General features: G+C 36.6%; 6 protein-coding genes and 1 non-coding gene across 7 annotated transcripts in view; 2 read left to right on the top strand and 5 right to left on the bottom strand.

Annotated features, from left to right (window-relative positions):
* Nucleotides 1–2,453, top strand: part of LOC104245268 (uncharacterized) — a 7,805-nt gene extending 5,352 nt beyond the window's left edge. The window contains exons 9-12 of the mRNA XM_009800855.2: nt 633–716; nt 811–888; nt 1,347–1,466; nt 2,094–2,453. Coding sequence (XP_009799157.1) covers nt 633–716; nt 811–888; nt 1,347–1,466; nt 2,094–2,270 — 459 coding nt within the window. The 3' untranslated portion in view covers nt 2,271–2,453. The remainder of the gene's footprint in view (nt 1–632; nt 717–810; nt 889–1,346; nt 1,467–2,093) is intronic.
* A 31,580-nt stretch (nt 2,454–34,033) lies between these two features.
* Nucleotides 34,034–35,539, bottom strand: LOC104222437 (AP2/ERF and B3 domain-containing transcription factor At1g51120). Its single transcript, XM_009773672.1, has 2 exons — nt 35,063–35,539; nt 34,034–34,546 (listed from the first exon to the last, which is right to left on the bottom strand). Exons 1-2 carry the CDS (start codon nt 35,537–35,539, stop codon nt 34,034–34,036), a joined length of 990 nt encoding a protein of 329 aa, XP_009771974.1.
* A 5,775-nt stretch (nt 35,540–41,314) lies between these two features.
* On the top strand, nt 41,315–46,389 carry LOC104222436 (probable magnesium transporter NIPA2). Its single transcript, XM_009773671.2, has 9 exons — nt 41,315–41,533; nt 41,643–41,853; nt 42,786–42,842; nt 43,087–43,177; nt 43,274–43,434; nt 43,874–44,001; nt 44,102–44,239; nt 44,964–45,056; nt 45,752–46,389. Exons 2-9 carry the CDS (start codon nt 41,727–41,729, stop codon nt 45,950–45,952), a joined length of 996 nt encoding a protein of 331 aa, XP_009771973.1. The 5' UTR covers nt 41,315–41,533; nt 41,643–41,726; the 3' UTR covers nt 45,953–46,389.
* A 3,665-nt stretch (nt 46,390–50,054) lies between these two features.
* On the bottom strand, nt 50,055–54,617 carry LOC104222435 (RPM1-interacting protein 4-like). The gene is made up of 4 exons (XM_009773669.2): nt 54,391–54,617; nt 51,466–52,173; nt 50,701–50,892; nt 50,055–50,328 (listed from the first exon to the last, which is right to left on the bottom strand). Exons 1-4 carry the CDS (start codon nt 54,394–54,396, stop codon nt 50,296–50,298), a joined length of 939 nt encoding a protein of 312 aa, XP_009771971.1. The 5' UTR covers nt 54,397–54,617; the 3' UTR covers nt 50,055–50,295.
* A 1,208-nt stretch (nt 54,618–55,825) lies between these two features.
* On the bottom strand, nt 55,826–60,986 carry LOC104222434 (actin-related protein 2/3 complex subunit 4). The gene is made up of 8 exons (XM_009773667.2): nt 60,746–60,986; nt 60,405–60,470; nt 59,635–59,687; nt 59,229–59,256; nt 58,167–58,241; nt 57,523–57,627; nt 56,421–56,510; nt 55,826–56,298 (listed from the first exon to the last, which is right to left on the bottom strand). The coding sequence occupies exons 1-8, from the start codon at nt 60,746–60,748 to the stop codon at nt 56,209–56,211; spliced, it is 510 nt and encodes a 169-aa protein (XP_009771969.1). The 5' UTR covers nt 60,749–60,986; the 3' UTR covers nt 55,826–56,208.
* TRNAY-GUA (transfer RNA tyrosine (anticodon GUA)) lies at nt 60,965–61,061 on the bottom strand. The gene is made up of 2 exons: nt 61,025–61,061; nt 60,965–61,000 (listed from the first exon to the last, which is right to left on the bottom strand). It is a non-coding gene; the product is annotated as a tRNA-Tyr (tRNA).
* A 6,139-nt stretch (nt 61,062–67,200) lies between these two features.
* The window catches only part of LOC104222433 (uncharacterized), a 9,994-nt gene continuing 5,105 nt past the window's right edge, over nt 67,201–72,089 (bottom strand). The window contains exons 3-4 of the mRNA XM_009773666.2: nt 68,405–69,431; nt 67,201–68,136 (exon numbers count right to left, since the gene is read on the bottom strand). Of these exons, the coding sequence (XP_009771968.1) occupies nt 67,580–68,136; nt 68,405–69,431 (1,584 nt within the window). The 3' untranslated portion in view covers nt 67,201–67,579. The remainder of the gene's footprint in view (nt 68,137–68,404; nt 69,432–72,089) is intronic.

Genomic DNA, 72,089 nt, shown 5'->3' with positions numbered 1-72,089 from the left:
ACTTGTCAATTTATTAATGTCTAAAACATGTCTTTGTCAATATGTTTGATGATACTTAAAAAACAGTATTTGTTAATATCTATCTTGCCACCTACTCTTTGCTTGACAGCCTAGAACGTTTAGAAGTTTGAATAATTGTAGTCATATGGTTTGACAAAAACTCTTAGTGTCGATGGTTCTAGGCTAATGAGCTTATCTGTTCTCCTGTTGATATTTCTATGAACATACTGTAGTGTAGAGAGCTTTTTCTGCCAACTACTAAGTATCCCATTGATATTCTACTGGCATTCAGAGGGTGAAGTTGTAACTCATGTTGATAATTTGCTGTCAGCTTCTTATTGGTGTACTCTGGATGAGATGTGCATCATTTTGCATCTTTAAACACTGTTGCGACCTGTGATTGTGATTTGACCAGGTTAAGGGCTGTTAAAATATAATGTGAAATCATAAGGTCCTGGCTATTTCTACTTCAGCCAAAACACGTCTAAGCAAATTGACAAGTTTGTGCAATCCTCACAACATATACCTGCTCCAAATTATACCTGACCATCTGTATCACTTAAGTGCAATCCTCAACTTACTTACCTGCTGCCATTTTTGTCATGTTGAAACAATTGTGTTTACTTTCACAGGCCGAAAGAAGAAGGAAACTCGGTTTGCCAGCAGAAGATCCTGCTCCCGCCAAACCTTCTACACCTGTTGTGGAGGAAAAGAAGGTGTTTATTTATGCAATAGCTGCTCTGTTTACGGTTTTGTCCCACATGGACATATCTGGTCCAACTCAAACTTAATTGGATGTATTTTTGGTAGATCACATTGCCTGTCAGACCAGCTACAAAGGCAGAGCGGATGAGGGAGTGCCTGAGAACACTTAAACAGACCCACAAGGTAATCATTCAGTTGTTTTCGGGGCCCTTAGAGTACGTTCTTGCAGGTTTGAGCTTTGGAATTGAGAGTGGTTAAAGGTGGACCAGCCTACTTTATTTAAAGAACAAAGTGATCTTACGTGCCCTTCCACCCTCTTTTTCAAACTCAAAAGAGTAGAAAGCAAAGGACATCAGAGTCTTAATTAGCCATTCAGGTTAAATTGTTCTTTTCACAAGACATAAGTTAATGAATTTCGAAAACAAGGATAGAATGGATCCTTCTTTTTTTTTCTTTCTTATATTGCATTACAATAGGAAGCTTTTTCTTTTGAAAGGTAATTAACAAACACTCCCTAGGAACTGAGTAGCCCATGATTGACATTCTACATTCCTTTGGTGGGTTTTACACATGAATGAGATGTCATTCTAACTTCATCATTGGTGAACTGATTCTTTGTACATTTTCCTCTTATGGTCCAGGATGATGAGGCCAAAGTCAAGACCGCTTTCAACACACTGCTAACTTATGCAAAGAATGTCGCAACAAATCCCAATGAGGAGAAATATCGCAAAATTAGACTTAGCAATGCTGCTTTTCAGGTGAAATGTCATTAAGGAACTAGTTATGCCTTTTATGTTCTTTAATTACTTCTGAATTGACTCCTCCATTCTTTTACAAGAGAAAGCTCCTTTAATCCTTGCTTTTATAACCTTGTTAGAGGGTTAACTTCATTCCATTTCTGAAAATAGGTGGCGGGATGAGTTTCATGTACTTGATTCATTGCTTAGTTGATTATTTTTGCTTGCCAAAATGCAGATTATTTAAGACCCTCACCTCCAATTCTTTGTCAACAGTATACTAATCCCCGATTTCTTAAAAATTTCTTTTTCTCCCCTATTTGTGGAAGAAGGAAAAAAAACTTTTCCTCTCATTTTTTTAGTTTCTGGGGTGTGTGTTTGGGGGGGGGGGAGGTTTTATACCTTTTTCCACCTAGTTCTTAGTCTCAGGCTTAAGAAGGTGGTCTGGAGCTTGTGAAACTGATGATTGTTGCAACAGTATTCAGATTCTTATAGTCAGATATAATGTGTTATCTCAGCCAAGTTGAGTCATATCAAACCTATGATTCTTGTAACAAAATTCTAGTCCTTTAATTTGATACGGTAGATCATCTATGCAAGTAGAACTAACACACCCACCTCTTTTGGCATATTGTTTGTGTTTTACAGGATAGAATCGGCAAGCTGCAAGGAGGCATTGAGTTTCTTGAGCACTGTGGATTTGAGAAAATTGAAGGGGGTGAATTCTTGTACCTGCCAAGAGAAAAGGTGGACATGGCAGTTCTTAATACTGCTGGGACTGAGCTGAACAATGCCATTAAAAATCCCTTCTTTGGAGTCCTCTAATCTTATAATACATTAGTTAAGGCAAATAGTGAAGAATGCTTTGTCCAACTCTTCCTCCCTTTGTTTATTCAAGGTACCTTAGTTATATAGACGGAAACTGTAAAAGCTACTATGAGGTTGATAGATGGATGTTCCTTTTTGAACTATTTTTTTATTTATCTATAAGTTGAAGGATTATGTTCATTTTGAAACTTGACGTCCTTTTTTGCATGACTAAGATAACAATGGATGTAGGGGTGGGTACTTTGGTATTCGGTATATCAATTATGCATTACCAAATACCATACCAAAGTAGTTCGGTACGGTTCGGTATTTTCTTGTTCGGTATGGTTTCGGTATCGTGGCGTCCCTATCTAATGTGACAAGCAGTGGCACTGGCCACTGGTGATTCGGTGAAGGAGTGGCAATTTGCATACCAGATTCGGTAAATAAATACCTCAAATACATACGAAGCATACAAAATTAGAATATCACATGTCCATGGGAGGTTATTCTGATTCACACAAGACAAAACTATGTACTGGGAATGAGATATAAAAATCTTTGAACCATTGTTCTGTTTGGTAGCTTCAGCTTCATATTGCTTCTCAAAAATGGTCGACAATATGAAAAAAGGCTGCAAGACTCGATGCTTTCTGTGAAATCATGGACAAACAGAGAACAATGTGAAGTTGATTAAGGGAGATTTGCCATTATATTCTAGAAATCATGGACAAACATCTCATTCCATAAGGAGAAGCTACTGCCTTTTATTACAAAAATTAAGACTAATGTTTAACAATCCATTCTAACTGTTCGGTATTTCGATATACCGGAATATCGAAACCTCAATATCGAGAACCGTATCGAAATATCGAATAACCGAAAAATTGATACAACAGACTCGAAAACGGAACCCTTTCTCTAGCGGCCTCTTGGCTTCTTTCTTTACAATCAGTCCAGGCCAGTAGCTGCTCCTGGCTTTCGGACAGCTAGAGCACCGACAGATAAAGCGAAGAGTCCATAAGGAGAAGAGCCAATAGTTCGATCTGGTTCGGAATTCGATTTTTCGAATTTTATACCTACCCTGTATTTTGTTTGTTTTTTTAACTAAAAACTTCTACAGGAGAAAAGTTAGTGGGGGTATGCGGAACGCAGGATGAGAAGTTGAGAACTGATTGAATATTTGAATCAATTCTTTATGTTGAATAAATTCATAAAAATGCAATATTGAAGTAATTAGTTCCAAAATTAAAATCGAATTCTTTTGTCAATGGAAGTTTTTTTTATTAATTGAACGTGTATAAAGGAAAAAGCAAAGATCCTTGTGACTTAATTTGAAGATTTGGTGAAAACTATACTACTTTGAAAATATTTTTTAAGACTTTTTAATTTCTTAGGTCTACATTTTTCTTAAACTAGTCTTAGCGTACGCGCTTTGCGCGTGTACCTATATTAATGAGCATATAATATTAAAAAAATATACTTGTTATAAAATAATAAAAGAAGAAGAAGAGTATTGTAGAGCAAAGTAGAGAGAGAATTCTTATTGATATTGGGATGATTTACATCGGAATAGAACCCTCTATTTATAGGGAGAGAGTGACTTAGCCACCAAGTAATAAACCCTAGAATCTCTCTAAATATAGACATTCATCATAAATAGAATTCTATTTATAACACTCCCCCTTGAATGTCTATTCAACAGATAATGTGCCTCGTTAAAACTTTAACTAAAATAAAACCCAGTGGGAAAAAATTCTAGTAAAGTAAAAATAGTACACATATCTAATAATATGCCTTTTGGTTGCCTCGTTAAAAACCTTGCAAGGAAAACCCAGTGGGACAAAACTTTGTAAGGGAAAAAGAGTGCAACGCGCATTAACTCCCCCTGATGAGAGCATCAATTCACATCTTTAAGCCTTCACATTCCAATCTTGTGCACTAGCTTCTTGAAGGTTGACGTCAACAGAGATTTAATGAATAAAATAGCCATATTAAGTCCAATGAATATGTTGCACCTTGAAAATCGTCGCTATCACATTATCATGCTTATAGCATATGTGCGTAAATAGTACTTAGGATATGATACTTTAGGACCAAGAATTGTATATGCTTTAAGCGATTTAAATCCTTCAAGAATTGTCATATAAGTATAGTCATATAAGTCATATAATAGACTTTAATTAGATGCATATCAAGTTTTCATGTCATGCTAGACATATAAGATATCGAAAACTGATTACACATACCATTGACTTTATACTTTCAAGTATTTGAACAACATAGACAAAATTATATGTCTTTCATATGAAACCAATTCTATTCGAATTGTGTCTCTTCCATTTGGTCAATATTTTTGTGTCTGTAGGCGACAGACTTAAGATCCTCATCTATATTTAGCGCTATCATAGATGTCGTCGACGAACATTTTATATCGATTCCAACATTTTTTCATAAAGACATAACATAGAGATCTCTTCATTCATATATTCAGGTACCTGAATCTCTCATGAGATTTTTTGAAGTGTTATGTCATGTGATCTTCTAGATCACTTGCCTCCTTATTATGATCACTTTGATCATTTGCTCATCTTCTTTATCAAGAAGTTTTATTTGAAATCAATTAGTATATACGCTTTAAGCGTACCATAGACTTTGTCCTTCTAGGACTTAATAGGAGCATTTGCAATGAGAATATAGTTACTTTCTTTGGACCAGCAAATGCGTCTGGCATGCTTTGCAGTATATTGCAAATGAATTATCCTTTTATGAACTTCAAGTTCATATTATTTTATTCGAGGATCTAGATATACACATGGTAATTCATTCCACATAACATTTTCTCAACTGTTTATCATGTCTCCCCCTCATGTTAGAAAAACTAACTTGTTTCCTCAACTTTGAGAACCCATCTTTGTGCGTTATGGTGTTAATCAATATACACTGCACATCAATAATAATAAGATGGAATTATTTGGTTCCTGACCCTGAACCATTTGTGAGGGAAGAATATAATATATTTTCGTATATAACATATATCAAACTGATATAGATAACTTCGTTCTCATAAGCAATATTTTAGCTATTAAGTGGAGGCACTCAATAAATTATTTTGCTAAACCAACTGTGATGTAACCCAACTTATCAACATAAACTATCTTGGATAGAAAATCTGAAAATTATGCTCTAAATTAAATTATTGAGCAAATTAACTCGCAAACACCAAGTTGCAGGTTAATAATAATCTCACATGTAACCATCTCATAGATGCATCTTGTGGTATACATGGCAGCTGAATGAGCCCATATTCACTTTTGATATTTCCAGCATTCATGGGATTCAATCTCAATATTAGTTGGTCAATTAATTAACGAGAACAATCAATATAAGAGAATTCGTAAAGAACTTTCTAGTTCTTTAATATTTACCCATGTGAATTCTCTATTATTTTTGCACATTATGCTTAAATTGATATGGCCAAACCAATTATGCCAACTGAATAAATTATCAATATTGATAAAGTTCAAGTTTACAGCATGACATGTGCAATTATCGATAAACACCAAGTTTATTATGATATGGATTTTTATATCAATAAACATCCACTTTAGTGTGGTGTTCTTTTATTTGTGTAGTACAAACTGGAGAATAAAGCGGGTAACTTTTCACATACATATTATCCCGCTACAAGTTGTAGTAATAAAAGATTTCCTTTATTTATGGTCTCAATATAATCAAACGCTTACGCGTGTACTTTGGAAACTGAATAAGTTTCTTTGAGATTTACTACAACACAATATCTTATTGGTAATCAATTGTGTTTCTCCAAAATAGTAATAATTGGCTCTTCCAGAGCTCTCAATTAATTTGGTACTACCATATATTCATCAACATCCATATGGTGAATATCTCTTTTAAAAGAGAAAGTTATACCATTATGGTTATGGTCAAAATTATATGCAAGAATTGTTTCTTGCATTACCGTTGTCTTTTAATAATTACATTGCCAAAATATTTTGGCGTACAATAAGTACGTGATTAACGACCATTTATGTCATAATAATGACATTATTTTCTTATTTCCTCTCAAACCTCCATCTAGAGGTGAGTGTGGTATATTCACTACCACTAACACATTCATATTCTTCCAAGAATGAATATATATTCATAAATTAGATGTTGTCACATTCACATCATGAATGGACAATAATCATCTATATGTACTTTATAAAATCTCATGTCAACTATTACTTTCACAGAGTGAAGGATTATTTTGAGAATCCTTATTGTTCTCATTACCATAATGATGACAATTATAATTTCGTCTATTGCCACGTCCATATCCATTGACACATTCATAGTAATAATTTTGTCTTCTTTCAGACTTATCACATATTGCTATCACATTCTCTTAAGGGAATGAGAATGGAGCAAATTCAATGGGACGGGTTTTCAATTCTTTGCCCACAATCATACATGAATTTGATCATTGCAAGACATAGAAATTTTACCACTTTGGGTGGTTATAATTTCTTTCAAACTCCATTAGAGTTGCAATCAAAATTTATCGTCTTTGCTTGTATTTAAAATCAAATTATAGAATGTCAAGAATTTGAAAGAGAAAAGTAAAATACTTACCTTAAATTCATAATTTAATCACGAAGGAAGTTCATAGAACAATTGACAATCATTATGCTAAATCCCAAAGCTTCTACTTAATTGGTTAGAGTCTCGTGCTGATAACGTGTTATAAAATAATAAAAGAAGAAGAAGTTGCAGAGCAAAGTAGAGAGAATTCTTATTGATATTGGGATGATTTACATCGGAACAAAATCCTCTATTTATAGGGAGAGAGTGACTTAGCCACCAAGTAATAAACCCTAGAATCTCTCTAACTATAGACATTCACCATAAATAGAATTCTATTTATAACAATACTAATATTTTGCATAATATTTTGAATTATAAAATAAAAATATAACTTCCTGAAATTGATAAATGTTGGTCTAAAGAGGACTTTCTACTTAGTAAGTAACCATTTCTAATTTTTTTAATAGATTTTAAAGTCCTACGACCTTCTACATCAAGGAAAGAACACTTTTTCATATTTTTTAGAATACACGCTTTGTTCATCTATCCCAAAGTATATATTTGGCACGAAATTGTTATTTGTCATTTAGAAAATATTTATTGAATTTGATATTGAGTTAAAAAGTATCATTATTGTGAAAATTAGGTTATTTATATCGAATTATAGTATTTATTAGAATATACATATTTTGGTGCATTAATTTTATAGAAGGCGTGTATGATTAAAGGATAATGTATATTTTATTGTATCTACAAAGATCAATCATAATTTTTCATGTAAAGTATTTTCTTTATTTCTTATTTTTGCTAAGATAACTAAATTACATAAATTTATGGGTTTAATTTCTATGATCGATTATAAATCTAGAATTAAGAATAAGAAAAATTGGAGAATTACTGATCGACTTTAGGTATAATTTTTCTTTTATCTTTCTCTAAATTTTGTATTTTAATTTTATTAAAATAGAATTAATTGGTTATAATTCTGTGACAAAGAGTAATTGAAACATATATATATAGAAGTAATAACTATTTTTTACTTATTCTATGTGGAATGTTTTGTTTTTGATATTATTTTTCTTTTTTAAATTATTATGTTACATAATTCAAAAAGAAAAAAATTTGCATAAATATTTAAGAATGAATATAATGCATAAAATTTAGTTGATATAAAACTTCTTAATATTAGGAGAAAACTTAAATTCTGGAAAAAAGTCTTGTCTACTGATAAAAGACATCCAATGTCAAACAAATTAATAGTTTTGTTACCTTGTTTGAGTTAGAAATTAATAAGGTTAACAATCAAGTCTTTGTCTTAATTTAATAATAAAGTCTGAATATAAAAATAGAAATTGGAAGTGCATTTCTTTGATCGAGCCTATTCAATTTCAAATCACAAATATTGAGTACCGTATTTGCAAGTAGAGATATGGTGACTGTGAATTTCTAAATACAAAAACTTTTACCTGTCTCAAATAAGGAAAAAATATTAACCAAATTTAAGTTAAAATTAAAGTCTTAAGTATTTAGGAGATAATTAAATGGCTATTTCTAAATATCAGGAAATTTAATGATGATTCCTAAATATTAAAAAATTAATATAAATTACCGTTTTGTCTAGTGTGAACTCTATTTTTAAAGGGCAAAAAAGGTTAACGACATTTCACTAAGGGCCTTCGTGCTTTTAATGTAGTATAGATATAAATTAGCCATTTCACTAATTAAATTTATAAAAATTATTCAAACTTTTTAATTCATAATCTCTTCGAAATAAGGATATGTTATATAATATAAACATACCTATTGAGTGTTTCTGTACATAAACATGAAGTTGAAATAAGGAATATGTTATATAATATAAACATACCATCATATGTTGTGATGCATCAAGATTTTCATCCGGTATAGCATTATATTTAAAGGTAAGCTTTGTAAATATCGCTTATGCAGTGTTTCGATTTGTGTAGTTCCACCTATTGATCAACATTCGAATTTTTTCCAGTAATTGTTGTCTCGGAAGTTTCCTCGCTTTCTTAGTTGCTGAATTTAATAATTCTGCAATGTTGGAGTTCATTGTCATTGTCCTGTTGACTTTTGCATGCGCTCTAGACCACCTGTGATACCCTATATCAAATAAGTAATCCCTCACTCTTCCATCTATTTGTTCCATCTCTGTCATATGGTGATTAAACTCTTGAATGGTATATGCTCTTGTCGTAGCAAAAAATATCTCTCTTAGCTCTTCTTGGCTCCTCCTATATCTGTATTTTATGTTATTCCATAGATGCCATATACAAACACAATGAGAAACTTGAGGATACACTATTGAAGCTGCCTTCGCTATGCTCTCATTTCTATCCGATACAATGCACATGTCATCTCTATTACCGAACGCTTCTTTGAACCTTTCGAAGAACCTCTCCCATGAGGCATCATTCTCCTTATCAACAATTGCAGATACAAGTGGTAAAATCTTGCCTGTTTACAATATATTAATTATATTCCTTCAACAAAGTGCTTATTATAAATATATGCTATTTATTAAGTGTATAGTATATGCACACATCAATATGAAATATTTTACAATAACATGTGCTGGATAGGGTAGGGGGAGAAAGATTAAATACCTATGGATGTTTAATTGATATGCACAGATTTAAAATAAATGTATAACTATAAATGGCTATACACAGAATATTTATACATATACGTATACTCTGATATTCAAATAGATACATGGATATACATGAATATTTTAATGAAATACAGTAGAGTATTTCTAGAACAAACCTCCAGCATCTTGCGAGCAAGTTGTGAGTAACATTCCTCTGTACGTTACTTTAAGGAAGCTTCCATCAACCACAACAATAGGTTTGCAAAATTCTCATCCCTTAATTGATGCATATAATGCGACAAAGGCATACATGAAGTGTCCTTTATCTGATTTTCTCAAACTCACAACTGACCCGGGGTTGGAATGTATCAACATATATAAGTAGCTCGACAGCTTTGCATATGACTCACTTGGGTCTCCTCTTAAAAACTGAAGGGCCTTTTGCTTTGATCTATTTGCCTTCCAGTAGCTTAAGTCAATACCATACTATTTTTTCATGTCTTTCATAATGTCCTTTGCAGTGTATACTGTTTTAGGATCAACATATTTATCACAAATAATTCTTCCAATAACAGGAGCAGTAGCTACACGTTGTATAAACAATCTATCCCTCGCCGAACATGTGTGATCCTTACTGAATTTTCTAACCCTAAATATTTTTGACTTGTTTAGCGATGAAGACTAGAAAAGCCACGTGCAACGATCATTGACATATACCAGGCAGTATCTAATAACATCCAAATTTACACAATAGTAAATAAATTAAGATAAACTATCGTGCATCGTGGCTATAAAAAACTGACGATTGTCTGCAATTATTAAAGTTAGATATACATTCATACCTTGATGGACTTGATGGATCAACCTTAAACTGAATTTTTTTCCGAATAGCATAGTTTTTCAACACCATCATCAATGTCTCCTTGTCCTTGTAAAGTTGGCCTTCCAAAAAAGTATTATTTAGAGGATAATCTATTATTGGAGTTTCATCAAAATCTACAACTTCAGGATCATCTACGTTATCAAACGCAATCAACTGTAGTGTATCACCGTTATGTATATCATATGTATTAGCAAATTGTAGGCATACAAATGAATTTTCCTCGTTTCGATTAAAAGCGTGTATATCTTTCTCTTCCACTGTTAAACACAGTGGATATTGTCACACCTCCTTTTTACCACCCCGAGAGGAATATAAGGAATTTTTCCAATTAAAGGACAATCGAAAAGGGATTCATTTTATAAAAATTCAGAGTCGACACTTGGGAGATTTATGGTGTCCCAAGCCACCGGTTGAATCCCGAATCGAGGAAAAGCTTGACTCTGTTTAACAGTCCGCGAACCAGAAATCCGAGTAAGGAATTCTGTTAACCCGGGAGAAGGTGTTAGGCATTCCCGAGTTCCGTGGTCCTAACACGGTCGCTCAACTGTTATATCCGGCTTAATTATCTGATTTTAAATAATTATGAACCTATGTGTAAATTTTAACTTTTAAACCGCTTTTATTTAATTAAGAAAAATTCAAGGTTATTTAAAACACATCGCAAGCCACGTTACATGAAATGCACCCATGAGTCACGACACATTCTATTTAACCTTGTTGGAAATTAGAACCTGGTCACATGAAATGCACACCTGGACTTTATTAGTTACAAATTACAACTACGTCACGGGAACCGTACCCGTAGCCATGATAATTGCTGAATTAACGCGCCTAAAACAAACTACGAGATTCATTTTTTAAGATTATTTGGCCACGTTATGAAATAGCGAAGTTATGTAACTTACAAGAATGAATCCGTAATTAATAAAATAAGCATACACCATGAGATGCCACAATAGCTCGTAGGAAAGTTTGCAACTACTAATGGCTTGAAGCAATCTATTGTGGCAATTTGCTGAACGGGATACTATTAGAAATACACCATTCAAATTTACAATCAGTTGAAAATTGAACCTCAATGAAAGTAAACTAAAAATAAAATCTGTTTCCTAAGCCAAGCCGTTAAAATTTAGGTCTAAAATTCAAATCAAATAATATGGCAAAGAAATATTAAACATAGAATGTTCTTGAAATTAGCTCTTCAGCCTGAAAACGACTATGCGTGAACTCGGAATCTTCACGTTTTACATTCAAGAATTCAATTTCTAATCATTATTAGTGAATATATGGTTAATGGACGAATCTATGTTATTACTTAAAAAAAAAAGATTTAAGTACCAAGATAATTAAGTTACAATTAAAGCTAAGATGCACCACACTTCTAAACTTCTGAAAATGTTCACGAAAATAAATCCAAAATGGACTTCAAAGCCTTGGCCTAACAGTGTCATATGAAATGGATCAAGATCATAGCAACAATATCCCCAAACTTTGAATAATACTTTTAAAAAACGTCACATGCTTTCAACTAAGTTATTTCCATATTTCCAACAGTCCAAAATTAAATAGAATGGCAAGAATTCAACTGTTAGAATCAGAAACTAACTAGGACATTCAGTGAATCTGGAAATGAGACATAATACAATGCAGAAGATACAATTGAATTATAGACAGATACGTTGATGCTATACTTTGAACTCTATTTTTCATTTCATGCTTCAAATTTTTACTTCACGTCTAGTATAGTCCAAGGATATGTACCTGATTACAACAATCAAAATAAGGACAAATGAGCTTGTAGTTTAAGAAGAAAACAGCAGCAACAAGACAGTAGCAAGCACAGTGATCAGCAGCAGAGACAACCAAGAAAACTAGCTTTAAACCAAGCAATGAGGTGCAACAATCAACCAAGCTCGACCAAACTTCAAACCAAGCTTTTAAAACACCAATCTCAAATCCTTTCAACCCAAATAGATCAGAAAACTGTTTCCAGAATCAGAAAACTGAAGAAATCTAGAAAGAGTTCAATGAAATAGTCCCCTTCAGCTGTTAGTATTTTTCTGTATATTTTTTTTATTCTCCCCTTCTGTTCCCTCTCTTTTACCTTAAGGTCTGTATCTGTCTGTGTTCTCTCTATTCTCTCAGAATGTTCTCCTTTCAATCTCCTAAGCTCTCCAACTCTCTTCTCCCCCCTTCTGTCTAACTTCTTCCCCCTTTATATATCAGTGAGTCTCCCCCTCTTAAGGTGTATTCAGTCCTTTCTTAATTCTGTTCCTCCCCCCTTTCCAGACTATATACCCTTTTACACCTGTATCTTTTAGCCTTTAATTATATCCCCCATGTTCTCTGATTTCCAGCTCCTAAAGGGCATTAAGCTAGCCATTACCAGTCCCCTTTTTATTTTTTAATTCATTCCACTACTTAGTACTTTTTCTTTTATTAGTTCAGTAGTGCACCACTACCCTTTGTTAGCAGACCCCCTGGATTAAAACCCCTACAGTTCTAATTCAATTAGTTTGAAATTCTGAACATTTACAGACTCAAAAACGAATTTATTTGGGCAATCAGAATCAAATGGTAAATGCAAACATTATCAATTGAATACAGAAGATAATTAATAGACCTAAAATCAAAGCGCAGACACAAACAGAAACAACTACATTGAAGCGGGGACTAAAATTAAGGGAACTACGAATAGACGAACATCACCTAAGTCAAAGAAATTGAATCTGAAGCTAATCGTAACTTCAATCAGAGAATGGACCAATCAAAACATGTAGAAGAAAAGAAGATGAGGCAGAGGTAAAGCGCGTTTGAAGATATAGTAAAGAAAATTCACCGATTAGACTCTGAAAACATCGCTTGCCATCATGATTCATACGAAACTGATAATAATCGTTTGTTCTTGTAAAGAACAAGTGAGTTGTATCAGTTTTTGTGAGGAATCAGTCTTCGAATCATGGAACGCTAAGGGCCTGGACCAATATATATCGCTTGGTTCGCGAAAAAATCAAAATTTGAACCTCAGGGGCTCAATCTTAGATTCAATATTCGAGCAGTTTTGGTAAGATTCGAAGGAAACCAGTCTAGGATTTGGAAAGAGGGGCTCGAGGTGTTTCTATGGTGTAAAAATGGAAGGGATTGGACCACTAGAACCGCCGTGAGGTGATTTCCGGTGGGCGGAAGAGGGCGGTGTGCGGTGGTTCATGCTCTTGGTCTCTGAAGAGACGAGTGGTGGGGGGGTGTTTGGTATATTAAAAGGGGGAATTAACCGGGGCCGTAGGATTAGAGGGGATCGACGATCCAGATTGATCAAGGGAAAAAACGGGGTCGTTTGGTGGCTAAGTGGGTGGTTCGGGTATGGGAATGGGTCGGGTTGTGGGAAAGGTTTGGGACCGTTCGATCAGGCTGATTCAACGCCCAAGATTAAAGCATGTCCGAACGACGTCGTTTTTTGGTTGAGACTGGAGACGGACCGGGTTGGGGGAGACGGGTCTGGGCTAGTTTGGGGTGTATTTGATTTGGGCTTTGGTGGTTAAATTGAGTTTGGCCCAATTTGATTTCTTTTTCTTTTATTAATTCTTTTTTCTTCCTAAATTGTTTTCAAAATTAAAACCAAAAATCCTAACTCAAATTATAAAACCAAAATTGACTTAAAATACTAATCCACTTTAAATAATATTTATCACAAGTAATTAGATACTAAAAATAAAATAATCACACAATTTGACATTAAACACTTTAAAAATTCAAAATACGTTATTTTTTGATTCTTTCATTTTTGTAAAAATAAGTAATTTACTACTCAACTAAAAAAATTATAAAATTAAATCCTAAATGCAAATGCAATCTATTTTTTGTATTTTTTCTATTTAAACATACAAACATGCAAGAACTCATGCAAATAATGACAGAAAATACTATAAAAATCCACAAAATTGCAAACAACGGAAAAAAAATATTTTATTTTGAAATTTTTAGGAGTAATTATCATAGGGCAAAAATTACGTGCTCACAGATGCCTCTCTTTGCCCGAAAACACAAAGAGTTTTTGTGCAAAGATAAAGTGAGCGGATACGAGCGATTTTTGCCCATTTTGAATACTCTGTGGGAAGCATTTTTTGAAAGATTTGATCAAATCTCTGCTTCAAAAGTTTCCTACATATCCTTGGCTAAAAGGGAATCAGGTCAATGTAGTTCGGGAAGTTTCGGTAGCTGGGACTACCATAAAGCTGTGGTTTCACTGTTACTGTTGCTGCTGCTGATACTGCTTACTGAACTCCTTATTACACCATGACAAAAATGAAGAAGCTAGACTAAGCTATAATCTATGCTTTACAAAGATTTATTTTCAAACTTGGTCTCGTGACTATTGTTGCCTTGTTGACTTGTATTTTCTTCAGTTGTTCCTTTGTGGCTGACTTGCATGGTATCTTTTGAAATGCTTTCATTTTTCTTCAGGTGGGCATCTTGTTGCTGAACCTTTAAATGTCTTCCTTTGACCATTGTTGCCTATCCTCTATTCTATAGGCGAGCTCCTGATTACTCAAACTTGAATTGCTTCTTCCCTTCGTCCTCCCTTTGGGTGCCTGATCGGAACTTGAATTGTATTCCCTTGTTTTCCAGGTGGGCTCCTGACTGCTGAAACTCGAATGTATTCCCTTGTTCTCCAGGTGAGCTCCTGACTATTGAAACTTGAAATGTATTCTCTTGTTCTCCAGGTAGGTTCCTGATTGCTGAACTCGAATTGTATTCCCTTATTTTCCAGGTGGGCTCCTGACTGCTGAAACTCGAATGTATTCCCTTATTCTCCAGGTGGGCTCCTGACTATTGAAATTTCAACCGTCTTTCCTTGTTCTCTAGGTGGACGCCTGATTTCTGAAACTTGGTCCATCTTCTTCTTGAAACTGCTTTTCTTTGACTTGTTCTCCCTCGTTCCTCTAGGTGGGCACCTGATTACCAATACTTGTGCCAATCTTCCTTTGAAACTTGATTTGTTTGCCCTTGTTCTCCAGGTGGGCTCCTGATTGCTGAAACTCGAACTGTTATTCCTTGTTCTCCAAGTGGACGCCTGATCGCTGATACTTCGACTGTTGTTCCTTGTTCTCCAGGTGGTCGCCTGATTGCTGATACTTCAACTGTTGTTCCTTGTTCTCCAGGTGGACGCCTGATTGTTGATACTTCAACTGTTGTTCCTTATTCTCCAGGTGGACGCCTGATTGCTGATACTTCAACTGTTGTTCCTTGTTCTCCAGGTGGATGCCTGACTGCTAGTGCTTGGTTACGCTCTTATCTTTATATCTGTGTTATTCTCCCTGTTCTTTAGAGGGGCACCTGACTTCAACAAAAATAGACAAAACAAAAGAAAATTTTCTGCCCCAGTTTGGTAGCTGGGCGCATCTGTGAGTGTTAAACTGAATCATATTACCAAATATTACTAAGAATTTGAAAGCTAGGCCCCATTATTCAGGGGGGAATCCTGACAACTCTTAATTAAATGACAATTTTAAAGCTAAATCATATCTACTGAAGGTCTGTCTTATGCTAAATCTTGTTATCCAATGGAGATCTCAAACCTAGGTCCAATTATTCAGGAGGGTCCTGAAAACTCCTAATTGAATCATATCTTAAACACGCGAACTTCAAACCATCTTATTCCTTGGGATATATTTATGCTATATTTTACTACTCATGACTGTTTTTAAATTTTAAACTAGGTCCCATTTTCCAGGAGGGTCTTGAGAATTTTCAATTAAATTGGGGAAAAGGTGGAAAAAGATGGTGTTTCTTCTTGGGGGAAAGGTTGAGGAAGCAGAAAATCATGACTACCAGTCGGGGAAAGAAGAGAAGTCAGAATCTTTGTTCTCATGGGGTAATGTCCAAAGTGTATCTCAACATACAAACTTCGAAGCTCCACTTATAATCCTCTATAGTGCATTCAGGCCAAATTCCACTACTCACGGTTATTTTTAATTTTAGACTAAGTCCCATTTTCCAGGAGGGTCCTGAGAATTCTGCGATCAAACCTGCCTAGTGCTTACTCTCCTTATGGATGATATCCTGAAACGAAATGCCATCTTTACCCCTATTTCAAATCAAAGAAAATTTTGCCAGTTTAAAATGTGGTGGTTAGTTGTGGCATTCTTGCTGGAGGTGGTTCTTTTTGCCATTCTTTGCTTCGTCCAACTGCCTTGAACTGATCGAAAAGATTGTTTTGACCTTCTGACTGATCCTTAACTGCAAGATCCCCAACTTCTATTCTCCCCTCCTGACCTACTGCCTGAAACCGTACATCTCCCACGACATTACTGAACCATTCCACAGTTTTAACTTTTGCTTACACCATAGGTCCCATTTTTCATCATATCATCTTTGGCATGTTCTAGCTGCATTTTACTTTGTGCAATTCTGAAACTGGTAGTAAGCTTTGAAATTCCTTCTTACAAGGCTAAACTTGGAAGAGCTTTAGAGAAGTAAAATTAACAGCAATGAAATGCAAGGATTTTAAGAATAAAGAAAAGAATCCAAATTTGGATGACTGTTGGAGATAGGAAAAGGGACTTATCTGAGCGGAATCACCGGCACCAATGATCATGGTAGGCATTTGGGTTAATCAGCCCAATCTATTTAACCAACCTCTTTACCAATTGTTTTACTTTGTGCTCCAAGATCTTCCATAATCCAAATTTACTTTCCGCTAACTTTACGGACCTTGTTCGACTTGCGGTGCCCTGAAGGGTTTTCACCGACAAACCTGTCTCATTTGTTAATTCCTCAATTACTTGTCGCCTGATGGTGCCCGTGAAGGTTTTCACCAATAAGACTCTCTCATTTTTATTTTCTCTCAGCTTTCGTCGCCTCATGGTGCCTATGAGGGTTTTCACCAATAAGACTTTCTCATTTTCGTTACTTTTCCTGTTTGGACCAGAGCGTTATTCTGAAGATTGATCAGAAGGTCTTTCCTTGGACCGTAATGTGGGCTTTTGGATAGGGTTAGAAAGAAAGGGTATTAAAGGCTCAAAACAATTTAACATGGGTTTAAAATTACAACTTTTGGAATCATATTTCTTATTACAAATCACAGCTTCTGCCCCAGTTTCTTGCTTGGGGATCTTTTGATATTTTATTTTACTATGACCGAACTATTTTATTTTACTATGACCGAACCGGGAAGCTGCCTACGTATCCTTAACAGGAATCAGGTCAAACGTAGTTCACACCTGAATTTCCTTGTTGTTATACTTTTCATTTCTTTTCTTTTCTTTTGTTTTCTCTCTTTTTCGTTACTGATTCCAAAAGGGGGGTATGAAAAAAATAAATAAGGCTCAAAAGGGGGAACAAACGGTGAAGTGTTTAGATAGCAGAACAAATTGCCTTCGTCATTCCAATCTTCGAAATAATGCCAAATACAAACAATCAACAGTTATAACAAAGAAATCATACATAATATCTTTTTACTATATCAGAATTGATAGCCATGTCTATGCATTTTCCTTTGATATCTGTTAAACATAAAGCACCATTGGACAACACTCTAGTCACAATGTGACCCTTGCCAATTTGGGGCGAACTTGCCTTTTGCTTCAGCCTGGTGTGGAAGAATACGTTTCAACACCTGCTGGCCCATTTCAAACTTCCAGGGATGTACCTTTTTGTTGTATGCTCTTGCCATTCTCTTTTGATATAACTGGCCATGACACACTGCTGCCAATCTTTTTTCATCAATCAAGTTCAACTGCTCCAGACGGGTTTTGACCCACTCATTATCATCAATTTCAACCTCAGCGACAATCCGAAGGGACGAGATTTCAACTTCTGCAGGTACCACTGCTTCAGTTCCATATACCAACAAATAAGTAGTTGCACCTACTGAAGTACGGACAGTAGTGCAATAACCCAGCAACGCAAACGGTAATTTTTCATGCCATTGCCTGGAACTTTCTACCATTTTCCGAAGTAACTTCTTTATGTTTTTGTTGGTTGCCTCAACTGCTCCATTCTTCTTGGGACGATATGGGGTAGAATTGCGATGTGTAATCTTAAACTGTTGGCATATCTTCTCCATTAATTTACTGTTAAGATTAGCACCATTATCCATGATGATCACCTTTTGGATTCCGAATCGACAGATGATATTTGAGTGAACAAAATCGACCACTACTTTCTTGGTCACTAATTTGAAAGTTTTGGCCTCAACCCACTTGGTGAAATAATCAATGACTACCAGGATGAATCTATGCCCGTTGGATGCTGCTGGCTCAATTGGTCCAACGATATCCATGCCCCAAGCAACGAAGGGCCATGGTGCCGACATCGTGTGCAATTCCGATGGTGGAGAATGAATCAAATCTCCGTGTATCTAGCATTGATGACATTTGCGCACAAAACTGATACAATCTCGCTCCATGGTGAGCCAATAATAACCTGCTCGGAGAATTTTCTTTGCCAGCACATACTTGCTCATATGTGGTCCGCAAACTCCTGAATGTACTTCGGACATGACAGCCGTAGCTTGTCTAGCATCTATGCATCTTAACAATCCAAGGTCTGATGTTCTTTTATACAAAACTCCTCCACTTAAGAAGAATCCACTCGCCAACCGTCGAATTGTTCTCTTCTGATCCCCCGTTGCATGCACTGGATATATCCCCATTCTGATGTACTCCTTGATATCATGAAACCACGGTTCGCCATCAAGTTCTTCTTCAATCATGTTGCAGTAAGCATGATGATCTCGTACTTGAATGTGTAAAGGATCGACATAGGCTTTGTCCGGATGGTGAAACATTGACGCTAGGGTAGCTAAAGCATCGGCGACCTCATTATGGACCCTAGGAATATGCCTAAACTCCACTAATCAAAACCGTTGACAAAGATCATGCAAACATTGTCGGTATGGTATGAGCTTCAATCTCGTGTTTCCCATTCTCCTTGAATTTGATGTACCAGAAGATCCGAGTCTCCCAAGACCAAAACTTCCTGGACATCCATGTCTGCAGCTAGCCTCAAACCCAAAATGCATGCCTCGTACTCAGCCATATTGTTGGTACAATAAAAAAGAAGTTGAGCCGTGACAGGATAGTGATGCCCTATTTCAGAAATAAGCACAACTCCTATTCCGACTCCTTTCATGTTAGCCGCACCATCAAAGAAACGTTTCCAGCATGGTTTTTCAATTTGCTCCAGTTCATTGATATGCATCACCTCTTCATCGGGAAAGTAAGTTTTCAATCGCTTGTACTCATCATTAACCAGATTCTCGGCCAAATGATCGACCAATGCTTGGGCTTTCATCGCAGTCTGAGTCACATGGATTATGTTAAACTTTGTGAGGAAAATCTGCCACTTCGCAAGTCTTCCTGTCGGCATTGACTTTTGAAAGATATACTTCAATGGATCCAAGCTTGAAATGAGGTAAGTAGTGTAGGATGACAAATAATATTTCAATTTCTGTGCCACCCAAGTTAGGGCGCAACATGTCCTTTCAAGGTGAGTGTACTTAACCTCATAAGTCATGAACTTCTTGCTAAGATAGTAGATGGCCTGTTCTTTCCTACTGGTGACGTCATGCTGCCCTAGTACACAACCAAATGAATTTTCCAGGACAGTCAAGTAAAGAATCAAAGGCCTCCCTGGTTCTGGTGGTACTAGCACAGGCGGGTTAGACAAGTATCCCTTTATCTCATTGAATGCTTCTTGACACTCATCAGTCCACTTGATCGCAGCGTCCTTCTTCAGCAACTTGAAAATAGGCTCACAAGTTGTCGTGAGCTGAGCAATAAATCTGCTGATATAGTTCAACCTTCCTAACAGACTCATCACTTCAGTCTTGTTCCTCGGAGGGGGCAATTCTTGTATGGCTTTGATCTTTGATGGGTCGAACTTTATGCCTCGCCGGCTGACTATGAATCCCAACAGTTTTCCGAATGGAACACCAAATGCACACTTGGCGGGGTTCAGCTTGAGGTTGTACCTGCGAAACCTATGGAAGAATTTCCTCAAATCCCCGACATGGTCGGCCTGATGCTTTGATTTTATGATCACATCATCTACATATACCTCAATCTCCTTGTGTATCATATCATGAAACACAGTAGTCATTTCCGTCATATAAGTTGCCCCAACATTTTTCAAACCAAATGGCATTACCCGGTAGCAAAAAGTTCCCTATGGCGTGATGAATTCCGTCTTTTCTACATCTTCTTTATCCATCAGAATCTGATGATACCCGACATAGCAATCCACAAAAGATCCAATCTCACGCTTGGCACAATTATCGATCAAAATATGGATATTGGGTAGTGGGAAGTTATCCTTTGGACTTGCTTTGTTGAGATTGAGGTAATCGACGCATACTCTGATCTTGCCATCCTTCTTCGGTACAGGCACAACATTAGCCAACCAAACAGGATATCGAGTGACCCGAATAACCTTTGCATCCAACTGCTTGGTAACTTCTTCTTTAATCTTCACACTCATATCAGTTTTGAATTTCCTCAACTTTTGCTTGACGGGAGGGAATGTTGGATCAGTGGGCAATCTGTGGACCACTAAATCAGTGCTTAAACCCGGCATGTCGTTATATGACCACACAAAAACATCTTTGTACTCGATGAGTGTTTTGATTAACTCCTCCCGGATTTTTGGCTCGAGGTGGACACTTATTTTAGTCTCTCGGACATTGTCTGTGTCCCCTAAATTGACAGCTTCTGTGTCATTCAGGTTGGGTTTGAGTTTTTCTTCGAAGTGAATTAACTCCTTACTAATATCTTTGAAGGCTTCATCCTCATCATCGTATTCTGATTCGTAATCACAATCTACTTCTTGAACTGATATTTCGGAATCAGATTGATTTTTAAGACTGGGCTGAGGATTCCTTATGTATGCCATGTCATTAGAACCAACGTAAAAAGAACTGTATAGAAAAGAAACAAAACAAAAAGGAAAACCATCAGGAATGATGAAGAAAGGGAAATTGTATTTTATTGAATGATAAAAGATAACAAGGTTTCCACACTCAAACAGACTGAAAAAATTAAATCTGGATTACAACCCTGGAATAATCCGTACAAACTTAAAGGAAAATCAAGCAAACTACCAAGACTCATTCCGAGTAGGGAGAGGAGTAGTCTTCCAATTATTAAGCTTTGTTGTTGGCCCAACAAATTGCACTTCCGCGTTGCTAGAACCTTCTCTAATTTCCACCATGTTCACACTATCGAACAACTTCTCAAATCTTTCAATTAACTCCTTGTCCGGATCAATCATAGAACTGGGAATTGCTGTCACTGGGTGACTCCTCGTATCGGACTTGACAAATGATCTGGAAAGACGAGGGACCGTCTTTGGAAGGACCCATGCCCTCTGTTTCAATTTCCTGGCTCTTTTTATGTCTGCGGCTGTGGGCTTGAATCCTAGACCAAATGTTCCCAAGTTTTCAAGAAGAGACACAGGCTATATGATGCCTTGAAGAGCTGATCCCAAACCCTTTCCTGGTACAAAATCATTCTTCAACATTTCATACGCTACCATGACTGATGCGGCGGTTATCTTCGGATTTGGGATACACTTCCCTTCTAGAACTTTCTCGACTGACATTGCGTTAGAAACTTGGTAGACCCATGGTCCCTTGTCATCTTCCACTTCAATGAATGGCACATTGGTGTTGCTGTGAGTGCATAAATTATCTTCGCCGTGCACAACTATTTCTTGTCTATCCCATTCAAACTTGACCATCTGATGGAGTGTTGATGGTACTGCTTTAGTGGCGTGGATCCATGGTCGCCCTAATAGAAAATTGTAGGAAACAACTATATTCAGCACTTGGAATTCCATTGTGAATTCTACTGGACCTATAGTCAGCTCCAACATTGTGTCCCCGGCTGAGTCTTTGCCTCCGCCGTCAAATCCTCGCACACATATATTGTTCTTATGGATCCTATCATCTTCTACTTTCAGCTTGCTTAGAGTGGAGAGAGGACAGATGTTCGCACTTGAACCATTGTCAACCAATACCCGGGTAACCACGGAATCCTCACATTTTACTGTTAGGTAAAAGGCTTTATTGTGCTCAGTACCCTCTACGGGCAATTCATCATCGGAAAAAGCGACTCTCTTTACTTCAAAAATCTTGTTGGCTATCTTTTCCAGATGGTTTACCGAGATCTTGTCGGGGACATGAGCCTCATTCAAGATTTTCATTGGCGACTGATGGTGCTCATCTGAATGGATTAGCAATGAGAGCAATGAGATCTGAGCGGGCGTTTTCCTCAACTGTTCTACAACAGAATAGTCATGCACTTTCATTTTCCTCAAAAATTCCTCTGCCTCTTCTTTAGTTACAGCTTTCTTTACCGGCGTTGGATTATCTTTAGTTCTTCTTAACTCCTCGGGAGTAAAACACCTTCCTTAGCGAGTCAAACCTTGTACTTCACAAACTTCTTCTTTGATTTCTTTCCCTTTGTAAATCACTGTCTGGTTTTATAATAACAGGCTCTATGCGAGCACCCTTCACGACCACAACAGGTTTACTTGCAACCCCTGGCACTACCACTTTAGCTTTCTCTAGTTTCACTACAACAATGCTTGACGACCCTCTCTCGGCTACCACAGCGGTCTTATTGACTACCCCTTTCAATTGGACCATTGATTTCCCACTAGTTACCTTTTCCTTTGAGCTGGTTTCGCTGGAACGAATCATCATTACCGTCTGTGAGGGCTTCCTGGGATCCCCTCCTTTGTGTATCAACTTAATCATATGGGTCTCATGGTGAGCTGGCAGTGGATTCTGATTGATATTTGGTGCTTCTAGGGCCTGAACCTCGATCCGATGAGTATCAATAAGCTCTTGCACAACTGTTTTCAGTTTCTAACACTTCTCTGTATCATGCCTGTGACTCTTGAACAGTACTCATAACTCACCGAGTGGTCAAGATTTCTAGGAGGGGGATTTGGCATTTTAGGCTCAATTGGATTCAGCATGCCCAACTGCCTCAACCTGTGGAAAAGACTGGTGTATGATTTCCCCAGTGGAGTGAAAGTCTTTTGCTTCTGTAACCTCTCATTCTTGAAGGCTTGGTTTGGTCGGAAACCCGTTTCGGGGGGATTTCTGTAGGCTCTTGGGGGTGGATATGTGTTTTGTGGAGCTGGGTATGGATTTTGTGGAGCTGGCACACGCCATTGTGCATGTGCCGGGGTTTGGGTATAGGTTTGTGCATGTTGGACAGAAAAATGGGGATCTGGCGGTGGGTAGTAATGCTGTGGGGGGCTATATGGAGCGTGGGGGTAATTTTGGTGGTAGGGTCGGGGTTGGTTATAGTAGGGTGATGGGCCTTTAGATCCGAACCAGGCTCTGGACTCAATTGTCGAGACATCTTCTTTCTTCTTTTTCCTAATCACACCCCCAATGTCGTTTTGAATGGCCTGGGTGGTTGCCTTGATTGCTGAATAACTCATGATTTTGTTGGACTTAAGTCCCTCCTCGACCATGCCTCCCATTTTTACAACCTCATTAAAAGACTTGCCAATTGCGGACACCAAATGACCAAAGTAAGTCGGCTCCAAAGCTTGCAAAAAGTAATCAACCATCTCGCTTTCTTTCATTGGGGGATCTACCCTTGCTGCTTGCTCCCTCTACCGGAAACCATACTCTCTAAAGCTTTCACTGTGCTTCTTCTCCAGTTTAGTCAAAGATAGTCGGTCTGGAATGATCTCAAGATTATACTGAAAGCGACAAGCGAATGCTTGTGCCAGATCATTCCATGTGTACCATCTTCCGTGATCTTGGCGGGTGTACCACTCCAATGCTGATTCGCTCAAGCTCTGACTGAAGTAAGCCATTAGCAATTCATCCTTTCCTCCGGCTCCCCTTATCTTACTGCAAAAACCTCTCAAATGAGCCACCGGATCACCGTGTCCGTTGTATAAGTCGAATTTGGGCATTTTGAACCCTGCCGGTAGTTGTACATTTGGGAATAAACACAGGTCTTTGTAAGCCACACTTACCTGACCTCCTAGCCCTCTCATATCCCTGAAGGATTGTTCTATTCTTTTCATTTTTCTGAACATCTCTTCATGTTCGGGATTTTTGGCTGGTCTCTCAGCTTCTCTCGGGAGATCAGAGCGTGGATCATAGAGGTAGGTTTCGGGAACTTTGAGGGTGGGCTCCGGGGGATAATACTGGTTGTCCTGAGCTTGGAACATAGGTTCGCTCGAGGATCTATGGAGTGCGGCTGGTGGAGATGCCACAAAGACAAGGGTGACTGGCGGAGGGGGGTATGGAATTGATTTTGGTTGTGAAGCTTGTGGCATATGAGAAGTAGTGCCATGGAAGTGTTGATAAATAGGAAAACCTGGATCGGTGGTGGGATGATCCTGAGACTGAGCTAATGGTGGGGTAAAAGCCGGGTTGGCTAGGTAAGACGGTGGTGATTGCCCTTTAGACCAGGCCTGGTACATTTCGACCATCTGTTGCTTAAGTTTGAGCATTTCCTCCTTTATTTTATTGACATCCAACTCCTCCACCTCAACACTAGTGTCGGCATCCGGGATAGACATGATTTCTAGTATTGGTCCTTTCGATCTGGTTTGATAATGATAATGTGCCAGTATCCTCTAGATAAACTAACTGCTTGAATTCTCTAGAAAACAACAAACTTGTTAGTTCTTAGAGTTTAACACATATGCAATTACACGTTGGGATGCAATGCACCTAGGCATTTAACCATTTTCTATCATGCATTTTCTTCGGTTGTGTGCGTCATTTCGGCCTCTCATAATTGTGCCCCTTCTTTTAAGCTTCTTTTATTCTATCCTTCTTTATTTATTTTTTCATTTCCTCCTTTTCCTTTTTAGTAGTGGTCGAATCCTATAGAGATTTCCTACGTATCATGTCCCCGCATGAATCAGACCGTGCGTAGTTCTGGCAGATAAGTGTGAAAGTAAATAAAACATTTTTGGGATTTTCGGCTTTTATAAAAACAGATGCTTCGATCACAAAGACCCAATACTAACAAATTTCAAAAGACTAACAGACTCTGATGCAAAAGACGAAATACAAACTCCGAAATTAAGCTATCATACTTTAAAGAAATACACACTAACAGAAAGAAAGTATAAACCCAACATGACTTACGGACTCCGATAGAAAAGGAAATACCGACTCAAACGGAAAATCATGAGTATATCAATACTTCTGGTGACCGCGAGACATCATTCGATCTCGTCGCGGGCCTATGTGCAAGATCCCTTTGAAGTCGATCCAAGTTATTCATTATTTGTTTAACAAAGGTTATCACCGCTGCAAAGAACGTAATGCGAGTCATATCCTCACAAATGTGGCACTTCATAACGATGTAGTCTGGATGTTTCTAATTCTCTCCCTTATGATGTCTTTTTCTTGTAACAAACGCCCAATTTGCTGGGCCCTGGCCTCCAAAGTTTGCTTGGCTGCATAATTTTGTTCCTGAAGTTGTTGCAAGTCTATTTCTAACTGCGCCAATGTCGTATAACAGCGTTCCCTTTCAACCTTGAAGTCGTTTTCCTACTTGATCATTTTGTTTTCCATGGCGATGACCCTTTTCTTCAACCCTGCAACCTTATCGTCGTACCTTTCTCTTAACTGCTTAACCAGGCATACCCGTTCATCTGCATTTTTAGCCAATTGTTTTTGAGCCCTGGCCAGTTCACTTTCTGCTTTGTTCAAATAGAAACTATAGTTACTCACTTTCTGCCTTAGGTTAGCTACGAGCTTTTCATCTCTGTTACTTTGGACTGGATTTTCTGCTGCTACTTTCAGTTTCTGAATTTAAGCTCGAAGGGCCTCATTTTCTTTGGCTAGCCTTTTTTTTCACCCTCATCCGCCGCTGCTTGTAAGCCATTCTCGAATTGAAGGTCTTTGACTTGCTTTTCCAGCTTTGCTATTGTGGCCCTATACTCATTTTCTTTGGCCAACCAAGCCCACGGTTCTTGCGATGCCTCGACGAATTTCTAAATGTGCGGTTTTTTGGCCGATCTTTATGATTCGGCCCTTGCAGTGTTCTTCTTTCTATACCAGGAAAGGTAGGCAGGTGAGACCTCGCCTTTAGATAGGTTCCGCACTTGGGTTCTCGCCGTCAAATACTGGCACTCGTTCCAGATAGAACGAACTGTTTCTTCGTGAAATTGGCCGTCGGAGCTAATCTCAACCGCGTGGATACTGAGATCTTCATCTGGATGCATCACCTGACACCTTCCTAATTGTCTCATTACTCGGTAGGGAGTGTAAGGCTGAATACCTCAAAGACCCATTAGGAGGAAGTAAGGACCTGTGGCGGGTATATACACAATATTTTCAACAGGAAGCCAACCTAGTGTCCATTCTATTTGTCCCGTAGTGATGGCACGAAGGCGAGCTATCCATTCTCCAAACCCCTCCGGTAACTTGAACCCTAAAACCCTTGTGTTGAATTCTTCAATGCAGCTTTTCTCTGCGGATCCATAACTCATATACTGAGGGTAGTGGCACAAGTGCTAAATCATCCACATTTGTAATAGCAAATTGCATCCCTCGAAGAAGTCTGCCCCAGCTTTACAAGCCGTGAGAGCTCGGTATATCTCAGACACTATCATAGGGGCGAGAGTGCTCTTGGCGTTGGTAACCAGGACCATGACGACTCCAGCCACCCGCAAATCGATATTCTCATTTTTTCGGGGAAACACCATATGGCCTAAGAATGCTACCATGAAAGCGAAACACCTATGCTCGTCCCATTTTGTTCGGTTCCCTTTACTGCAAACCCCGCTTTCCGGATCACTGAACCCTCCTACATGCCCGTACTTCTGGTATATAAAACGTAGAGTGGAAAACCCCCCTTCCAATTCGGAATATGGGATTCCCTTGCTTATCTTTAGCAAATCCATGAATTTGTGAGAGTTAACGACCCTTGGAGCGATCAGATACTTATGCCTCAAACCTGAAGTACTTTTCATATAACCTGCTATCTCTTCCAAGGTTGGGGTGAGTTCAAAATCTGAGAAGTGAAATACGTTATGTGCTGGGTCCCAGAACGTAACCAAAGCCTTTATGATGTCTCCTCTAGGTCTGATTTTTAATAACCCGGTGAGAACCCCCAAATGCAGATTGACCTTATCTTGCTCTGACCTGCCTAGATCTTCCCATCACATACGCAACTCCAAAGAGATTTTGTTCATAACTGTTACCGGCAAATTCTGACTCGTGCTCATTCTGCATGTTTATTGGGGTGTTTAGCCAAAACTTAAGACTTATTTGACTCAAAATAAAATTAACACACCTTTTTTCAAAAATAAAATGAAAACCCGGTTTCGCAAATACGGCCGTTCAGCACTTCGAGAACGAAGATATTAAGGCTGTGTTGGCTCACCGGTGAAAACCTCGAGTAAAAAACAAAATAACCCCAGGTGGCTGTTCTTGCAAAAACAGCCTTCCGGTGCCCTTTTTAAGGACGTTCGGCTATTTCTGATAAGAATGACATCACCCTAACTATTTTTCAAATAATAGTAAAATTTTGTGCTTTTGACTATTTTTGCGAAACGGACGTTGGACCCGATGAGGGTTGCCTACGTATCTCACACTCTGTGAGGATCAAACTGGCGTAGTTCGGGCAATTTTGACAACACAAAAACCAACTTTTTTTGTTTTTTGAAAACAATAAAATTCTCTTTTTTTCAAAATTTCGGCAGAGTTTCGGTATATATAAGTTTTCAAAACAGGTAATTACCTCCCTTAGCCCTCACACTACTATTTCTTTTCCAAACTCTTTTCTTTTATTCAGAAACCGGTCAACATGCAAATTCGAAGCAAATAGATGCACAAGTAGCAAGTAAGATGCATCAGGATGGTCTTTTCATTTTTTTTGTACACCTGTCCTAGACAGACCCAACCCCTGTGTTGAGTCTCCAAAGTTAAAATGCACGTGATGCAGACAAACGTTCCTACTAGGGATCCGGTATGAGGTCTTGTTATACTAGGTTAAAAACCTGAGTTTATTTGTTCTAGACCTGGCTTACCCGAGTGGACAACTCGAGCCGAGGGGGGGCTGCGTACCGGTAACCAAAAGATCATCCGGCTTTGCAACTTGTCCGAACCTCGTTCTATTTGGAATAGGACTCTAACAGAAAGAAGTCACGACCAGTGTGCACTCCTCGGGAGAGAGAAGAGAGGGGTTTCGTAGCAATTTATATACAGTTCAAATAATATCAAAGCGGTAAAAAGCAACATTTAGCACATTAGGCCCAAACATGTAAATAAGACCAGATAATAAATAAAGCCAAATATAACAATTATCCTAAGCTCGAATTCTGAACCCTGAACCAGAGATTCTGGGTTCGTTCCCCAGCAGAGTCGCCAGAGCTGTCACACCTCCTTTTACCACCCCGAGAGGGATATAAGGAGTTTTTTCAATTAAAGGACAATCGAAACGGGATTCATTTTATAAAAATTCAGAGTCGCCACTTGGGAGATTTATGGTGTCCCAAGCCACCAGTTGAATCCCGAATCGAAGAAAAGCTTGACTCTATTTAACAATCCGCGAACCAGAAATCCGAGTAAGGAATTCTGTTAACCCGGGAGAAGGTGTTAGGCATTCCCGAGTTCCGTGGTCCTAACACGGTTGCTCAACTGTTTTATCCGGCTTAATTATCTGATTTTAAATAATTATGAACATATGTGTAAATTTTAACTTTTAAACCGCTTTTATTTAATTAAGAAAAATTCAAGGTTATTTAAAACCTGGTCACATGAAATGCACACCTGGACTTTATTAGTTACAAATCACAACTACGTCACGGGAACCGTACCCGTAGCCATGATAATTGCTGAATTAATGCGCCTAAGCAAACTACGAGATTCATTTTTTTAAGATTATTTGGCCACGTTATGAAATAGCGAAGTTATGTAACTCACAAGAATGAATCCGTAATTAATAAAATAAGCATACACGATGAGATGCCACAATAGCTCGTAGGAAAGTTTACAACTACTAATGGCTTAAAGCAATCTATTGTGGCAATTTGCTGAACGGGATACTATTAGAAATACACCATTCAAATTTACAATCAGTTGAAAATTGAACCTCAATGAAAGTAAACTAAAAATAAAATCTGTTTCCTAATCCAAGCCGTTAAAATTTAGGTCTAAAATGCAAATCAAATAATATGGAAAAGAAATATTAAACATAGAATGTTCTTGAAATTAGCTCTTCAGCCTGAAAACGACTATGCGGTAAACTCGGAATCTTCACGTTTTACATTCAAGAATTCAATTTCTAATCATTATTAGTGAATATATGGTTAATGGACGAATCTATGTTATTACTTTTAAAAAAAAAAGATTTAAGTACCAAGATAATTAAGTTACAATTAAAGCTAAGATGCACCACACTTCTAAACTTCTGAAAATGTTCACGAAAATAAATCCAAAATGGACTTCAAAGCCTTGGCTTAACAGTGTCATATGAAATGGATCAAGATCATAACAACAATATCCCCAAACTTTGAATAATACTTTTAAAAAATGTCACATGCTTTCAACTAAGTTATTTCCATATTTCTAACAGTCCAAAATTAAATACAATGGCAAGAATTCAACTGTTAGAATCAGAAACTAACTAGGACATTCAAGGAATCTGGAAATGAGACATAATACAATGCAGAAGATACAATTGAAATATACACAGATACGTTGATGCTATACTTTGAACTCCATTTTTCATTTCATGCTTCAAATTTTTACTTCACGTCTAGTATAGTCCAAGGATATGTACCTGATTACAACAATCAAAATAAGGACAAATGAGCTTGCAGTTTAAGAAGAAAACAGCAGCAGCAAGACAGTAGCAAGCGCAGTGATCAGCAGCAGAGACAACCAAGAAAACTAGCTTTAAACCAAGCAATGAGGTGCAACAATCAACCAAGCTCGACCAAACTTCAAACCAAGCTTTTAAAACACCAAACTCAAATCCTTTCAACCCAAATAGATCAGAAAACTGTTTCCAGCATTAGAAAACTAAAGAAATCCAGAAAGAGTTCAATGAAACAGTCCCCTTCAACTGTTAGTATTTTTCTGTATATTTTTTTTATTCTCCCCTCCTGTTTCCTCTCTTTTCCCTTAAGGTCAGTATCTGTCTGTGTTCTCTCTATCCTCTCAGAATGTTCTCCTTTCAATCTCCTAAGCTCTCCAACTCTCTTCTCCCCCCTTCTGTCTAGCTTCTTCCCCCTTTATATATCAGTGAGTCTCCCCCTCTTAAGGTGTATTCAGTCCTTTCTTAATTCTGTTCCTCCCCCTTTTCCAGACTGTATACCCTTTTACACCTGTATCTTTTAGCCTTTTAATTATATCCCCTATTTTCTCTAATTTCCAGCTCCTAAAGGGCATTAAGCTAGCCATTACCAGTCCCTTTTTTATTTTTTAATCCATTCCACTACTTAGTACTTTTTCTTTTATTAGTTCAGTAATGCACCACTACCCTTTGTTAGCAGACCCCCTGGATTAAAAGCCCTACAGTTCTAATTCAATCAGTTTGAAATTCTGAACATTTACATACTCAAAAACGAAATCATTTGGGCAATCAGAATCAAATGGTAAATGCAAACATTATTAATTGAATACAGAAGATAATTAATAGACCTAAAATCAAAGCGCAGACACAAACAGAAACAACTAAATTGAAGCGGGGACTAAAATTAAGGGAACTACGAATAGACGAACATCACCTAAGTCAAAGAAATTGAATCTGAAGCTAATCGTAACTTCAATCAGAGAATGGACCAATCAAAATATGTAGAAGAAAAGAAGATGAGACAGAGGTAAAGCGAGTTTGAAGATGAGCAAAAATAGTAAAGAAAATTCACCGATTAGACTCTGAAAACATCGCTTGCCATCATGATTCATACGAAACTGATAATAATAGCTTGTTCTTGTAAAGAACAAGTGAGCAGTATCAGTTTTTGTGAGGAATCAGTCTTCGAATCATGGAACGCTAAGGGCCTGGACCAATATATATCGTTGGGTTCGCGAAAAAATCAAATTTTGAACCTCTAGGGCTCAATCTTAGATTCAATATTCGAGCAATTTTGGTAAAATTCGAAGGAAACCAGTCTAGGATTTGGAAAGAGGGGCTCGAGATGTTTCTATGGTGTAAAAATGGAAGGGATTGGACCACCGGAACCGCCGTGAGGCAATTTCCGGTGGGTGGAAGAGGGCGGCGTGCGGTGGTGCATGCTCTTGGTCTCTGAAGAGACGAGTGGGGGTGTTTGGTATATTAAAATGGGGAATTAACCGGGGCCGTAGGATTAGAGGGGATCGACGATCCAGATTGATCAAGGGAAAAAACGGGGTCGTTTGGTGGCTAAGTGGGTGGTCCGGGTATGAGAATGGGTCGGGTTGTGGGAAAGGTTCGGTACCGTTCGATCAGGCTGATTCAACGGCCAAGATTAAAGCATGTCCAAACGATGTCGTTTTGGTTGAGACTGGAGATGGACCGGGTTGGGGGAGACGGGTCTGGGCTGGTTTGGGGTGTATTTGATTTGGGCTTTGGTAGTTAAATTGAGTTTTACCCAATTTGATTTCCTTTTCTTTTATTAATTCTTTTTTCTTCCTAAATTGTCTTCAAAATTAAAACCAAAAATCCTAACTCAAATTATAAAACCAAAATTGACTTAAAATACTAATCCACTTTAAATAATATTTATCACAAGTAATTAAATACTAAAAATAAAATAATCACACAATTTGACATTAAACACTTTAAAAATGCAAAATACGTTATTTTTTGATTCTTTCATTTTTATAAAAATAAGTAATTTACTACTCAACTAAAAAGATTATAAAATTAAATCCTAAATGCAAATGCAATCTATTTTTTGTATTTTTTCATTTATTTAAACATACAAATATGCAAGAACTCATGCAAATAATGACAGAAAATACTATAAAAATTCACAAAATTGCAAACAACGGGAAAAAAATTATTTTATTTTGAATTTTTTGAGAGTAATTCTCATAGGGCAAAAATCATGTGCTCACAGATATTCATTAAATGCATAATTTTTCTTCTTCAACTTGATATATACACGCAATCCCATATCATTGTGCATCATCATTGGCGGTGAATCATCATCGCATTTATACTGAATTTCAAGCAAATTAATTGTGGTGTCAACCATCAATTATTTTGAAATTGTAGAAACAAAATCACTAAATTTAGTTTATGTGATAATCACCACGCCTTCAACTGAGTAATCCACAAATCGATTGTTGCTATCCCAGTGTCCTCCGTGCTGTATCAAAATCGAAAAAGTAGCCATTGAATATGTATTCTATATACAGAGATTGAAACCCTTCTTCAGCCAATTTCTTAGAACTTCAAAAAAAAAATTGTTGTCAAAGAAAGCACTAATTATTGCATCAGAATACAGAAATTTGATATTCAATTTCCGTGATGGCTGAAAAAACTTCGCACCCTTTTTGATTTTTGAAGGAAATATAGTTTCTGCATTTGGTTTTATTTTGGTCGACTGGGTAGTTATGCTTCTGAAGGGATACATCATGCAAGCGTGATTAGGGGGACAAAATCTTAAAATCTCCCCAATTTTGAGGGGTTATATAATCGTGTCTTTTCGGATTTGGCTATTTTACGCCAATTGTTTTGGGCTACTAGTGCCAACCTAAATTTATGGCCAATAAAATGCCAATTATAGTTACTCATTGTTATACGGTATCAATTCCTCTTATATTTTCTTATTAATTATGATGTGTTAGTGATGTCTGCGTATAATAGACCCTTGTGATTTGGCTCTTCTCCGGATCCCACGCATAGCATGAGCTTAGTGCATCACGCTGCCCTTTTAGTGATGCCAGACCAATTTGATCGTCGAACTAATAAGGGATCTTTACATGAATAGCTAGCCGGATTTATTGTTTATTTTTCTTAGCTAGTATACATAAATTATATATTGATTATGCAAATATTATACATGATTATATATGAATTATACATGAGAATTGTGGTGAGGCAAGCTGTATGTATGGGCAAGTTTATTGTTTCCCTCTTCTCATATTTTCCTTTTTAGAAACTTGTTTAAACTATTTTTTTCTTCTTATTATTTTGCTTAAAAAATATAAAATGACTTGTGGCTGTCTCATACATGTTCAATTTAATGTTGATGCCAATATATCTAACTAGAAGAATATTTTATTCTGGAAATTGGGAGTAAAACTAAACTCAAATGCTATTCTTCCTTGAATAGCTATTACCATTAGCAACAAGAAAGGGTCATAGCCTAATTTTGTATCAATATAACAAAAATATGGTAACACTGTCATTTAAGGCTGCTCGGTTTCTAGGAGACCATTCAAGCAAAAAATTAGAAGTTTTAACAAAAAGGGCAACCCGTCGCACGAAGCAATTTGCGTTCACTTATGACCAGTGAAAGGGTTGCACCCCGAGGGATGTAACTTAAGTAGCCTACCCTGACACAAGTATCAGTACCCACAGGTGACACGAAAACAACTTTACTATTGCTCCGAGGCTCCCCTTAAAAAAAACTTTAGAAGTCTCATGCACCCCCCAAAAAAACATTAAAGTACTTAATGCTAGTAGCAGAATTGCTAAAAAGGGTGTTTTTTTGTCTCTGTCCAGCCTTATTGCATTAGGACGACGATGATATGAGTTGAACTTAAATGAAGAAGTGACGATTCATATAGTCGTCGTCGTCGTTGTTAGTCGACCAGCCTATCTGCACCCCAAAAAGCCAAACTGGTTCCACAGCATGATCATCAGTTGATTGTGTCTTCATTCTTTCTTCAATTTCCACTTTTGGTTCTGGCAAAACCTCAACACCTTTTAACACATCTATCACAAAATCAGCAGAAATCTCTTTTGGTCCAGTCTTGTACTCACACAAGTTGAAAACAATTGTGTCATTTGCTCTTAAACCTTTATCTTTGACAAACCTATTCCAGCCTTTTGTGAAAACAAAGCTTTGGCTACTTTTCCAATAGCAATAACGAAACTTCCATTGTCTTCTTGAGGTATCATAAAACACCAACTCAACATCTGGAACTTCTTGGATTTGTGGGAAGTATTTTGATGCATATTTCTTTGGGATTACAAGCCTATTTAGCTTTCCCACATCACTTGGAGTCAGCTCCTTTTGGAAAAGCTGCTTGTATGAGAATCCCTCGTTCGCCTGTAAGCATTGGCAGAGTCAGGAATTTTAATAAGAAATTTTTTTAAAAAAAGAAGCTTGTAAGTGTATATATGCAAGAATGTTACACTTACAAGCTTCTTTTTTTTGTTAAGGGAATTTATCGGTTTATATATGCATTTAACTTATATACACTGACAGTATAATATTCTTTTATACTATCAGATTATGTTGTAGCAGGTGACGTGCCTTACAAATTTCACATTTCGTGGAACTATATTACACATGTTAATAGAAACGATATAACAATAATTATACAATAACAATTATGTCTCAACCTTCTTTTTTGTAATAAAGATACTTATATCTACAACTACTTTTCGTGGAAGGTTACTTATAGATTGCAGATTTCACCATTCGTGGAAGGTTACTTGTAAATATCTTTTATGTGACCTGATAGCGTAAAAAAATCTGTACACTAACAAAATATAAATTTGGAAAAAAGTTGTTTTACCCTACTTGCACACAGTATAATTTTCCGACGAACTCCTTCCTTACCTTTAGCTCCGCCACTGGCAAAGTATTGAAAGGGTGACATTCTTCATATTTTTCTTTCAAATACTCATCAAATTTTGTAGGATAAGAACCTTCTTTGATCATTCTAAGAATATCTTCAGTTGAAAACTGTCTCTGAAAATTTGGTTCTTGAACTGTAGAATTTGTCCAAGGCAAATTTCTATGTGAATCTTGACTACGAAGTCGAATAGCAGCACTGTCATAAGCCATAGCAGCTTCTGTTTCTGATTTGAATGTCCCAAGCCAAATTCTTTGTTGATTTGTATATATTTGAGCTCCCCAATGGCCATTGTGTTGCCCTACTACACCTTTAAATCTTGAACCAGAAATACAAGCTTTTCTTGTATATGCATTTCTTTTGTGTTTTTTGGACTGCATGTTATTTGTACTGCTTGAATCACAATCTCCAGTTAGGTATGTTGTGGTGCTTGACATCATAATGTTTGTTTCCTCTTCCATTGTGAATCCGGTGGGGACAGTAACGAAGTCAGGATTTTCACTAATAACAACAACAACAGCAATAATAATAAAATCTCACTGGGGAGAATAGTATGTATGCAGACCTTAACCATATCCCGATGGAGCAGAGAGGTGCTGATAGACTCTCAACTCAAGATCAGAATTTTTACTAAGAGGAGTCAAAATATAAAAAGGTAACTACACGAAAAAGTCGAGAATATTCAACGTATAGTATACATACATAATTTTTTTTTTAATCTAGCTACATTATATAATTTTCCCGCGGAGGGGTGTCAATTGACACATCGACGCCTCCATAGGCGTATCAGTATTTGAAGGTCGGGGATGCAGTTTTGGATTCAACCAAAATCTACTTTGTATATAGGGTGTCAACTACTGATATATCACTATTTTGTAAAGATATATACATGTATATATGAAATTTTTACTGAACTTTATGGATACCGATGACCTCTCACGGTATAGTATAGGTCCGCCTTTGGACACCCCTTGAGCAGAGTTAAAGTTAGGATTTAAAGTTTATGAGTTTTGTATTCGTCACCAAACACATATCTCGTCTTAGTTACTGATCATTAGTTTCAAAACACAAAGATGGTAAATTTAACTCTATTACACATGATTAAAATAATATAATAATGATTATACAACAACAATTATATCTCAATCTTCTTTTTTTGTAATAAAGATACATATATATTAATTCTAAACAGAGGTATTACAAGCATTAACAGTTCCGGGTAGGTATCAGCTATTCGATTAACTTCTTTATATATTTGGATTCAGATGCGGAGTCAGAATTTGAAGTTATATGCGTTTCAGGATTCTGAATTTTTAAATTATTGAGTTCTAAATCAATGATTTGTACTTATTCAATAAATTTTCTATAATAAATATTTGGACCAAAATTACTGAATTCGGTCAAACTTGTAACTTCTACTCCCCCCATCCTCATGTGAACCAGTGGTAAAATAATAATAATTTTTAATCTCAAATAAGTTAGGACGGTATTTTTAAATCAATTTGGACGTGCTTAACTCCACTACTCAATAATTTGTGTTGGACTACAAATCAAAGATTTTCTATAAATAAATAATTCTATGAAATCTTCGGATTAAGCTACCTTAACTCAAGAGACTTCTATCAAACAAAGATATTCAACCTTAATATTCAATTCTTCAGCCAAAAAAAAAAAAGATAGAAAAAAAAATCTTAATTCCCATTAGTTGATTCATAATGCAATTAAAACCAAAAACAAGAGGAAAAATTATATTAAAATATTATGTAAACTCGGATCGATTGAACAATTATGCCTCATCAATTTCAAACGATTGAGATTGATTCAACGAGTTTTTCAAATCAATTTGAACATGTTTAATTCCTCTACTCAATAATTTGTCTTTTACTACAAATTGAAAATTTTCTATAAGAGTCATGAAATCTTTGAATCTAAAAAAAAAATCCTAAACATTAATTCCAACTAGTTGATATACACATATACAATGTAATTAAAAGAAATACAAGAGGAAAATCAATAAAATTATTTATTATCTGTTAATAAAAAAACAAGCAAGAGCAAACATCTAGCTCCATTAAATACATGATCGGATATTAATTATCCCATTTAAATAACTCCCAACTACATTTTATAATTAATTACAGGAGAAAACTTAATCGATCTATTGTATTTTTCATGAATAAAACTTTTAATTATCCCCGGAAATAGCATGCACAAACCAAAACAATAACAACAACAACAACAACAACAATAACAACAAGTGACAGAGGCAGATCCATAATTTAAATTTTATGGATTCAATATTTAAGGTTTTTAATATTGAACTCATCATATTTTCAAAGTTATGAGTTCATATTCATTATTTCTTACTATTTTAATAAGCTTTTATGCATAAATTTATTCTCCCCTTAAAAGTTATGGATTCAATTGAACTCGTAAACATAATGCTACATACGCCACTGACAACAATAACAACAACAACAACAAAACGAAAAAAAAAGAATATATCATAGTAACATACACTAAAACAAAAGAAGTTCATCTGATCATCTAAGGTAAAGAACTAGATTTTTATTAAAGCATATTATAAAGATGTAACTAAAATATTTTTTTGAAAAAAAAAAATAGAAAAATCAATATGAAAATTTTCAGGAGGATGAAATACAAATAGGAACAAGATGAATACCTGGTCTCTCAAGTTGTTTGCAGCAGAGGCTACGTAATTTTTTTCAGCACCAGGCAATTATAGATGTAAAAGAACAATTTAAGTCTTTACATAATTGTACCATAGATTGTAGTTTAAGCAGATAATTTTGGGTAATTAATTGAAAAAATTAGTTCGTAATTGATTGAACTTCCATACTTGATTATGGTAAGTTGCCTTATTGATATTTGAAAAAAATTCAGTATCTTCTAAAACAGGAAACAAAATATTTTCCATACTAGAATAAGCCAAGAGGAAATTCTCTCTCTCTCTCTCTCTCTCTCTCTCTCTATATATATATATATATATATATATATATATATATATATATATATTAATTAAAAAGATTGAATTGCAGAATATGAAAATGCCAATTACATGAAATATAAATTGAATCGAGAAAATTAGTCATTGAAAATATCTGACAAGTCAAGATTGATTAACTTTATAATCTCATTGGTTTTGGTTATTTAAACAAATTGTGATTTTGTAATACCGATAATAAATTAGATAATTGTTTAAGAACCAAATCAGATTGAAGCAATTTGTTTACTAGTTATACAAAAATGATACCTATCAAAATTAATTTTATTTTTTGGTTTCCTACCTAGTGACCAACACCCGCATGGGGTTCCAACTAAATTCGAACTTGTGCCAGAAAGTCTCTTACTGGGGATAAATCACTCCCTAACAAAAACGTTTTATACTAAGACTCGAATTCGAGACCTCTGGTTAAGAACGGAGGAGTACTTACGACTCCACCACAACTCTTGTTGGTATCAAAAAGTTTTTAATGTTCAGGGTGCTAAGTAATTTAGATTAACCATTTTCAAAGTATACACATATACATATACATATACATATACAACATCTCTGTCGCAGTTTACGGGGTCCTGGGACCCCTCAAGTCAGAAACGGACTTTACTCAGAACGCACTCAAAGGGTAACGACTGTAAGTTCCCTAGTCCACCCCCCACCCCCCCCCACCCCACCCCACCCCAAAAAAAGGCCAATACGGAAGAGTAATTGTGTTTGGGGTGGGGGGAGGGGGAAGCATGTTGTACTAGCAAAAAAGTTTTGTGGCGTCTGTTTTCATAAAGTTTTCTAAACACTTGTGGAGTAGTTTTTCCTGTTTTTTCTAAAAATTTAAAATAATTTCTGTAATTACATTTGGTTGAAAAATAGTTTTTGTAAATATCTATTCAATTTTCTTCTGCTTAACCAAGATTCGTATGTTGTCTTCTACATAACTTATTAATAACAATTTTTCTTTAATTGCTCTACCCAAAATTTATTATCATATTCATGCAATTCATGTGATTACCTTATAAACCAAGTAAATATACATCCTCCCTATCTTCACTGACCAGTATTACCAAAATAGCCACTTTTTTTTTCACACCTAACGGACTCAAATATTTTAAATAGTTTCCTCTCAGATTTGTTACACCCCAAAATCATCTAAAGAAGAGGAAAAGGGCAAAAATCTTTATTCTTTTTATTTCATTTACCACTCTTGCAACCTTAACCCACTCAAACCCTCAAAATATTTTTGTGTTTTTTAATCTCATTTTGGGCAGGCAAAATTAACCTAAGGTATGTCTTCTTCCTTTTGTAATTGTCCTTTTCATGTTTATTTGTTTTTCTTTCCAACAAACAAATTCTAATAGATCTAAAACTTAATCTTTTAAATGTTTATTGCTTTCACATGTTTTTTTTTTTTTGGAAAAATTTCCAGAGAAATTCGCAGCGACTATCCTTTCGAGTACCCTTCAGTGAGTACCAAAGAATAGCCGCTGCGGGTTTAGAGTCCAATTGTCATCATAAAAAGGAAAATTAGATTTTTTTTTATATGTCCAATGCAACTAATTATGAGCAAATTGACTGACTAGCACATGTGTTACTATCAAATATTTATTTCGATTGTGTTATGCCTTAAGATTTACCTTTTTTATATATCAGAATTTCCTTTTAAAGGAAATATCAAACTTCTTCTGTTTATTTGTGATGTACAAAGATGACGTGATTAGCGGAGTGCCTTCTTTTTTCCTATCACCTATACAATTTGTATTTTAACTTTTATTAGACCAATAATTTGCAAAACTAATTAATATGGCACCCCTCATTATCTTTCTTAATTTTGAAAAAAAAAAAATCTTTCACGTCCTTTAATTTTATGGAAACTTACATTGAATTATCGAAAACAAAATTTTCAAGAATCAGATAAATATCAATATAGTGGTTTAATACTTCTCAGACATAATATTCTTACTATCAGTTAACAAATAAACTTTAAAATCATGTGAGAGAATTACTTTCATTTCCATTTATTTTTGCTAAATCAGATTTCTTCTGAACAATAGTTTAACACAAGTAGAGATCATTAAACTAAGCTGTCGTGTGAAATTTGCAACTATAAACAATGTGATGGAAAGGTTACAAGAAATATAGATAGTATATTGAGAAAAAAAAGGAGAGAAATATGCAACTTTTTGGAGGTAAAATTTATTAAACATGACTTGAGAAATAATAATAAGCAAAATATCTAAAGAAAATCATGTTGCATAACAAAAGAATTTGTCACTTTGCAAAAAAATACTGAATTTGTAAACTTGATCTAATCAGTATAATTTTAGACACATCATATGTACTACGGCAAAGTCAAATAAATTATAACACAAAAAAAAAAAAAACGATATTGTAGTAAATGGTTAAAATCTATGTTATTGCAATGCTAACGGCTGAGTATTCAAAAGGGGTGATATAGAATATTTCATCCTTAATTAGAGTTCTTAGATTTGAGTCGTAAGATATGAAATCTTTAGCAAGGTACACTTTACCCTTTAGCAAATTTAATCAATGCGAATCTAAATTAGCTAGGCTAACAAACTTAGAAACCTGATGGTTAAACCGAAAAGTAAAGAATATTTTGAAGTGAAAAGGTGGCAAAAGGGTAGAAGAAAAGTTGAGGGACTAACGTCCAAACAAATAAAGCCAAATTTTAGTAGCTCAGCTGGTTGACTACCTGAACTTTTACCTTGTTGACGATTGTTCGAATCCCTACTTTATGGTCCCCTCCCTCATATCCTTTTTTCCTGCCCCTAAATGGCAGAACGCTGCACAAAGCATCTCGTATTCACGTACAGTCCAGGGAAGGGTTGCACCCCAAGGGGTGTAACGTAGACAGAACCCTAATGCAAGCATTAAAGGATGCTTCTACGGCTTGAACCTGTGACTTATATGTCACACAAAAACAACTTTATCATTGCTCCAAAACTCTCCTTTTTCCTTTTACCTATGTAATAAAAAAAGTTTTAATTAAAAAAAAAAGTGGTAAAAGGGTAGAAGAAAAGTTGGGGGACCAAAGTACAAACTAAAAAAGCCAATACAAGATTAACAACGTGGGATTCTGAAAACAAACCATAAAAAAGTGGCTTTACATTTGTGTGTACAAATTTATTTCTGAATCTCAAGTGTAACGTATTTCTCGTAGTATGACGTTTCTTCTATCTCAGAAGAGAGAGAAAAAGAAATACAGAAAGAAAGAAAAAAAAAAGTATATTCTGCCAGATAAAAATGAGAGACATAGAAGCTGGCTAAAGAAAAAGTTGAAATATATCGAAAATTTAAACAATATTTTGTAGTAACATAAACTTTTTTCATCGACCCTTTATCTTAAATTCATCTATATTGGGATAAAGGGCGATGTTTTATATCTTTAGCCACTTTATTACATGCAAAACAAACCCAAAAGGTTCGAGTTATATATTGTTTTCTGGAAAAATATTATATTTAATTGAATTTGTATATTGTGCATGTAATTTGTTGTGATAATGTGATTTTTTTTTCATTTTTGATTGCAGGGTTTTCATTAATGCAGATAGAAGTTGGTTTTTGAATTTCTGAAACTTAAATTGTTAATCCTCTCCATTTTTTTTTTTATAAAAATGAGAGGAATATCTGATAATGTTCATGGAGTTATATTAGCTATATCATCAAGTATTTTTATTGGATCAAGTTTTATTATTAAGAAGAAAGGCCTTAAAAAGGCTAGTGCAACAGGAACAAGGGCAGGTACACTTTCTTGATCTCCTCATTTGCATAATTCTTTTTAAATCTTTTGCATTCCTTGTATGGTATTGTTGGACGATATATAAATATTAACTTCATTTTGTCTTATATTGGTATCAAATTGGGTAGTTTTATGTATACCTATGGTTTAGACAATGTTGTACACCGGATTTTGTGCAAGCACTGTCGAGGTTATGTTGTTGTTATTAGTCGAGCGTCTATCATAAACAACTCCTCTACCTTACACAAAGTAGGAGTAAGGTCTGCGTACATCTTATCCTCCCCAAACCCCACATGTGAGATCATACTAGGTATGTTGTTGTTGTTGTTGTAGTAGTATTGTCGACCTATTATCACAACTCATCTTGTACATATGTTTTGGTTTGGGGCTATAGAGGTTCTAATGCTTTACTTCTAGTCCCAAGTTGACGCTTACTTTGCATTTATTTTTCAATCAGTGTCGGTCTATTATGCGTGTGTTTGTGTGCGTGAAATTTTTTGGCGAAACAGTGTCAGATGACACCCCTTATAGAAGGGTGTCTCCGCCACGACCTCCATTATGTTAAGGGGACATGTAATTTGTACTTGTAGGAATTGGTTTTCATAGGAAGCTTTTGAACGATGAAAATTACTATATGATTGTAATCTCCTACTAACAATAACAATAACGTTAGCAACAACAACAACAACAAACCCACAAGTGGGGTCTAAGGAGTGTGGTGTGTATGCGACCTTACCCTTACCTTGAGAAGGTAGAGATGCTGTAATCTCCTAATAAAATTTGGTGAATTAGGAAATTCAGCGTGATTGCTATTAATGGAGATTTTGCCCCTGCATTGAGTGTATGGTTCATAATGTTCTCTATTGTTTCTACTGAGGCTAGGATAGACTAGTTGTGTTATATTGATTTCTAAATATAGTTAACTTTTGAACAGGTTCAGGAGGCCACTCTTATCTGTTGGAACCAATGTGGTGGGCTGGGATGTTAACTAGTAAGAGACATAACTCAAACTTAATTAAATGTATGTTATTGTTATGCAGTTGTTTTCCCCTTAAGCAGAAGGGATCTTTATCGATATTGAACTGCATATGTTGGCATGGCGGGTGATACACACATGTTGGCGTGGTGGCACGCCAACGTGTACGGTTCAAATTCTGAAGTACATGCATAATCTTTGATATATATATGTAGTATTGGAAGTATTATCATAATCCTAAACTTGCATATGCTTGCAGTGATAATTGGAGAGGGAGCTAACTTTGCTGCTTATGCATATGCCCCGGCAATTCTTGTGACTCCTCTAGGGGCTTTAAGTATAATTGTGAGGTATGTAACCAATGTAGCATTCATTATTGCAGAAGAATTTTACTTGGAAAAAGCTCTTTTTAGTTTCAAAAACTCATGTATAACTTTCCTTTGCAGTGCAGTGTTAGCCCATTTTATTTTAAAGGAGAGATTGCACATATTTGGTATTGTTGGTTGTGTCCTCTGTTTGGTTGGCTCTGTTAGTATCGTCTTACATGCTCCACTCGAAAGGAAAATTGAATCTGTTATGGATGTTTGGTACCTAGCAACCGAGCCAGGTAATTTCTCAAATGCAATCTCCGCTACATTCTTTCATTTTCTTAACCTTGCATTTCGCCTGCTGAAAAATTTCCGGTCAAAGATTTATATGCTAGTGAACATCTAGTACTTTTCATGGTATTGGTCTGAAATGAGCTTAGATGGAGCGATAGGATTAGTGAGGATTCATATAGCCGATTCTAACTTTCTTGGTATAGTAGCACATTTGTTGTTGTTGCGGAGAAATAGGGAGGCAACTGTTGCCTTACAGGCATCGGCGTTTCTCTATATGGTGAAATCCTTATAGCTGAAACATTGGTCAAGTACTATGTATAACAATTCACTCTCTTTTTGACTGAAATAGTTTACAATAACAGCATAGCAACACTTGCTTTGTTTAGTTAATATCTACATGTGTTTATTTGTTTGAACTAACCAAAAGGTTTTTGAGAAGAACAGGATTCATTATATACACATGCGTAGTCGTGGTGCTGGTAATTGTCCTTATTTTCCGGTTTGTGCCTCGTTATGGGCAGAGGTATATGGTCATTTACATCGGAATCTGTTCTCTCACGGGGTCTCTCACGGTCAGTATGTTCTATTTTTACGCGTTTTCACCTGCAGCTCAAGGTTCCTTGTATACATTTCATATGCTTATCACTTGACTTTTCTCTTGTGGTTATTCAGGTTATGGGTGTGAAAGCAGTTGGAATCGCGCTTAAGCTTTCATTTGAAGGAAAGAATCAGTTCAAGTATTTCCAAACATGGTTATTTACTGTGTTTGTTACAATCTTTTGCCTTTTACAGCTGAACTATTTGAACAAGGTATTTGTTGGATTCCCTTTAAGTGCAAATTAGAACTGATTTGTTTCTTCAGCTCGCTTTGGTTTTCTTAATAACTTATTGTTGTTATTACTTGTTGTCGCTGCTTCTTTGCATTGTTTCTTTAGCCGAAGGTCTATTGAAAGCAACCTCTCTACCCTCCCAGGGTAGGGGTAAGTTCTGCATACACACTACCCTCCCCAGACCCTACTTGTGGGAATTCACTGGGTTGTTGTTGTTGATTTGTATTTTCAGCCATATTATACTGAACTTCCCTCATTTTACGTTTGAACGAGCAGCAAATTTTCTGGTTTAATTCACTCCTAAAGAGTTCCATTTGAGACATATATATATATATATATATATATATATATATATATATATATATATATATATATATATATATATTAGTTTTACCACTTAGATGATTGATTGGAACTAAAAATTGATAGGGAAAAGGAGTCACTAGTTTGTAGTTTCAAGTGTGTATTTTATGTTTTCATATATTATGCATGCATGTGACCGGGAGGTCACGAGTTCGAGCCTATGGAACAGCCTCTTGTAAAAATGCAGGGTAAGGCCGCGTACATTAAACCATTGCAGTTCGGCCCTTCCTCGAACCCCGCGCATAGAGGAAGCTTAGTGCACCGAGCTGCCCTTTTCTATCTTATGGCTACACCTGTTATCTTCATAATGTTAACTATGACTCTGCTACTGTGTTTTGTAGGCACTTGACACATTCAATACAGCAGTGGTTTCTCCTGTATATTATGTCATGTTTACGACACTAACCATTCTTGCCAGCATGATAATGTTTAAGGTAATTCAATATTCAGTTTTGTGATTCTCTTTCCAGCATTCTTTAGTTTTATCAACTTCCACTTCTTAAAGACAGCGTATTTTCTGCAAGGATTTAACTTATACACTCTGAGCGTGTAAAGAATTGTTATACTATCAGTATTTTAACCTGTTTTAAAATTGCCAGATCTTTAGATAGCTTGATATTGTAAGAGTTCTTTTACACCATTTGCGTATAGAAGTTAAACTCTTTCCGTAATTTGGACGCCATCTCCTTCATTATAGTTGCAAAGATAATGAAATCGAGTAATTTTAAGGGCAGTAAATGATGTTTAGAAGAAAAAGAATTCTCTAATTGTGTATAATGGATATGTTTAGAAGATACACTTATGCAAAATAAGAAGTTTATTGTAATTTTTTTCCACTTGGTGGCCAAATTACCAGCCTATCAACTAGCCAAATTGTAAATATGTTCTGTTTTTTCTTGATTGTTTATTCATCTGAATGTTACAATAGTCAGGAGGTCACCGGTTCGAGCCGTGGAAACAGCCTCTTGCAGAAATGCAGAGTATAAAATTGCATATAATACACCCTTGTGGTTCGGCCCTTCCTTGGACCCCGCACATAGCAGGAGCTTAGGGCATCGGGCTGCCTTATTTTATTTTTTTTGTTACATCTAAAAAGGTTCAAACTTGACAATTGTTTTATGGGATGCAGGACTGGGATCATCAGAATGCAACACAGATAATAACAGAATTATGTGGCTTTGTAACTATCCTCTCTGGTACTTTTCTCCTTCACAAAACCAAAGACATGGGAAATAGTCCAACAACGAGCAATATTCTCCTTCCAAAAACAACCAAAGACACAGAAAGTAAGCCAACGGGCGAAACCCCGAAACTTATGGATGAGGTATGAAGCAATTTCACAAGGGCTGTGATCAGAGGCGGATGCAGGATTTAAACCACTGAATTCATTTTTTGCAATTATGGGTTCAAAACTTCGTATTTGTAGAAATTTTGGTGATACTACACATATATTATTTATGCCGTGTAAAACTATTGGGTTCAATTGAAACATTATGTCCGCCTCGGGTTGTGATCTCCTCTTGCATCATGGAAGATAGAAGCATTTCTTATTGGAGAAAACATTACTATGCAAACTTAGAATTCTGAGGATGAGAGGCATCTATTTGAAGCTGGCAAAGAGAGGCAATGCTTACTCATTTGTGTTATTTTGACTTCACTTATCATTCCAAGTTTGGATCACAATTGACATGCTTCTTTGAATGTACATTGATATTGTGAGAACAGAGTTGGATTTGAAACTTGCTGGTAACTATTTCATTGTGTATATAGTACCTGAGTACAATCTGTATACAGTTTTTATTGGTTAAATTGTCTAGGTAGTTGTTATTTTCTTTGATTTTTTATTTTTTTTTTGGTTTAAGCGCTTGGCACATATGGATTATAAACATAATGCACATTGTATTGTTAGAATATTGGCTATGAGTTCATTAGTTACTTGTGCATATGCCTCTACCTTTTGATTATATGTCTTAGGTTCGAGCCCGAGAACAAAGAACTTCTATAAGAAGCACTTTACCTCTCCCTTGGAGTACCCGACACAAGTTCTAATTAGTCGGGCCAATAAGCCTAGAATACGGAATGGTTTTTTTAAAAAAAAAAACTTTTATGCAAATATAGTGTTTCTATCAGTTGACCCTATACAAAAATTAATGCAGCTCCATTTTAGTTGGAAAAAAAAAAGGGAAAAAAGAAAAAGAAAATCAACTCTCTTAGACAACAACAACAACCACCCAGTGTAATCCCACAAGTGGGGTCTGGGGGGGTAATATGTACGCAGACCTTACCTCTACCCCGAGGGGTAGAGAGGCTGTTTCCAGGAGACCCTCGGCTCAAAGAGGCAACAAGAGACACTATATTAGTACTATCAATAGACTCATAATAAAACAACATAAAATACCATAAAATCCATAACATAACATAAATACCATAAAAACAAAGTAACAGCAATATAAGAGATATAGGAAATACGAGAATATGTAAGGTATTAATACACAGAAGATAAAGCCCATCATCAGTAGTTGATCAATAGCATCCTAAGACTAATTCCTAACTGGCTAGTCTCACTCTAGTGCGCTGTAAAAAAGACATCACAATTTCCCCTAACCTACAACCTTAATGCTCGATCTCCACAATTCCCTGTTTAGGGCCATGTCCTCAGTAACCCTAAGTCGCGCCATATCCTGCCTGATCACCTCTCCCCAATACTTCTTAGGTCTCCCTCTACCTCTCCTCGTACCCACCACCGCCAGTCGTTCACACCTTCTCACCGGTGCATCAGTGTTCCTCCTCTGAATGTGCCCGAACCATCTGAGTCTTGCTTCCCGCATCTTGTCCTCCATGGGGGCCACACCCACCTTCTCTCGAATATCTTCATTTCTAATCTTATCCTTCCTTGTATGCCCGCACATCCACCTCAACATCCTCATCTCTGCAACTTTCATCCTCTGGATGTGTGAGATCTTCACCGGCCAACACTCGGTCCCATACAACATAGCAGGCCTAACCACTGCCCTATAAAATTTACCTTTCAGTAACAGTGGCACTTTCTTGTCACACAGGACTCCCGTCGCTAACCTCCATTTCATCCACCCCACCCCTATACGGTGTGTGACATCCTCGTCGATCTCCCCGGACCCCTGAATAAACGACCCCAGGTACTTGAAACTACCCCTCTTAGGGATGACTTGAGAATCAAGCCTCACTTCCACTCCCGCTTCCGTCGGCTCTGCCCCAAATTTGCACTCAAGGTATTCCGTCTTCGTCCTGCTCAACCTGAAACCTTTGGACTCAAGGGTATGTCTCCAAACCTCTAACCTCTCGCTGACGCCGCGTCGTGTCTCGTCGATTAGGACTATGTCATCAGCAAATAGCATGCACCATGGCACCTCCCCCTGAATATGATGCGTTATAGCATCCATCACCAGGGCAAATAGGAAAGGGCTGAACGCAGACCCTTGGTGCAACCCCGTAATAACCGGAAAATAATCTGAATCGCCTTCTGCTGTCCTAACCCGAGTCTTAGCTCCATCATACATGTCCTTAATCGCCCTAATGTAGGCAACCGGGACCCTTTTAGCGTCTAAGAATCTCCATAAGACCTCCCTAGGAACCATGTCGTATGCTTTCTCTGGATCGATAAACACCATGTGGAGATCCTTCTTCTCATCCCTGTATTGTTCCACCATCCTCCTAATAAGGTGGATAGCTTCTGTGGTAGATCGCCCCGGCATGAACCCGAACTGATTGTCTGAAATAGACACCGTCCTTCGCACTCTCATTTCTACCACTCTCTCCCAAACTTTCATGGTATGACTTAGTAATTTAATACCCCTATAGTTGTTACAGATCTGGATATCGCCTTTGTTCTTATACAACGGGACCATTGTACTCCACCTCCACTCTTCGGGCATCCTATTAGTCTTGGATATAACATTAAGCAACTTAGTAAGCCATTCCAAGCCTGCTCTACCCACACACCTCCAAAGCTCAACCGGAATTTCATCTGGTCCGGTAGCTCTGCCCCTTCTCATCTTACGCATTGCCTCCATGACCTCATCGACCTCAGTGTCCCGACAATCACTTAGTTCATGGGGGCTGTCGGCGTTCCTCAATTCACCTAGTACAATATCCTGATCCCCTTCCTCATTTAGAAGTTTATGAAAGTAGGTCTGTCATCTCCTCTTTATCTGGTCATCCCCCAACAAAACTTTGCCGTCCTCATCTTTTATGCACCTCACTTGGTCCAAATCCCGAGCCGTCCTCTCTCTCACCTTAGCGAGTCGGAGTAACTTCTTCTCCCCGCCTTTGTTCCCTAGTTCCTCATACAAACGAGCAAAAGCTGTCGTCTTTGCCTCCGTCACTGCCATCTTTGCCTCCTTCCTAGCTACCTTATATCTCGCAATGTTCGCTCTCTTCTCCTCCTCTCCAGTGCTCCCCACTAACCGCAGGTAAGCCACCTTCTTCGCTTCCACTTTACCTTGTACAACTGCATTCCACCACCAGTCTCCTTTGTGGCCACCGGTGCGGCCTGAAGATACCCCTAACACCTCTCTCGCCGCCTTCCTTATATAGTCCGCCGTCGTCGACCACATAGTGTTTGCGTCCCCACTACTTCTCCAAGCTCCCATTGCCGACAACCTTCCTTCCAACTCCTGGGCTTTAACCTTAGTCAAGGCGCCCCACCTAATCCTCGGGCGGCCTCGTACTGACCTCTGTTTCCTTCTTATCATAATACTAACGTCCATCACCAAGAGCCTATGTTGCGTTGCAAGGGTCTCACCTGGGATAACTTTGCAATCCTCGCACAACCTTCTGTCGCATCTCCTGAGGAGGAGATAGAAATAAAAGAGGTACAATAGCAATAAAAAATGCTTAATGGATACCTTTGCAAAGCATTGTGTAATTTACTCAATTAGATATTTAAATTTTTTACATGGTCATTAAGATGAAAATTACTAGGGTAGCAAACCAAGAAAACATTCTCATAACCACATTAATTAACCATGGTTGAGTCATAAATAGGAGGGAGAAATATACATTGATTAACCATGATTACGTGATAAAGTATATGTCGAAGATACAAGTAATATTATCCTTGTTTTGGTGTAAATACCGCGGTGCAGATAAATCTTTCCTGTAACAAATAAGGGCACAAGCCACAAGTTTGCAGATAGGGAGAGAGACAGAATTCAAATACCACACAATTCCATTTCTTGCATATATGCTTCTGACTCCAAGCAACAGTTGAGCAAAAGCTTGATTAACAAGATATTATGATAACAACAACAACAATAACAACATACTCAGTGTAATCCCACATAGTGAGGTCTGAGAGTAGTGTGTACGCAGACCTTACACCTACCTCGTGGAAATAAAGAGGTTGTTTCCAATAGACCCTCGGCTCGGTAAAAATAGTATGATAACTCTGCATATGAAAAGGAAGCCAGCAACTACTTGGATACCAGAAAAAGAAGAATGTTATCAGTCCATTTCAATTTCTCTTTGTTTGTTTTTTCTTTCCCTTCGTCGTTTTCTAAATAAAAAGAGTTCTCATCCAAAGCACACAATGAACAACATATATACCAGACCTAAACCTATACATAACCAAAGTTTTATGTTTTAAAATAGGGTACATGCCCCAGGTGTTTTTCTTAACTCCCATCCTCAGAACTGTCAACTCCGACCCCACGGAAAGCACAAACATCCCTGCAAAGAACAGCAATGAGGAGAGGTTAGAAAACCACAACTATGGCTCAATCCTAAGCAAGTTGGAGTTGGCTATGAGAGGTTACAAAACGTAAAACAAAAAAGTGAGTAATACTTTACTAGAGTGATTAGTAAGAGGTCATTCATTATCTTTTTGTTGCAACAATCTCCGAAAAAACTATGACAATGTGTTGGAGTTTCACAAACAATTAGACTGCAGTATATTTAACAAAAGCTTGGTCCAACACGAATGAGTTACGTACAATGAGGTTGGGAGTTCGAGTCACTAAGATGGGGAAAAGCCACTGCTGGCCCCTGGAGAGGGGGTTAAGGGAGGGGGATTTGCCGTATCAGAAAACTAAATGTACATACCTTTCCACTGTCATTTCCATATCGCTTCTGACTGTTGGAATAAGATGTATCAGTTGACGTGCCAGGTACTTTTGCTGCACCAGTCTGCTTCTCCTCTCGCACTTTGTCAAATATTTGTGTGTAACCTTCTGCTGATGCAGGATCACTCTCATCCCAGTCACCAAATTTAGGAACAGCAGGGCTGTCATCAGACTGCAAATACACTGTGTTATATTCTTCCTATGACTCAAAGCAGTATGCGCCTATTTGTAGTTTCCATATAGATCGACAATCAAAGAGTACATTAAGATAGATAGATTGGCTTGTGGGATAATCTAATACGTCCTAGAGGCACCCCTTTTTTACGGAATAGGTTTCCTTACCTTTTTCTTTTTCCTTTTCCTTGGATTTCTTTTCTTTTTTATTTGGAAGTAAGCTTACACATTCTTCCCAAAGTCGGTGGAAAAGTAAAATAGGAAAGTAGTGTAAAATAACCAATCATGAAGGTTTGGAAATGAAGTTCGCCCATCAGAAAGCTAATCAGTAGTCGCCGCGAAAAGAAAAAGAGTTGCATCATAAATAATGCCATCATAAAGGAAGACCTTTTATTTTTCCTTGCTACAAGTGCTCTTGGACTAATTCACAACAATTATAGAGAACAGGAATATATTTCATCTGTTTTCTTATACGAGTTTGGCGAGGGACCTACGTTTATTGCTGCAGAAGTGTCTTAATAATCATACTTGTCCTGGATGTAGACAGCAAGAAAATGACAAAAAGACATACCATGTCATCACCTTTCGTAACTGATCTTAGACGGGATCTTCCAGGTGTAGAGGGAGCCAGGCCTTGACTACCTTCAGATGAAACCTTTCTTTCCCACGACGGGGAGGAAACTGCACCACCTTTGCCTCCAACCCTTCCCTGGGAATGTGTATGCAGCGGAGAGTGCTCAATGCTGCGATCAGGTCCCCCACTTTGCTGAGAGGCCCGCTTAGGTGTAGCACCACCACTTAAGCCGCCATAGCGATGATGAGGTGATTCCATAGGAGTTCTTCTCCCCGTGTTCTCATTGAGCATTGGGGAATCAGTAGGTCTCCTCAGATACTCTTCTCTACTTGGCCGACGTTCATGCCTTGCTGTTGGGATTTCCGCACCCTTCATTGTTTCTGATTCTGACTTGTTGCCTACAGATTTCACACCATATCGTTGTGGAGATGAGTAAGTTGGAGCTTTTTGACCCATAGTATCTGGGTGCAATGGGGAGTCAATTGATTTCCGCGATTCTACATCATCTCTCCTGGAAAAACGCTCATCTTTTGATCGTACTGCATCTCTTCCATTTTGACCTTTTACTTCTGCCTCAGGATCCTGAGGATCATTTGGATTCATTTTACTGCCTTTCTTACCCTTACTAGCATTCTCAAAATAGGTAGTATAGGCAACATCTTCGTCGTTCTCCCAGTTGCCAAATTTTGGTACTTGTGAGTGCTTCTGCAAGAATATGCAAACCACATTCATGTTGCATTCGAGCTTCTAGGCAAGTGTAGCTTAGAGCCCAACCTCCATTTAATTAGATATGCAAGTAAAAATTAAGAAAAATAGAGAAAGTGTAACACAAAACATGTCTTTATGACGTGGTAAAATAAACTCAAGTAAAGGCGAGTTTCCTGTATAGAAAAGAACGCCTCTACTTTTCCTTTGGTAAAATAAGCACAAGTAAAGACCTAGAGATGATCACACAGGGTTAATCTGGTTTAGCAGGTGCAATGGAACAAAAATTGTAGAGAAAATGCTCATCTTCCAACATCTAAACATCATTCTTTGGAATAAAAACAAAAGGAAAAAATAAAAGAAGATGGGAAGAGTCGAACCAACTAAAGTCCCAAATGCATCCATCCAAAGATATACTAAACTATATGTGATATGAAAAGAATTGATATTGGAACACGGAGAAGAAGTAGAAAATTAATTGTAAAAAGAACCATGATTCCTAGAGCAAAGCAGATAACTTACATTACGCCGTAGTGGAATACTTAGCTTAACATTTATAATATAATGCCACATGGAATCACTCAAGAATTAGGCTTTTATGGAACTTATGTTTACTCTTTAGCATCAAAAACTCACTAGCTTAGGTGCCTTAAACTCAACTGGAAGCATAGGGGACGATCACTTTTACGGTCCTGGTGTTACCAAACATGAGAATTCCCAAGGACTCTAAATATGTGATAAAACCCTTAGAAACGATTTGCTTAGTTCAAGGCCACACTTAATCCCCATTTGCCTCAAGAACCAGTACATGGAAAACGGTAATGTCACAATCATGTCTACAAGAAGTAAACAACTATAATTTGTATGCTGCCTTTTGCCTATTGCCTACTAACTAATCTTAGTACTGAATAGTAAACTGGAGAGACAAAGCAGAAACAACCAAATAAAACAGGCAGGGATGAGATGTTTGCATTCAGAGATAAGCAAGACTGCTCGTTTTAACACCACAATGCATGTCAACTTTCAGTATCACTAATACTATCAATCATCTAATAAAAGATGGATAAGAGCTTGAGAAAAGGTCAGTACCGTGCAACACATAAATCTGGTTTTACTTCAGTCTGTACTCTATTTGCATTTGCCAGAGAATCGAAGCAAAATAAGGAAGGCTAATGTTTATGGGTCAACCTAGCCTATAGAGACTCCACGCTCCAGCTGACAGAAATCAGTTGAGTGGATAAGAGTCACCCAACTAAGTTTCTAAGATGCATAATACACTCTAAATGATTCCACGATGTTTAACAATAGCTTCATGGTATCACCAAGTGACAATCTGCTTAACGACAGCATTACTTCTCAGACTTGAAGAAAGTGCATAAATTGCACTTAGTTCTACAACTTATGAAATTCCAATAATTGCAGCACAGTGAAAAAGCTAAAAGACGGCTTTGCAGTCTTTTACATTCCTCTATCCATTCTCATTACATTTGGTCTCTTTACAAGATTAACAGATCTTTATATAGTCCCAAAAATCTAGCTCAAGTGCTCAACAATCTAGCTTTAAAAGTATTATTCCGCAAAAATCCAAAACTGAAATGCCCTTCTACAATCACTTTTCTTTAGGGAAGATCCACATTACGCGCTTTTAGTAATCCAACTAACGTTAAAAACTCAGACCAACACTAAATTTCTTAGTTGTAGCTTGTTAGATATGGATCCAGCTTAACAATTCACTTTCCATTTCTATAGCTTGTTCTAGACCATAAGATTCAAAAATCTTTCTTTCTTAAATTTCGTGCACAATCAAATAACATCACATATATTGGAATGGATAAAGTACTATATATGTGGGGCGAAGGGGGGGGGGTGGGGAGGGGAGAAGAAACCTCAAAAGTTGCTAATTTTTTTTGTGGATTTCACTAGAACTCCACAAAATACACATAAGCACTTAATTGTACCCTCCCATTTACAAAAATCAAGTTAATTTCAACACCAAGAATCAAATCAAGTCCAGCTTCAACATGACTAAGCTGAACCAATCAACTACCCCTCTGACCCATTAAGCTATTAAATCAAGATTATCATTTTCAACTCCCAAAACTTCCATAAAATTTATAAAGAAACCATTTTTTAGCAAAACAAACATTCCACAGAATATACAATCATTTCAGCTTAAAATTTATCAAAATGCAAAAGAGAAATAGATCAAGAACTCACAGCCATTAAAAAGGGTAAGTGCAGTTAAACAGCAGCAGCTTAGATAAATTCAGCTGAGATGTTAAGATGGAGCTTTCACTGTTGTTTCCAAGATTTTATTTTTCTTTCTTCTTTCTTCTTCACTGTGGTGCCAGATCAGAGAGAGAGCAAATGGGGGTTGGGTAACTGGCGCCACCAGTGACGTTTGACATCCCACATACTCTTGTCAGATCAAAAAGATTTTTTCTAAAATGGAATAGTACTAAATTCTCTTTTTACTCCCTCCGTCTCAATTAATATAGGCTCGACAATGGGTTTTAAAAATAAATAATTATATAATTTAATTATTCATATGATTATAAATCATCTTATTAAAGTTAAATTATTTCTAAATAAAAATATATGACATATTTTTTTTGGGACATACCAAAAAAGAAGATATGATACATAATTGGAACAGAGGAATAATAATTATTAAAATATTTACCTATAATTACTTGATAAATGATAATATGATTATTTCTGTCACCTAGGTTGTGGCAACTTTCTCGTCTTGCCGTATCTAAAATGACTATTTTTACCGGTACATGAAACTTAAAATCATTAATTAATAGTCTAGACATACACAAATTATTTCATTATAGTAATATGTTATCTATAAAAAATTTAAAATAATTAACTTATATATTAATAATATAAATAATTTTTATATAATACTTTTGACATTATGTTACACTATGAATGTTTAACCAACTATTTAATGAAAAAAAAAAAGACACCTTTTTTCAAGCACATGGTGTAGTCAGTCCTGAATTTGTCGGCACTTGACAGTGTAACCAACATGCTACAGTGCACAACCGTCACATCCTCATCTGTCCTCCTTTAATTTTATTTTATTTTATAATACTATATACTAGTAAGTATGTTGTAAGGACTAATAAATTATGGGTTATCCATTTTCTTAATGTTATTTTCTAGAAGAAATAACGACTCGTTTCATATCTTTGACACCTTTACTCTACGGAAGTTAATTTGACTAGTTTTAGAGTTAAATCACATTCAACTAATTATTTCTTACATCAGATATCCAAATGTTATTACTCCATCTGTTTCAATTTATATAACGTTTTATATGTTTTATGTATTTCTTATATATTTCAAACTATTTTACTTTTGTTATTTACGTCCTTTGGTCACCAAAGCCATCGTGCATTCCTAGATACGATGTTCTTTTATGATACGAAGTTATGGATCATTAATATACAAAAAAAAAAAATGCCATAAGAATAAAACATAGAATCTAGAACCAGAAGAATAGAAGCTGATAGAAAAAACCCTTTTTTTTAGAAAGGTCGGATCAGTCAATCTAACATTTTATAATCCTTTATTTAATGTCAGTAAGCAGCAGCTAGTTACTTTAGGTAACTTTAAAAAAATCTTTGCTTTTGCATCCATCTGTCAGAATCTAATGTTAAATATCAGAGTGTTTGTAACTTTGGTGACATACAAGAAATTAGAAATTCAGATGTCAACTAAAAGTTTAGATTAACCAACATAAGCAAAGCAACTTAGCACTACAATGACTGAGTATTCACTCTGCCATCTCCTGACATGATAGCCCGGTGCACTAAGCTTCTGCTATGGACGGGGTCCGGAGAAGGGCCGAGCCAAATGCCATTTCCTGACATGAGTTAAGGAAAAGGGAACTCATTGATGCAATACAAAAGAGAATTTCTGTAATATGTAGCTTCAAGTAGAGGAGAAAAAAAAAAGAGAAGAGAATACATATTCTAGTTGCCATAAGAAGAAAACAGAGAATAAACAAAGAAAAAAGAAACATCAAATGAATTGCTTTAGAAACTCAGTAGCAACAAGCCTCCCTCGGGTGTTCACTGATAGTTTCAGTTCACTGATCTCCTTATCGATATCCTGCAATTTCAAGCAGAGATTCACAAAACTCTTTGAATAAATATCAATAAGTTACGTAAATGATTGATGCATAGGTTTTCCTGCTACTTTATCCTCGGAAGTATGGGAATCAATAAGTGTACCTCCATGAATTGCACTATGAAATCAATAAGCTTCTGCTTCTGCATCTCTTCACAATGATAATTTGTAATGAGAAAACTAATGTCGTAGCCCTGAAACATAATGCGCCCATCAGAATTCAGATGACTAAAAGTTGGTCAAGAAACAAGTTATTTACCTTTTTTAATAAAGAAACAAGTCATTTACATAACACCTAAAAAGGTTCATTCAACCATTTGTGAAACATGTCAAATATTTTCAACCTATGTCCAACAGGTAGCCTTTTAGACTAGGTAGATGCTTTAATTTATTCAGGAAAAACTTGAGCATACTACAAAGCTGCTTCTTCCAAGACATTGCTACTCTCCGTCTAGGCTAATACATGAATACATCAAAACTAAACAAATGTTTGTCTCAACCAAGCCTGAGAAGCAATCACATAAATGTTGTAAACAAATAAGAAGGCGTCCCATAAAGCAGCAAATGTACCGATATCTCTTAGTATTGTACTCAATCGACATCTTCCCATCCTTTTGCAGGTTGAGCAACTGACATTTTGTAAGTGTTTAAACCCCAGCCCCCGTAAGAAAATGGCTAAATAGGGGTATTTGACATCTGCTTTCACAAACCCTCCCCCAACACAAGTAAAGAAAAGTAAATCTTAAAGGCCTTTGTCAACTTGCTGAGAATGAGAAATAAAAGTAATCAGTCCCAAAGCATTGCACTAGAAGCAAGTCCAGATCCCAGAAAGCTTAATTATGCTTTCAGACTTTACAGCCACCTTCCATATTCAGTAATAGCTCCATTCCCAAGTTGCCACCATGTTACCATTGGTGGAATAGGTCGATAATAACATTACTAGGAAAATTTGTACCAAAAACTAGACATATTCAAACTATGAACAAATGGTGAGTAGACGCAGAAGAGAGCAAACGGAAAAAAAAGGACGGGAAATAAATTGGACGTTCAAGTTCCGCCAAACATAACTACAAAATTTAGCATACAGAACTACAGAACATGCCAAAGCATGGAATCAGTTACAAGGAGTTAACAGAAAACCTAATCCAGGATAAGAGGATTTTTAAATATTGTTACCATTTCCATGAGAAGAGGAGAGATACAAACCTGAACTGGCTTTCTCCTTAACACCTGAAATGCTTCTGCTCTCATAGACAAAAACCTAAGGAACTTCTTCGTTAGTATATTTTCAAGTTCATCTGACTGTTTCACCTGCAGCATTAATCACACATGAGGAGCTTAAACTTTTTTTTAAGTGATTATCAAGATCCAGAATCCTATAATTCCTTGTGAAGTCTACTTAATTCCGGAACTAATACAGTTTCTACCCCCGTCCAGCACAATCAGTAGTTTAGCTAAGAATCCAAAATGTTAGCTGGATTCATTTAAAAAGGCATTGCAAGCTGCACGCAGATGTCAGGCTATATGAGTTCCTGGAGGAACATGGTCTTGCAATAAATTGATAGGCAAATCCCAAATTTTGATTTACCTTCTTGTTGAAATACAACACACTAATGATTAGACACATATTCCAGTCTGCAACATATGGAACTAGAAAGAAAGATCTGGACTGCTGATGAATACTTAGCAAATGGCCTTTAGCGTAGACAAGCAGATGTATAACTAGAGAAATATGGTTCAAGGTACCATAATGTATTCTACTCTATAAGAACAAAAGCATAAATATGGCATATGCGCAGCTTTAGACAGCATGCACCTAATCAATACATGTAATAGCAAAGCAAACCTACCTTTAGACTTATGCGCAAGGAATTAATAGATGTTTCAATCAAGCACCGTTCAGCCTCATTTCTACAAATCAAAACCTGTGAATTGGTACATTGGGAAAAATTAAATAGATTGATATAAGACATGCAGCTATTAAAATTCTTTGTCACATGAAAATCAAGTATAGACAGAGGACCACATTAGAGGTTTAATTAAGAACGTGTACTTATAGTGTTGGACGTAAATGAATAATCTTTACTCAGAGACTTATAACTCATGCTAAATTTAAATCATTATGGCAGAAAACAGCAATCAATAACAAAGAAGCATACAAACAAACCACTGCGGGTGCACAAACAGAAATGAGAACTAAAATTCATTCTTATACACCTAAAGGAGGACAGAGCAAGGTCTCTCTTGGTCTTTCTCAAACTTAAAAACTGACACGGCCCACCAGTCATGTTAACAGATTTAGTAGTATCATAGCATCAGATGAATCAGTATGCAATTACGAAGGGTTCTGTTACATTACAAAAAAGTTTGCACCTGAATTATTGATTAATTCTTCCTACCTTGTCATGGAGAACATGTTTACCATGCCAAAAAGGACAGAGCAAGGTCTCTCTTGGTCTTTCTCAAACTTAACCTTTTTCTAATGGCAAATATAATGAATTAATGTTGCAACTTGCATCAGTGCTACTAGATGACCTAATCTATGACGTGCTAGAGTTCCCAACCAACTTGGACAACTTGTTACATCTTTAAAGCGACTCATCGACAACGTGTTGGCATCTAAGAAAGACACCTCGGAAACAAGCTTTGAACAAGTAGCTAATCACGAGAGAGAAGTTTAAAAAAATTTAAAGCGAGAACTCTCTTAGAACTTCAAAAATTTTACGAATAACGCCATCATACTTTCAAAAACCTTAACTGCACTTACTACCGAGCCATAAAAACATGTAGTTTAGGCTTGCAAGGATTGTACTAAGAACAGATGGGCAAACCACGGGAACACGAAAATCTATTGTACCCAGCAGATATCTTCAAAAATCGTATAAAAGTTAAGAATATCAAACAGTTCTTACAGGATTAAGAAGAAGTTCTGGGCTTGTCCTGGAGAACATACAAAATGAGAAAACATTACTATTTTAGTACACATGTTTGGCAGGTAAATGAATAGCATTTGGTAGAGAGATGAAACATCGCATTGTCTACATAAAGAAATAGCAGTCCAGTAGAATATCAAATTTCTGCTTTTTGGTAGAATATCAAAATTCTGCTGCAAAAATGATATGTTCATTCATGTCAAAAAAATTCTTTAAGATTCTAGCCATATTATAGGTGAAAAGAATATGTATGGGGTTCTTCTGGTTTATAGGAAGCCGCCTACTGCAAATCCATTTGATGAACCACCCAAGAGACAGAATATGGAATTTAACCAGCATCATTAAGTAACTTTGAGTAAAATGTGATGGCAGCATGAAGTCATACTTTAGTTCAACCTCTGGTTTGTTATGCCTCTCTACTTCTTGGCATGGGAAATTCTGCAACCACAATGTCGAAAACAGATTATCTAAGACAGATATAGAGTAACTAAGACATCAAATTTGCTGAGGAAATGGTCCAAGGGGCTTAAAAGTACTAACAGCTTTGCACTTTTATGTTAAAACCATGACGGAAATAAAAAGCTTTTTGAGAAGTGTCAAAATATGTCAAATTCAATAAATTGATTGGCTGAACAAATAACATGTGTGGTTGAAATGACATACTACAACTACCCTCGTCCCAAGCTAGTTAGTGGAACATATAACAAGTATGAAGAGGAGGCAGTCAAAGAATCATGATAACAATACAACGGGAATTCAGAATGCAGAGTTCAGAATAATTTTTCTTCGGGAATGGGGGTGGAAGTGGAAGGACTGCTAGTAGTGGCATGTGGACTCTCTAATACAAGCATATATAATGAATACCGAGAAACTAAAACTTATAAGTGTAAATAAAACATCCTAGCAGTGCAGAAACACTCAACTTGCCTCCCAATCACCCGAACTATCACATCATAATGCTTGTAATCGTCTCAAGCTAACACTTCCCATCATATCTCAGTGCACGAACCTCAAACATTACATCTTAGGCCAACAATAATGCAAGTTAAACAGAACAATTAGAAGGACTCAACTATGATTCTAACTTTTAAAAAAAAATCAAAAATTTTACAAAGCTGCAAAAAATTCTTATGATAGTTAAAAATGCTACATTACCTGAAGACACATAGCTGCTTCGAGCGTGTTTCTTATGCATGTTAAATACAATCGTAAGGAATTTGCCTGCAAATTAATCAAAAAACAATAACTACTCTGCATTTTGCACAACGTAACCACATACACACACACACACATATACACACAGAAATCCTGGATCTAAATCAATTGAGCTAGTAAATAACATGAATTAATTAAAACGCAGCTCAATTCTCTACAAACAAACACACATTTACTCAAGAAAGTAGAATTGAATTGAAGAATGTTAATATGATCAAATCCCTAAAATACACAGTATATTTCGAATTTTACCCCTTTTTTCTCGAAATGAAAGTACTTACCATTAAAAACTGTTTCGCTTGATTTTCGCTTTGAATCAGATATAGTATAAGCCGACCGATCGACGTTTTAGCTGAATTTTGCGCTAAGTTTTGCTACTGCTAATTTGTTGAGCTTTGTGTGCACGTTAAGTTAAGAACTGCTAAAATGCGCCGGCGTGGGGGAAGTAAAGTGGAACCAAAAAAATCGTTGAAAATGAAATTTAAAAATAAAAAAGAGGATCCGACCTACCGGATTCGAACCAGTGACCTAAGGATTAGCTGTGGGCTTTTATTACCCGACTACAGTCCTCCGCTCTACCAACTGAGCTAAGGTCGGTTTTGCTGATGGTTTTCACGTCTTTATTAATCATTACAAATGAGGGTATTGTTATAAAACAAAGACTGTAAAGTAAAGACAAGTATAGAGAGAAACTGATATATTATTCGAATTCAAACTGATGTACATAATTAACTAAAATCTCTTCTATTTATAGAAGAAAGGAAGTTGTTGTGTAAGCTGCTACTATACCAAATATGGATAATCTTCTATTGAGAGCAATGTTTATCCATAACGGAGTACTGAAAGGATAAGCTTATTATACCCGGTATAGATAATCTTCTACCGGGGGTAATGTTTATCCATAACGGAGTACTGAAAGGATAAACTTATTATATCCGGTATGGATAATCTTCTACCGGGGATAATCTTCTACCGGGGGTAATGTTTATCCATAACTGGGTACTGAAAGGATAAGCTTATTATACCCGGTATGGATAATCTTCTACCGGGGGTAATTTTTATCCATAACCGGGTACCGAAGTGATAAGCTTCTTCAGGAAGCTTATTTCCAATAGAGTACTTAAATAGATAAACATATTTACGGTGGAGTCCCATATGGATAAGCTTCTTCAGGAAGCTTATTTACAACGGAGTACTAAATGAACATCCATAATATAATATATTTATAACACTCCCTCTTGGATGTTCATTAAAAGATAATGTGCCTCATTAATACCTTACTAGGAAAAACCACGTGGGAAAAAAATCCTAGTGAAGGAAAAAGAGTACACATATTTAGTAATACGCATTGTTGGCTGTCTCATTAAAAACCTTATAAGGAAAATCATGTGGGAAAAACATTAGTAAGGGGAAAAGAGTACAGCGCGCATTTTACTCCCCCTGAAGAAAACCTTATTTCAAATATTTGAGTCTCCGCATTCCAATCTTGTATACTGTATTCTCAAAAATTGATGTTGGTAAAGACAATCTGCTGGATTGTCACTTGAACTAATTTGATGCACATCAATGTCACAATTTTCCTGAAGATCATGTATGTAGAATAATTCTGGTGAAATGTTCTTCGTTCTATCTCCTTTTATAAATCCTCCCTTTAATAGTGCTATGCATGAAACATTGTCTCCGTATAATATTGTGGGTCTTTTATCACATTCCAACCCACATGTTTCTCGAATGAATCACTGATCTCAATCATATTCACTCCCTGCTTGCCGGTTTGAGATCGAGCTTTATGGGTATCGGATAAATAACCTGCATCTGCATTACCAATACGATCTGCACCACTTTTGTTAGCATTAGCAAGATAAATAAGTGCAACATCTACACCGAGATAGAGTATTTCAGGACCAAGGAGCTCTTCATCCTCTTCTAGAGGTTGGAACAGATCCTTATTCACTTCAAGTGATTGAATATCCATTGGTGTACTTAATGGGTACACTTTGTCCATGTAAAAGCATTTTTAAGACCCTCTTGGAGCTCTTCTGGAGTTCCAATTTATGTCACCAACATAAACAGCAAGTGTAACAAATTTTGATGACATTTTCTTTATAAAAATACATGGACAAATAACATAATTTATGTAACTTTCTTTCAGCAAATATTTACTGAGGCGATTATACCACACGCGCACAGATTGCTTTAAACCGTACAAAGATCTTTATAATTTGATCGAGTACATTTCTCAAGACTTTGAATTATATGCTTCGGGCATTTTCAATCCTTCAAGGATCTTCATATAGATTTAGCCAAATAAGTCATATAGGTTAAGACTTGTATCTAAATGGTATGACATCTTCAAGTGTCTGGACTGCTAGTCCGATCCTCACAATCTTTTACAATATTGTGCACTATATTGTATTAAATATATCGTCGACGATCATTTTGTGTCAGTTCCGAAGCGACATAACTTGTGGAGATCTCATCACTTTCTTTATTTTCAGGTACCTGAACTTTTTCGGGAGTTTCATGAAATGTTATGTCGTGGGCTCTTCTAGAGCTTATTTCCTCCTCATTTTGATCATTAGCTCCTACTATTTTTCAAGGATTGTTACCTTTGGAACCGATTGGTCTACCACGCTTCATGCGTACAGTAAACTCTATCCTTCAGGGACTTTAATTTTAATAGGAGCATTTGCAGCTGAAATATGATATTTAATTTTGGATCAGCAAATGCTTCTGGCATTCGACTTGAATTATCTTCTAAGTGAGGATCATGATAATTCGATTCATATAACATATTTTTCAACTGTTTATTCCATCCCTCAAATGTTAGAAAAACTAACATATATCCTCAATCATCTTTGGGAAACATATCTTTGTGTATTATGGTAGAGAAATTAATCACATACCACACAACAAAAGATAGTAAAAATATTTGGTTTCTGATCCTAAACCAATTGTGAAGGGAGGACTTATCATATATTGTTGATCTGATGCATACAAGTGCTGCTATATGCAATTTAGAAAATCTTAGACCAACACATGAAGCTTTGTTCTCATAAGCAATGGTTTAGCCATTAATAGGAGGTATTCAATGCTAAACCAGCTTGGATATAAACCAGCATTATCAAGATGAACTGTCTTGATTTCATAATCTGAAAATTATGCTCTTAATCGAGAAAAGCAATTCCAAATGCCAAACTGCAGGTTGACAATAATTACACATGTAACCATCTCATATATGCACCTATAGGTGGTTCACATGATAGGTGAACGAGCTCATATTCACCTTTTATATATTTCAGAATCAGGGGTATTAGTCCCAACTTTAGCTGGTATAATCAATTCATTATGAGAACAAGCAACACATGAGAATTCCTGAAGAATCTTCTAGTTCTTTAGTATATGCTTATCTGAATTTTCAAATAGCTCATTTAAAAATGGCAAATGAAAACTTCAAGTTTATCATGTCATGTGCTATCTCTTAGTAAACTTCTGGTTTACTATAGCATAAACTTTTGCTTTAGTAAACTTCTAGTTTACTGTGATACATGATATAGTACAAATTAAAGAATAAGGCGGGTAACTTCTCACATACATATTATTTTACCCACTATGATTGTGGAAACATGAAGATTATCAATCTTCCAATCATTTGTAGTTTCACTATGATAGCCATTTATATTAGTAAACTTCAGGTTTACTATAACATATGTTTTGACCATAATCATATAATATGAATGACATATTTGTATATAAGCTCTTCGAGAGCCTTCATTTATTATCCACAATCTAATATTTCTCTGGCACTACTGGTGTCATGTATTCTTTAGGCAAACATTTAGCTCTTCAGGAGTTGTTGATATATTTTGTACTATCAAATATTGTTCAGACATTGCTGGTGTCATGAGAGAAAATCACAATCAAATAAACAATGTAAAACAATTGTTTAAGCACACGAAAACTCCTTTTCATAATATTTTTCCACTTCAGGAGGCAATTTCAATTGTGTTACTTCTTTAGGAGCAAATTTAAAATACGAAATATTGAGTATATATTCTCTCAATTATATTAACTCTTCTGGAGGTGAATTGTAATGTATTTACATCAAGAGCGCGTTCATATTTACCCGACTTATTAGTATTGTCACATTCACTTCAGGGAATGGATTAATATTATCAAAAGTTCTCATCCTTCAGGAAATCGAACATAATTATCTGAATGCGCATTAATCACATCAAATTGTGATGCCTCAACCTCTTTTAAAATATTTACTACTTCAGGAGCAAATCGAGGCGTGCATTTAATATAGAGAATATTTATGTAGCTTATCTTCAATTGTAACCATAGAAAGCCTAAATTATCACTTCTGGTGATCATAGGCATATACCACTTCTGATAGTTAACAAAATATAATTACAATGAGATATACAAAATATAACCACTTCTTGTGGTTGTATATTTCTTGCAAACTCTGCTAGAGTTTAAGTTGATCTAATAATGTTATCCATATTCTTCAAAATGACATAAACAAGATATATTATAGTAAACATCATTATCAAATCATAATTTTTCTTTATGTACAACAATTACATAACCATACTATCTATTACAAATAACAAAAATTAAAATATTTACATTTCTACAGATTCACCACCGATTACATGACTTGTTTCTCCTTCTGGGAGTGCAAGGTAATCAGTTACATCCAAATGCATGAAGTCTAAATTATCTTTAGAAATAAAATTTGCTTCAGCATTTTTCTCTGTCTTCCTTAGGGAGGCTTGATAAAGCTCAACCAGGTGCTTTGGCGTACAACATGTACGTGACCAGTGCTTTTTTTCTCCACACCTATAGCATGCATTTTCTGCATTTGGTGCTTGTACCGCTTCATGCTTTTGTTCCTTCCTTTTCCACTGCTGGTGGCTAGGAGGGTTCTTTGGTGCATTATTATTACCATGATCAGAGTTTCTTCCCCGACCACGACCATGGCCACGACTGGGGCCACGACCTTTTCCACGTTTAGCCTGGTGGAAGTTCGTCTCATTCACTTCAGGAAATGGACAAGAACCAGTAGATCGGCTTTCATGATTTTTCATTAATAGCTCATTATGTTGCTCGGCTATAAGAAGATGTGAGATAAGTTCAGAATACCTTTTGAATCCCATCTCTCGATATTGCTGCAGGAGCATATTCGAGGCATGAAAAGTGGTGAAAGTTTTCTCCAACATATCATGATCAATAATATTATCACCACATAATTTCAATTGGGAAATAATTCTGAACATAGCAGAATTATACTCACTGGCAGATTTAAAATCTTGTAGCCTTAGATGAATCCAATCATATCGTGCCTGTGGAAGAACAACCATCTTCAGGTGGTCATATCTATCTTTCAAATTATTCCACAGTATGACAGGATCTTTAACAGTAAGATATTCCATATTCAGGCCCTCATCAAGGTGATGGCGTAGGAATATCATTGCTTTGGCACAGTCTTGGTTTGATGCCTGATTTTTGTCTTTGATGGTGTCTGCCAGACCCATCGCATCAAGATGAATTTCAGCATCAAGCACCCAAGACATGTAGCTTTTGCACGATATATCCAGGGCTACAAATTCAAGTTTAGAAAGATTTGACATTATTTAGGAAAAGAAAGTTCTTACCTCAAATACTTTCAAAATATTTGCTCGAGATGGCAGAGTCTCGTGCTGATAACATGTTATAAAATAAAGACTGTAAAGTAAAGACAAGTATAGAGAGAAACTGATATATTATTCGAATTCAAACTGATGTACATAATGAACTGAAATCTCTTCTATTTATAGAAGAAAGGAAGCTGCTGTGTAAGCTACTACTATACCAGATATGGATAATCTTCTACTGAGAGCAATGTTTATCCATAACGGAGTACTGAACGGATAAGCTTATTATACCCGGTATGGATAATCTTCTACCGGGGGTAATGTTTATCCATAACTGGGTACCGAAGTGATAAGCTTTTCAGGAAGCTTATTTCCAATAGAGTACTTAAATAGATAAACATATTTACGGTGGAGTCCCAGGAAGCTTATTTACAACGAAGTACTAAATGAACATCCATAATATAATATATTTATAACATATTTATAACATGTATATAATTGTATTGATTAGGAATTAAAACTATGGATGCGTTTATTGACACAATTAACTTTGGAAGGCAGTTAAGGTTCAATTGGACCATTATTGGCATAGAAGAATAAGTAGAGAAAAGAACAAGTAACTACTGATCACCTAAGTTATCTTATCCTTGTTATAACTTAAGAGAGGTAAGAGAAAAAACGGCATTTCAGTTGAGAAGATTTGCTTGTATTTCATTATGATCAAACTTTAGCATTATTTATTATTGAGCCGAAGTCGTGTGAGAATATAGAGATCAAATCTGGCCCAAAAAAAGTAGAGATCAAACATATGTAACCGATACCATCTATTTGATGATATGTTTTCAAATATAATATAAAGTTATATAAATCTTCTATATTTATACAGCCCTATTCAAAAAAAAAAAAATGTCAATCTAAATAAATTCTTTCTGAAACACTGCCAAGTAAAATCCTGAGCATCAGATTCTCATGTTATAATATCAGAAAGTGGAAATGGATTATAAACAAAACTGAGATCTAAGTGAATAAAAATAAAATGAATTCAGTTGCTACCTCTTTTCTTTGTCCCCCCCCCCCCCCCCCAAACATCTATCTTACAATTATAGCAGTTCTATATTACAAATCAAAATTGTGTGGAGTTGTAAAGACCACAAATACTAGTTCGTTTACACTCAATTATGCATGCATCTTCCTAGACATTCTGGTTGGTTTCATCTGGGGCTGTAACAGTTAGATTTTTCGAGTACAGGGCAACAACTAGCCCCTCCAATCAGCAATGGCGATTGATGTACCTAAATCTTGAGTCAATATCAGCACTAAGTATAGCCATGCGGAAAACCACCAGAGCAGGAAAGGTGAGAGAATCCAACCGAGAGCCCAGCGTTGGTATCTCCGAGCCAAATACTCAGTCTTGCATAGCTGACAAGAGCTAGGTCCTTGGAAACTCACCGTGTTAGATCATGTCAACAGCGATCAATAAGGTATTACGTACGGCAACGCACAAACGTCAGCAGAGTCTATTTGCAAAGCTTCTGACCATACCCGATTGTCATTAACTTCATCAAGACACATGTCGGGCTTCCTAACCAGAGTACTTTTGCTTCCAAACAACCATTCCTGGTCATCAATTCCCGACCACTCGTCCATCTTCGGAACTGAGAGTATCTGGTTCAGATACTTGGAATCAGGATGAGGAGGTCTTCTAGACGCTTCAGCAATCTGATCAGCACCAGGAGACGTGGAAGAAGCTTTTGGTTTAGACATAGCCAATGGCTGACCTTTGACTGTACCATTGACCCCGTTCTCCTTGTTTGCCAACCTAATATCAGTGGCAACTCTGTGTCTGTTGGATAACTTAATGGTACCATTAACACTGTGCTCCTTGTTTACCACCTGCACATCAGCGGCAACTCCTTGTTTGTTGGAAGATAACATTTCTGCCTTTTGATGAGTATCTGATATCTTTCCATTCTGTGTGGGCTGATGAGAGGATGAGGGCCGCAGCAATTTAGCAGGCCTGACTTCACTCTCTGTATAGCAGAATAAAAACAAGCAACAATAATCAGCCAAACCCAAAGGACAATTGAAGCTGAACATGCTTGCTCAAATTTTCGTGTGATTCACATGAAAATATTGAAAACAGTAGGTACTGTTATCAATTACCTAACAGACTATAGCCAAAAACATAAGAAACAAATCACATAACACACTTGCAGAGCCTTCCTACTATCACTAGAGGAGGATATAAAGCAATAGTCTTCGATAAAACAGCAGCTGTTAATATTTTATTCAACTCACCATGCAGGAAACCATTTGTTTCAATTTCTTTTCTTTTTCTGATATTTCCCTCAGTGACTATTCCAGCAATGTTATCCTTGGGTACAAGTGGAACTTGGTGGTTGGTGTTACTAACATTGAAAAAATCACTCTTATTGTTGATGTGTCTTGATTTATCCGGTTCACTTTTCCTATGTGCACTTTTGTCCTTCGCCTTATTTTCCTTTTTCTTTTCTTTTTCCCTGTCTTTCTCCTTCGCATGACTTTTTGCGTCCTTTTCTTTATCCTTTTTCTTCTCTCTTGGTCTGTCATCTCGTTTTTCTTTGGATTTCTCTTTTTCCTCTCTCCTGCTCTCAACATTCTCTTCCAATGGAGGCAATCCATGAAACTTGCTCTTTGCCATGTCCGGAAAGCTGGGAAGTATTGAATTAACACCAATTCTCGGTTCAACTCTGACTTGATGTCCATCCATCTTATTGCTATATACTCTTTTCTCCTGTTTCTTTTCCTTTTCTTCAACAAAATTACCAAAATCCTTGATGTACGTATTTGTCTTTTCATCCCTTTTCGACTCAACTGGAAATCTCTCAGCCAACTGACTTCCTGCACCCTTCTGTTCATTTCTGATCCGCCTCGCCAACTCCTGTACAAATTTCGACTCCTCTGTCTCAACAGTGGGGAGGCTGGTTTTAAAGAGCTTTTCTGCATGCGGGCCCTGAGACTGATCGCGGTATTTTGCTTCCTGTGAGTTGATGCTTTCTTTTTTAAAATGTTCATCTCTGCTAGGAAGCTTTTGTCCACTAGAAACTCCTGGTAGAACGTCAACTCTTGCCTCTTCAGAGATGTCACTTCTCTCTTTATCCTTGTCCTTGTCCTTCTCTTTGTCCTTTTTATCTTTGTGCTTTTCCTTCTTGTCGCGGTGTTTATCCTTCTTGTCTTTCTTTTCCCTGTGTTTCCCGTCACTCCTGTCTTTATCCCTTTTTTCTTTACCTTCTTTCTTTTCTCTGTCTTTCTTCTCCTTTTTATGTTTTTTCTCCTTCCGTTTCTCCTACAAAACAGCAAAAACATGCTAGTTCTATATTAATAACGTAAATGTACAATCAATGCCAACATCCTCATTCAACAAAGAAAACTGAAAGGAAAAAATTACAATTCTGAATAATTAGCACAGTTTCACAACAGAGTAAAGCACCAAACTTGAAAACTGGAACGAGGAGTTTCATGTTCAGGTGGGAGTTCCAGATATAGACTACCTGAGCACAAACACACGAGAGCACCCGCACATTGCAGTAGTTGCTTAGGGGAAAACACCAACCACCAGTAGAGAACCAATGGCCTTTATTAGAGCAATCAAAAGAATAACTAGCCCTTCTTATCATTTATATTCGAAAAGCAATTATAAAATAACATTGCAGAAACATTGGTTTTACAAGAATAGGGAATAACCGGAACAGGACACGAGGAAATAGAAACCCTAAGGCAACATCATCTTCCCAGTGAAATCATTCAAACACAGGAGGGAAGACCTAGGATTCCCATATCCAAACACAGTAGAGAGGGGGAATTCCTCCTTTACTGTTGCTTAGGTTTCTACTGAGGCGGAAAATCCTTCTTCCCATGATATAGAAAAACTCTCTTGCCCTCACACACCAAAGCTAAGCTAACCAGAAGCAATCAGATATTGGCTGCATCATGAAGCTGAATCCCTTGTTGCATCCACTGACAGATGCAATTTACGAAGAACTAATTTTCATAGATGCATCTCCAGAAGATTTCTCACAATGCCACCTTCTAGAAAGGTGATAACTGAAAATTAATTACAACTGTTATTTGTTAAGATCATATAAGAGACTAATAAATAAAAGGCCTCAGAGTGAACAAATACACATTTGCAAAAGCTTGCAACTCACTTCCCATTCTAGGATAATCTGAATTGGTGTATAAGAGAAACCTTTATTTGGATAAGTTATTGGGGAAGGCACTAATACTAAAGGAGATCTTTAAACAGTATTCACTCTCATCTTGGCAAGGCACACAAATCCTCTACTGCCAAGTAATACATAATTATCAACAAAGTACAAACATATGAGCACAATCACAAAAATCATTCACCTATGTCAGATTTGGACTCAAAAAGCAACCCAAAAGGCAATAGAACCATCCAGCTAGTTTTGCTAAAACATATGTCCTCTCTTGATAAGGTAAAGTAAGGATTTATGCTCCAGGTTCTATCCTTCATGCTTTTAAAGGAAACAATCACCGGACAATATTTTCCATTATCACGGATTCTAGTCCTTGAAACAACAGTCATATTATCACCTAAAATGGTTTCAGATACTGAATAGAAGTAGAAACATTTCCAGGTCAGGACAAACATGCAACAAGGAGATTTAAGAAGCTTGTTCTTCTCCACATCATCCTAACGAGTAGGAGTTTCAGAAAACATCTAACAAGGATACCAAATCAAAAGAAAGAGAGGAGGAATGATGTTGCATACTGAAGATCTAATCAATCAATTACATAATACTATTAAGACTTGAAAGACAATAGGAAATACCATTTGTTAGTACATCAAATTTGATTCACAAAAGAGGTACCTAATGAAAGAGGGAGATGGATAACTTTCCCGAGAAGAAACAGGAATACTCAAATTACATCAAGCGGGATCACTCTACGATGAATTCTTCATTTTTTCAGTCACTACACAGGTCATAGCTAAATAGCTAAAGGAAATGCAAAAACACAATAGCAAATTGCAATATTCCAAATCTACAAACAGCAAGTAAATATCAAGCAAAGTACTTTGTCCTAGGGAAAACCTACAGCCTCACATGAAATTCAAATGGATACAGAAGATTGTACATGTTGGCTTGTATGTGAGAGTTATTAGCAATTTCCCTGAATAACTAGCTTTCTATAAGGTTTTTTATTCAAATATTAGCAAAAGGCACTAAGTCAATAATAACCATCTTTCCCAAGATTACATCTATAAAGCGCTCAAAGAATTATACAGCCTTCCAAATCAATTAGATTCTCTCAGTTACACTAGGGGAAAATACTCAGAAATGGCTAAGTTATAGCTAATAAGATATATTAATATTCTGTCCAAGTGTATATCAAGCATGATAAGCATCTCTACTATTTATGCCCGAGTGATGGTTGTTCTTCCTTTCAGTCTGTGCCGAAGAGAAGCTCAAACAAAGAAGAAGCTAGCCCGGGCTGAGTTCCAGCCTGGCCCGCCCTTCTGCTACAAGGTATGAAATGACAAGAGGTGAGGACCTTGCCCAATCCATTAATGAATCGAATGGTCCTTCACCTTGAATGTACCTAACTTCTTACCTTCCGCTTTGAACCTTCAACCTAAGTTGCTCGGACTCTTCACTTTCGGTGCCGCACCCGTGCCGACACGACATGGGTGTGGGTGTGGAAGTAGGAACCGTTCGGGATCTGGTTAATCGATTTTAGGTACTTTGAGCAAAATCAACAGAGAAATTCAGGACAAATGCAGTGATTTCTAAATCAAAATAAAAGCTAGGGTAAAATTGTAAAAAATGGAATACCTTGAACGTAAAAATTTATATGTCAATCTTTTTCCTTTTTTCTCTTCGTATTTAGGCACCATTTAACTTTTCCACATAATGTCGCATAATTTAGGCATATCTTATTAGTCGATTTTTGGATATTTGAACTATTTTTAGCCGAATCC

The sequence above is a fragment of the Nicotiana sylvestris genome, chromosome 10, assembly GCF_000393655.2.
Source record: "Nicotiana sylvestris chromosome 10, ASM39365v2, whole genome shotgun sequence".
NCBI lineage: Eukaryota > Viridiplantae > Streptophyta > Magnoliopsida > Solanales > Solanaceae > Nicotiana > Nicotiana sylvestris.
The sequence above is the reverse complement of the archived record's forward strand: the minus strand, read 5'-3'. Positions and strand labels throughout refer to the sequence as shown.

Coding starts and splice junctions, on each gene's coding strand:
- LOC104222437 (XM_009773672.1), bottom strand. CDS start 35,539: ATGGAAGAGGAAACAAACATTATGATGTCAAGCACCACAACATACCTA. Junction 34,547..35,062: donor TGCCAGTGGCGGAGCTAAAG/GTAAGGAAGGAG, acceptor CAATGCTTACAG/GCGAACGAGGGATTCTCATA.
- LOC104222436 (XM_009773671.2), top strand. CDS start 41,727: ATGAGAGGAATATCTGATAATGTTCATGGAGTTATATTAGCTATATCA. Junction 43,178..43,273: donor GCTTTAAGTATAATTGTGAG/GTATGTAACCAA, acceptor TTTCCTTTGCAG/TGCAGTGTTAGCCCATTTTA. Junction 44,240..44,963: donor AGCTGAACTATTTGAACAAG/GTATTTGTTGGA, acceptor TGTGTTTTGTAG/GCACTTGACACATTCAATAC.
- LOC104222435 (XM_009773669.2), bottom strand. Junction 50,893..51,465: donor TTACGAAAGGTGATGACATG/GTATGTCTTTTT, acceptor GTGTATTTGCAG/TCTGATGACAGCCCTGCTGT. Junction 50,329..50,700: donor ATGGAAATGACAGTGGAAAG/GTATGTACATTT, acceptor TGTTCTTTGCAG/GGATGTTTGTGCTTTCCGTG.
- LOC104222434 (XM_009773667.2), bottom strand. Junction 59,688..60,404: donor AAGCAGCTATGTGTCTTCAG/GTAATGTAGCAT, acceptor TTGTGGTTGCAG/AATTTCCCATGCCAAGAAGT. Junction 58,242..59,228: donor CAGAACTTCTTCTTAATCCT/GTAAGAACTGTT, acceptor ACCAATTCACAG/GTTTTGATTTGTAGAAATGA.